Below are 72089 nucleotides of genomic sequence, written 5' to 3' on the forward strand. Positions count from 1 at the left end.
AACTTTTATTACTGTGTTACACTACTGCTTATAAGATGGAAGTATTTTTGGATAATTACTTGTTCTTGGTACTTCGTACAAGGCCTTTTTACGTTGTGAGACACTTTGATAAATTTTAGTGACAGAGATTTCTTTTAATTTCTTCCCACAATTACATTTGGTTATTTTTTTGGAAAACAACTTTGAAAAGTGAGTATCAATTCATTTAGAACTAATTATGAACTTAGAAATAATATTAGGCTGTGAGTTTCCTGCTACAGTTCGGACGAGAAAATTTATAACTGAACCCAAGCTATAAGTGGCAAAAATCCTTTTTACAGTCAGACTCCTTCATAAATTTTCGTTAAAATCACAGCGAATAAATTATCTTTCCTCTGACAGGCTGCGGAATAATCCATCAAAAATTATCAAGAAAATTTCCTAGTGTACACCTGTACGCTGTTATAGTCACAGGTATTATTTTTTTCCAATATTAACTTTCAAGCACACGTTTCTGCATCCTGGTATACACGGAATTTAAGCAGTTTTGCAAATTTTGTGTCTTCTTCTTCTTCTTCTTCTTCTTCTCATCAGCGAACACAGTCCTTGTAGACCAAAGCGCTGCATCAACTATCTGCTTCCACTGCCTTCTTTCTCTCGCAGTCTTTCTCCACCCGGCGGAAATTCCTAACGCTGCGACGTCCTTCTCTGTGTCATAATTCCACATTGTCCGAGGTCGACCCTATGGTCTTGTTGCCTGGAGAGATCCTTCAAATGCTTTCTGGATGATTCTGTTGCTTTCCATTCTGGCCACATTTCCAGCCCATTGCAGTCTCCTATTTAATTTCTGGATGATAGTGGGTTGCTTCATAATCTGATAAATTTCATTTTTCTTTCTAATTTTCCATACGCCATTCTGCAACACAGGTCCTCAGATTTTTCTCATTACTATTCTTTCTAAAACAATCAGTTTTTCTCTTTCATTCTTTGTAAGCGTGCAGCTTTCTGAACCGTGCAGTACTATGGGGCAGATGATACTGTTGTATATCTTCATCTTTGTGGTGATTGATAAAGCTTTGCTTTTGAGTGGGTTGCTTAGTGAGTACAGACATCGTGACCCTGAGGCTATTCTTTCGTTTATATCCATTGTTATGATATTTTTACTGTTGAAGCGTGATGCAAGGTATTTAAACTGAAGAATGTTTCTGATTTAGAATATTAGTCAATATTAAAGTAATGATTTGGGTTTATCACTCGACCTGCTTCCATATATGCTGTTTTCTCTTGGTTAATCAAAAGCCCCATTTTGCTGGTACTATGCCTGTCCCACACATGTGTTTCAGTTCTTCTTCAGTTTAACTCAGGAACACTATATCATCTGTATAAGCCAGGAGTTTTACTTCACTGTGTTCCAATCGGAGACCATTGTATAGTGTAAATTACTCTCCCGAACCACTTTCTCTAATCCAAGGTCGACGAGGACACATGAAAGAGCGTGTCCTTGTCGTAATCCTGGAAAGGCGGGGGTTCATCCTAAAGACTTTACTGGGTATACTAAATTCTCGTAACGTGTTGTAGAGGCTACTTCTGTGGATGCTCTCATAGGCTCACTGGAAGTCAGTGAAGAGACAGTGGATATTTTTGTTGAATTTCCAGTATTTCTCAAAGATCTGTCGTATAGAAAGCAAATTATCTGTTGTGAAACGGTTTGTTCGAAATCCGGCGTTATAATCTTGAATAATGTTTTCTGCACAAGGTTTAAGTTTTTCCAGAATGATCATTGATAGGATTTTGTATGTTACGTTCAGCAAACAGATTCCACTGTAATTTCCACATTCCATTCTCTTTCTTTTCTTGTGTGTGGGAAAAATTATTGCAGTTTTCCAATCTTTAGGCAGTGTTTCAGTTTTCCATATCATTGTGTTTTTGTGTTTACAACCTTTTTTTATGGAAGTAGCAATTTTCCCTTTATCCAATTCACGGAAATGTACAGCTAACTTATATTCACCCTCATTAAAATTTTCTTTCCCGCTGTTACAGCAATTTGTTTCCAAGAAAGGAAGTCTTACACGTTTGTATAACCCGATTTATTAGCAAAAAATTTCTAGCTGCACTTCGATGTTAGAACTTCAGTGATCTCGTCTCACAACGATCTTGCACCATGTTAGGTCACTTGTAAACGAACTATGATGCTGTACGACTTATGTACGTCTCAAAAAGCAGAGTAACTTTAACATGAAACATAACGACACAGTTTTAAGCATCTAGCAAAATTATTTTTCAAGACGTTCAGCTTTTGACAAACCGTAGCTGAGACTCCAAGCTTGAAATGGAGGTATGTATACCACACTATCTATACCACTAACTCTGCATATTCGATGAAGTCACGATTCCGGTTGTAGTCGCAGCAGGTGGGTGCCTTGACAATTATCCAAAGGAAAAGATGTTCAACGCGAGCTTTTACTAATTGTGTGCGGTTTCTGAGAACACGTGAAAAGTTATAACGTATCTGTGGGGTATCCTATATCTCTAAAATTCTTTCGGCCTAATTAGCAAAATTTGAATACAATGTATTTTTCAAAGGCAGTACCTCCAGTCACGATTAAGTTTATCGTTTATAGTTAAACAACTTCAGCACAATTAATCACTTACTGTGTATGTCCATAGGACCTGTGGATGGTTGAAGTTTAACATTCCATCGTGTGACGCTCTTGGTCAGTCCTAACTTGCTTTAATCGCATATCCAGCGAAAACTCTATTTGCAGAGTTATTTTAAATTTCTACCTTCACTACCACTACTTTTTATCGTCCAGCTTTGTATCTCTATAACTTTGCTAACTGTATTTCGACTGACTTGTTTGGCTGAATGTGTTACGACTTCTTAATAACTGACAAAAATGAAACATGTCGCAGATATCTCGACATTTCTGTGAGCAATAAAAACATTTCACTTTATTAACGAATACTGTGTACGGTGAACACTTGGAAATTGCCTCACTTTGATTTCATTTGCAAAAGAAATAAGAAATTCGCAGATGCACGTTTCCTGCGTTTCGTCACAGCAATGATGATCCTTACAGAAAAGCTGAATCTGTGAGTGAAGAACCTGTGTCTTCAATAGTACTTCGGAAAAATAGAAACGCGCCTATGGTTCACTGATTCCATTGTTAAGTCTTTCATTGCAACATAAAATTTGTTGTATGTGAAATAAAGGCTGACTTTTTAGTACTAATTTCAAAGTCCTGAAGAAATTCTCGAAGAAACAAAAAGGGCAGATAAATTAAGTTATTATTTTCGAACGTAAAATTTTCAGACATACTTACGGTTAACATTCAGATATTTTGGTATGGTATCACTACATATAATAATGTGTTGTAAGCTTGGTTGATACAGAAATGGATACCATAAAAAGAACTTATTTTTCGTCTTACATTTAAAAACGACAGAGTAGTGGTACGTACCATTCGCCTGTGTTACAAGTGTGAATCTGGTTTCCGTCGTTTAGATTGTCACACGATTACATGAATTACATGATTAGTGTATTAACTACAATATGGAACTAAACCTTCACCGATTAACTGTATCGTAATGTTTGACCCGCTGCTTCGTATGAAATAGTGCCGTAAGTTTGCTATATAACGTTATAACAGTGGTGTACTTATACTGTGTTTATAAATCAAAGGGTACAAGGAGTTTCACTTCACGTATTTCACGATGTTTTCTAAAGTTTAGTTTTCATCTCTTTTTTTGTATAGGTCACGTTCGTCCCTCAAATTCTAGTACCACCTGATAATTTTCATTTTCAGTTATTCCCCATTTGTAAATGGTTTGTGAGTTGTGTGGCTCTGTTAAAGGTAGACATTTCCTAGAATGTTCGTGGACGCTGTAAATACACAGAGGATTTGCAAACTCATTATCCAATGAATCCATGAAATTGGCTTTATGTTTACAATTTTTTCAAAGTAATCGGTAAACAATAAAGGCATTAGGGATATATTACTTCTAAAAATATCTGTGAGACTGGAGTCGTGACACTTTTAAGGATTCATACCAGCATTCGTATTAAGTGAGTTAGGAACTACTCAGCCGGTCTAAATCAATACATTTACTCGAGCCTGTTTCCTCCAGATCACAACATTCACAAATGAGTATCCCAGACGCAAAATCCGAGAACTGCGTGATAAGCGAAACTGTCAAAATCGCAAAAACCTGGTCCCATCCAAACTACTTATTCCTTCATTTATTTTTTAAAAATATATTTAAAAAAGTCGATTACTCGGTATTAATCGCTGAAAAACAGCGATAATATTTTGTATGTTAAAATCTTAAGAGAAATATGGACTTAGTAGTTTTTGCACTCGATTTGTGGGTTAACTGATTTTACAAACGTGTCGATCCAATTACGAAACAAACATTCCTCTGCAAATGCCGCAATTCGGCGACATGACGGGAATGACAGAAGGATGGATTTTAATTACCACGAATGTAAACAAAAAACGTTTTATTTCAAAGAGAAGTTTCAAAATTCTACAACATTTTCATATGAAAATACGAAGGTGACTTTATTTGTCCACGTGAAACTGAATAATGTAAGGTTAAAAAGAGAACAGACATGAATGTTCATCATTATATTTTTTAATTATTTTCATATAAAAAGATGAACGTGACATTATTTGTCAACGAGAAACTGAATTATGTAACGTCAAAAAGAGAACAGAAATGAGTGTTCTTCATTATGTTTTTTTTTTATGTGCACCATCGTGCTTTAGACATCATAAGATATTGCAAAAAATAAAATAAGATCCTTAGTAAAACATCGATAAAATTTCATAAAATGATAAAATTGGCGGAAATTTGCATCTTAGCTAAAATATCGACAAAAAAATCGTAGAATATGAAATTGGCTGAAAATTACCTTTAAATGCCACCGACCTCACCCCTGTCCATCAACTCAACATCACTTCCAGGTTCTTCCTCTCTTTGAGGGTTGGCAGTGACTGGAGCGACTCTAGGAGCACCTCCCTTATTCCCCTAACACCTCGGGCAGGAATTTGAGTTTGTCGTTGGTCTCCCAATCTTCACCAAAGTGGAGCTCCAAAAGCTTTTTGCCGTCTGAGAGTTTAGTTTCTGAATGTCCTACACCTGCTGTGATTCGTGTTGGGCCGTTTCCCTTGGAGAAATTTTTTCCCCGTCTTCAGGATGCTCTTCCCATCTCCAGCTTCAATATTGAAGAAGGGCTCTCCACGAACCACACAAATCCTTTTTATTTTGCTTTTATGAAAATAATTTTCCCTTCTTTTTCATTTTTCTTGTTGAATCTAGAAATGATAGTTACTAGTCGCTTTCACTGAACCTTCCGCCTGTGTCATAACAATTAGTGTCAACACTGTTTACATTGCATAACAATGCTTCAATAATACTTTTCATGTCCTTATCAATCTGTTCTGGAGGCATTGTTTTACACTCATCAGGACGCCGTTTCCTTTTCCGGGAGGGACCGTCGTCATCGGTCTCGTTTTGGTCATTTTCTACTATTATTATGGATTTGATATCTTGTAGAATTCCTGTGGTGTCACCGCCAGACACCACACTTGCTGGGTGGCAGCCTTTAAATCGGCCGCGGTCCGTCAGTATACGTCGGACCCGCGTAACGCCACTATCAGTGATTGCAGACCGAGCGCCGCCACACGGCAGGTCTAGTCTAGAGAGACTCCCTAACACTCGCCCCAGTTGTACAGCCGACTTCGCTAGCCATGGTTCACTGTCTACATACGATCTCATTTGCAGACACGACAGTTTAGCATAGCCTTCAGCGACGTCATTTGCTACGACCTAGCATGGCGCCATATTCAGTTACTTCAAGAATGTATTCTGGACAAATAATATTGTGACTCATGTACCGTCAAGAGCGACGTTCATCATTAACGGATTAAAGTTAAGTGTCAAACTACACTCCTGGAAATTGAAATAAGAACACCGTGAATTCATTGTCCCAGGAAGGGGAAACTTTATTGACACATTCCTGGGGTCAGATACATCACATGATCACACTGACAGAACCACAGGCACATAGACACAGGCAACAGAGCATGCACAATGTCGGCACTAGTACAGTGTATATCCACCTTTCGCAGCAATGCAGGCTGCTATTCTCCCATGGAGACGATCGTAGAGATGCTGGATGTAGTCCTGTGAAACGGCTTGCCATGCCATTTCCACCTGGCGCCTCAGTTGGACCAGCGTTCGTGCTGGACGTGCAGACCGTGCGAGACGACGCTTCATCCAGCCCCAAACATGCTCAATGGGGGACAGATCCGGAGATCTTGCTGGCCAGGGTAGTTGACTTACACCTTCTAGAGCACGTTAGGTGGCACGGGATACATGCGGACGTGCATTGTCCTGTTGGAACAGCAAGTTCCCTTGCCGGTCTAGGAATGGTAGAACGATGGGTTCGATGACGGTTTGGATGTACCGTGCAGTATTCAGTGTCCCCTCGACGATCACCAGTGGTGTACGGCCAGTGTAGGAGATCGCTCCCCACACCATGATGCCGGGTGTTGGCCCTGTGTGCCTCGGTCGTGTGCAGTCCTGATTGTGGCGCTCACCTGCACGGCGCCAAACACGCATACGACCATCATTGGCACCAAGGCAGAAGCGACTCTCATCGCTGAAGACGACACGTCTCCATTCGTCCCTCCATTCACGCCTGTCGCGACACCACTGGAGACGGGCTGCACGATGTTGGGGCGTGAGCGGAAGACGGCCTAACGGTGTGCGGGACCGTAGCCCAGCTTCATGGTGACGGTTGCGTATGGTCCTCGCCGATACCCCAGGAGCAACAGTGTCCCTAATTTGCTGGGAAGTGGCGGTGCGGTCCCCTACGGCACTGCGTAGGATCCTACGGTCTTGGCGTGCATCCGTGCGTCGCTGCGGTCCGGTCCCTGGTCGACGGGCACGTCCACCTTCCGCCGACCACTGGCGACAACATCGATGTACTGTGGAGACCTCACGCCCCACGTGTTGAGCAATTCGGCGGTACGTCCACCCGGCCTCCCGCATGCCCACTATACGCCCTCGCTCAAAGTCCGTCAACTGCACATACGGTTCACGTCCACGCTGTCGCGGCATGCTACCAGTGTTAAAGACTGCGATGGAGCTCCGTAAGCCACGGCAAACTGGCTGACACTGACGGCGGCGGTGCACAAATGCTGCGCAGCTAGCGCCATTCGACGGCCAACACCGCGGTTCCTGGTGTGTCCGCTGTGCCGTGCGTGTGATCATTGCTTGTACAGCCCTCTCGCAGTGTCCGGAGCATGTATGGTGGGTCTGACACACCGGTGTCAATGTGTTCTCTTTTCCATTTCCAGGAGTGTAATTACGTCCGCTTTCTGAATTCTAATTCCTTGTCACGTTCCAGACCTCACGTCAGTATGATTCTTCCCCCCTCACGCCAGCCTGCGTGAGCTAAAACGCGTGCATTTCGGACTCCTCTCGCAACACGGTGTTGGCTCTTCTGCCAACAAAACAATTCCTACTATTTCAATTATTCCCACTTCTTTTTTACCGCCTTCAGCACTTTAACAGTCCACAAAATCACTCATTTCTTCAAAATACTCAGGCAAATACGTCGACAAATTGTGATCAGCCGAACTGTGCTTAGCGGCGTATATTTCGACAACGCATTGGTAGCTAGAGTTTCACTGTTGCACAAGCGTTCGCTACAGCGCAGCCAACCCAACTCTGAATAAGATAAATATCCCTACGGAACCTAACAAACTGAAATGTAGCTGTGAATGTCTAGACTGGTAAGCCTAATGTCAGATGGCGTGCTTTGAATCCGCACACGGCACGGCGACCATACCTGTCGAGCTCTGAGTGCTTTCCAAACGTTGGACAATTAGCGAGCTTTGCACCCGTAGAGAACGTGCAGTTAGCGGCTTTTGCAACCGATCACGATTTTCTACAGCCATTTTCAATTATCTATAGCTGGTTTTGCACCCTTGAAACCTATTCCACTGTGTAGGTGTTGAAAAAATCTATACGGCTGTGTGCTCATTTCAAAATGGACAAAAAATGCATTTAACGGCTTTTGCATCTGGGTTTCTCAGGTAGTCAATGAATGTCCTTCCTCGGCCGTGGTCTATGAAAATAGCTCACATTTTCAGCAAACGCATTGCCTACAACACCTGCTGATTGGAACATGGAACGGTAATGAAATTTCACAGATATTGTCAGAAGTCAAACAGACTTTTCGAACAGCGGTGTAGACATGTGTATTTCCTAAGACCGGTTCGCGTTATTTCTCTTTCACACTATAGGTATTGATTTATTTATTAGTTTTATGGTAAACATATGTAAAACTTTATCGTTCGTGAGACGGTGAGACGAACAATCACTCAACTACGTTACTATGCTGTTCGATCCAATCTATACCAATATAGCCGGCCCTATGGTCGAGCGGTTCTAGACACTTCAGTCTGGAATCGCGCTGCTGCTACGATCGCAGGTTCGAATCCTGCCTCGGGCATGGATATGTGTGATGTCCTTAGGTTAATTGGGTTTAAGTAGTTCTAAGTCTAGGGGACTGACAACCTCAGATGTAAAGATCCATAGCGCTTAGAGCCATTAGAACCATTTTTGAACCAATATATTAGGCTGGTGCGTAACTTCGTACAATTTTTGTTTTGCAAGTTGATATTCCGGTGCTGTGAGTTTATTTATCGATTGTCATTTTTCGTATGTAGTTCACTGTTGCTATTTGAGTTGATGTATTGTGATTCTCTCATTTGGAGATAGCGAGAGGAGTTATGGACGCTAGAAGATGGAGTGCCAATAGAAGAAATTGGAACATTTACCATCTATTCTTCTGTCTGAGTTCAGTAGATGGGTAACAGCAGCGCAGGCAGCCAGAAACATTTGCGCCTTGTACGGGAATAATGCCACTACACAGAAGACGCGCGAGGTAGCCGCTATCTGAGGCGTCTTACCACGGTTCGAGCTGCTCACCCCGTCGGACTTCGAGTTCTCCCTTGGGCACGGGTGTGCGTGTTGCCCTTAGCGTAAGTTAGTTTATGTTAGGATAAGTAGTATGTAAGTCTAGGCACCGATGACAGCAATTTGGTGCCATAGGGACTTATCACCAGTTTCCAAAGTAGACAGAGCACGGCAAGAAAACGGTTTTCTCGTTTTAAGGAGGATCGTTTTGACATTAGTGACTCTCCACGGTCAGGAAGAAGAAGATCGTTTAAACGCATTAATCCACAATCATCCACGTCAGTGTAATCGAGAACTGGCTGATGTGGTGAACTGTGATCATTCCATCGTAATGCAACATTATCATGCAGTGGGAAAGGTTCATAAATCGCATTTATGGTACCGCATGCTATAAGCCAAAATCACAAAAGTCAATGGGTTTCAATATGTGCGCCTGTGTTTGATCGTCATCAATTGGCTTGAGAAGAACACCGGCCATTCCTATTTTTTATGGTTAGTGTCGACGAAAAATTGTTTTTATGATAACGTAAGAAAAAGAAAGTAAAGGTTGAGCCCAAACAAAACAGCAACTCCTCGTACAAAGATCTGCGCACTCCCACAAAAAATAATCTTTTGATACGTGGTGGAACAGCAACGGTATGGTGTAGGACGAATTGCTTCCCCCGAGGTGTAACCATCGCTGCTGGCATTTATTATCAACAACTGAGACGTCTTGCAGACTCAGTGTAAGAAGAACGTCGACAAAGAGTACTTGAAGTGATCCTACTCCACCATACCACCCGCCCGCATCGTGCTAGACCAAGAAAAACACTAGACGGGAGTTGTGTTTGGAAGGGACTTCCTTTCCGGATGAAAATGTGCTCCGAACATTGCCCGAAGAGTTCTTCGCCTCAAAACCACGTGATATCTACTATCACGGAATTGTGAAGTTACCCCAGCGTTGGCAGACTGTTGTAAATAGCGATAGAAGGATACATTACTGATGTCTAACGCCCCTATAATATGTACCAGTTGTGTTTAATAAACTTATGGAATAACGCTACGAACATATACACCAATCCAATACAAAAGACAGTCAAATGAAAACGAGACAGGTGGAAAAAGTGGGCAAATTGTTTATTATTTCAAAATTAATCGCTGTAGCTATTGATTCATTTGCACCTCTGTGAGACAACACGGTAAATGCCTGCATGAAAGATGTTTGCGGTTGCCTACAGAACCATGATTGTACCCAACCCGACCACATGTTGGCCAGGTTGTTCCGAGTACGATGCAGAAGTTTCGCTAGGAATCCCTTACACATCGTCCATACAGTGCCGATCTCTCTACATACGGTTTCCAAATGTTTGGAGCCCTGAAGAAAGACATTCGTTGCTGTCGACTTCGGACATAGATGTGCACGCGTGGGTACTAATCATAGTTCCATGGGCAACCGTAAACATTTTTCCATGCGGATACTGACTGTCTTGTCCGTAATTGGAAGAAATTTATAAACAGTTCTGGAGATTGCTTTTGAAATAATGAATAGTTTGCTTATTTCTCTTCCACCTGTCTCGTTTTCATATGATTATCCTTTATATATATATATATATATATATATATATATATATATATATATATATATATGGAATGAAGATTGGTTGCAACAGTGTTTGAAGCTTGTTAGTGAACTGTTGCTACTGCTACAACTACTACAACAACTGCTACTGCTACAACCACACAGTAACGCAACCATGTGTGCGCGCGCACGCACACACACACACACACACACACACACACACATACACACACACAATGCTCACCACAAGACTGAGATACAGAAGTAGGAATCTATACACAGTACACCTTAAGTTACCTGCGGGGATATAGACAGGTGTGCAGTTGATAGGCAAAATAATGCGAACAATGATAGTAATGGGATGGTTGTGTTTGACGGTCAACAACTCAGGTAAGGCAATTGCCGTACTGGAGTGTGTGTTTCAGTAAGGACTAGGTATAATTGCAGGTTGTTTACGAGGAGTGCACACTTCGTATTTTCATTCAGAGGCCGAGGCAGACGTGCAATGAAAGACCTAACAGAGTTCCAACCAGGAGGGCAGATTGTGGGAGCGCGATTAGCTGGAGCATCAATAACCAAGACAGCCAACTTATTGAATGCTTTAAGAGCAACTGTTTCAACAGTCATGACAGCCTACACTAAACATGGGAAGGCGTCATCGTGGAAACATAATAGTGGGCGCAAATCAAAACTAAATAACGGAAATCGTCGTACGCTATCACGAATTGAGTCAAATCAACACAAAACTACGGCGGCTAAAGTGAGTGCATAGCTCAATAGCCATCTCCGAGACCCCGTATCTTTCAACAGTGTCCGTCGAAAACTCCTTAAGCCGAATATTCATGGACGAGCTACTATACGGAAACCATTAGTGACGACAACGAACGCAAAGAAGCCTAAATTTGGTGTCAGGAGCATAAATCCTGGACGACTGATAAATATAAACACCTCACATGGTCCAACGAGTTAAGGTTTTCGTTACTTCAAAAAAATGGCTGGCTTTACGTCTGAAAAACGCCAAAAGAAGCCTACAGTCCTTGTTGCTTATTCCAAAGGTTAAACAGAGAGGTGGAAGTGTGATGGTGCAGGCAGCCATATAATGGTATTCTGCTGGTCCCATCATTACTCTCAAAGGCCGTGTTACAGCCAAGACTGACGTGAACATTTTAGGTGATCAAGTGCACCACATGATTCAAACGTTATTCCCCAACAATGATGTCGTTCACACAGCCAGGACAGTACAGTAGTGGTATGCAACTAAACTGCGGCCTCTTCCCTGGCCAGCACAGTCCCCGCACTTCCTCGTCGCTGTAGGAGTTACGAGAGGTTCTAAGAGTGGCGTAACATTCCACTGGAGACTACAAAAGCATTATATTCCAGTATCCCAAGAAGAAACGCAGCTGTGTTACGGGAAAATGGGATCAAACTCATTAATAAACCATTACCAAGTAAGTACAAATGTTCTCATTATTTTGCCTATCTCCTGTATACAAGTAAAGGCAAGTGACATTCAGGAGACCACGTTTAGTTTCGGCTCGAAGACCCGAAGCGATCTATCTGTTGATTCCATAACATTAGCTTAAGACAACTGCTAGCAAAATCTCTGTAGACCCCGTCGGCGAGAAGCTGAAACTTAAAGTTCAGTCATTCCTCCTCTCATGAATTTTTATCTAAATAGCACTGGGCAAAAGTGTTCAATACGTAGGACGGAATTAGTTTTCTTTACTTCGTTTGATACAGAGCTAACCTTCGCTACCGTTTAATAATGATTTCATTGTACGTAACTCTTTCATCAAACATCTACGGTAAACGGATTCCCCTCTACTGTTGCTTCCAGTGTGCAGTTAAATATTGCTGCACCTCCCAGCAGCAAACGTATCTTATCTCTCCACTTTATTTTTAACATTGTTCCGTAGAAACACATCTATGTGCAAAATTGTTAGAACTTCTGTTTCAGTTCCATATGAATATCAAACACTAGTAGAGCTATTTACTGTGGAAAGCTTTTTCGTCTGCTTCATCTACATTTCATACCTTCAGCTGACGTACATTGTTGAAACCAACAGTTAAAGTCAACTACACTCCTGGAAATGGAAAAAAGAACACATTGACACCGGTGTGTCAGACCCACCATACTTGCTCCGGACACTGCGAGAGGGCTGTACAAGCAATGATCACACGCACGGCACAGCGGACACACCAGGAACCGCGGTGTTGGCCGTCGAATGGCGCTAGCTGCGCAGCATTTGTGCACCGCCGCCGTCAGTGTCAGCCAGTTTGCCGTGGCATACGGAGCTCCATCGCAGTCTTTAACACTGGTAGCATGCCGCGACAGCGTGGGCGTGAACCGTATGTGCAGTTGACGGACTTTGAGCGAGGGCGTATAGTGGGCATGCGGGAGGCCGGGTGGACGTACCGCCGAATTGCTCAACACGTGGGGCGTGAGGTCTCCACAGTACATCGATGTTGTCGCCAGTGGTCGGCGGAAGGTGCACGTGCCCGTCGACCTGGGACCGGACCGCAGCGACGCATGGATGCACGCCAAGACCGTAGGATCCTACGCAGTGCCGTAGGGGACCGCACCGCCACTTCCCAGCAAATTAGGGACACTGTTGCTCCTGGGGTATCGGCGAGGACCATTCGCAACCGTCTCCACGAAGCTGGGCTACGGTCCCGCACACCGTTAGGCCGTCTTCCGCTCACGCCCCAACATCGTGCAGCCCGCCTCCAGTGGTGTCGCGACAGGCGTGAATGGAGGGACGAATGGAGACGTGTCGTCTTCAGCGATGAGAGTCGCTTCTGCCTTGGTGCCAATGATGGTCGTATGCGTGTTTGGCGCCGTGCAGGTGAGCGCCACAATCAGGACTGCACACGACCGAGGCACACAGGGCCAACACCCGGCATCATGGTGTGGGGAGCGATCTCCTACACTGGCCGTACACCACTGGTGATCGTCGAGGGGACACTGAATAGTGCACGGTACATCCAAACCGTCATCGAACCCATCGTTCTACCATTCCTAGACCGGCAAGGGAACTTGCTGTTCCAACAGGACAATGCACGTCCGCATGTATCCCGTGCCACCCAACGTGCTCTAGAAGGTGTAAGTCAACTACCCTGGCCAGCAAGATCTCCGGATCTGTTCCCCATTGAGCATGTTTGGCACTGGATGAAGCGTCGTCTCACGCGGTCTGCACGTCCAGCACGAACGCTGGTCCAACTGAGGCACCAGGTGGAAATGGCATGGCAAGCCGTTCCACAGGACTACATCCAGCATCTCTACGGTCGTCTCCATGGGAGAATAGCAGCCTGCATTGCTACGAAAGGTGGATATACACTGTACTAGTGCCGACATTGTGCATGCTCTGTTGCCTGTGTCTATGTGCCTGTGGTTCTGTCAGTGTGATCATGTGATATATCTGACCCCAGGAATGTGTCAATAAAGTTTGCCCTTCCTGGGACAATGAATTCACGGTGTTCTTATTTCAATTTCCAGGAGTGTATCTATAGCGAGATTTAATAACCCCTCTAGTAGCTGTGAGCATGTCTCTCGGTAAGGGCAGTATACACTGAGGAAACAAAAGACATGGAGGTAGCGATATGCATATATACAAATTTTCGCAGTATCGCGTACACAATGGACACTATGGCCATTTAAATTGCCACACCACGAAGATGATGTGCTACAGACTCGATATTTAACCGACAGGAAGAAGATGCTGTGATATGCAAATGAGTAGCCTTCCAGAGCATTCACACACGTTTGGCGCCGGTGGCGACACCTACAAGGTGCTGACATGAGGAAAGTTTCCAACCGATTTCTCATACACAAACAGCAGTTGACCGGCTTTGCCTGGTGAAACGTTGTTGTGATGCCTCTTGTAAGGAGGAGAAATGCGTACCATCACGTTTCCGACTTTGATAAAGGTCGGATTATGGCCTATCGCGATTGCGGTTTATCGTATCTCGACATTGCTGCTCGCGTTGGTCGAGATCCAATGACTGTTAGCAGAATATGGAATCGGTGGGTTCAGGAGAGTACTACGGAACAACGTGCTGGATCCCAACGGCCTCGTATCACTAGCAGTCGAGATGACAGGCATCTTATCCGCATTCCTGTAACAGATCGTGCAGCCACGTCTCGATCCTTGAGTCAACAGGTGGGGACGTTTGCAAGACAACAACCATCTGCACGAACAGTTCGACGACGTTTGCAGCAGCACGGACCATCAGCTCAGAGACCATGGCTGCGGTTACCCTTGATGCTGCATGACAGACAAGAGCGCCTGCGATGGTACACGCAAGGACGAACCTGGGTGCACGAATGGCAAAACGTCATTTTTTCCGATGAATCCACGTTCTGTTTACAGCATCATGATGGTCGCATCCGTGTTTGGCGACATCGCGCTGAACGGACACTGGAAGCGTGTATTCGTCATCTTCATACTGGCCTGTCACCCGGCGTGAGGGTATGGGGTGCCATTTGTTACACGTCACGGTCACCTGTTGTTCGCATTGACGGCACTTTCAATAGTGGACGTTATACTTCAGATGTGTTACGACCCGTGGCTCTACCCTTCACTGGATCCCTGCGAAACCCTACATTTCAGAAGGATAATGCACGATAATGCAGGATCGCATGTTGCAGGTTCTGTACGGGCCTTTCTGGGTACAGAAAATGTTCGACTGCTGCCCTGTCCAGCACATTCTCTAGATCTCTCACCAATTGAAAACGTCTGGTCAATGGTGGCCGAGCAACTGGATCGTCGCAATACGCCAGACACTACTCTTCATGAAGTGTGGTATCATTTTGTAGCTGCATGGGCAGCTCTACCTGTACACGCCATCCAAGCTCTGACGCAATGCCCAGGCGTATCAAGGCCGTTGTTACGGCCTGAGGTGGTTGTTCTGGGTGCTGATTTCTCTCGATCTATGCACCCAAATTGCGTGAAAATGTAACACGTGTCAGTTCTAGTATAATATATTTGTCCAATGAATACCCGTATATCATCTGCATTTCTTCTTGGTGTAGCAATTTTAATGGGCAGTAGTGTATAAAACTGCAGGCATTCACGGAGCTCTCATTTGTACTCAGGGGATTAATGTAAAAGGGTTTCCGACGTGATTGTTACCGCACTATGGGAATTAACGGACTCTTAACGGGGAATGGTAGTTGGAGCTACACGTAAGGTACACTATATTTCGGAAGCCGTTAGAAAATTCATCATTTTTAGATGCAATGTCAAATAAGTTCCTAGAATACAAGACTTCAGGCATTACCTCTCTCCATGGACAACGCAGAGGCTGACGGCCTTCATGTAACGACGGAGAGAAAGGTCGTTTGCTGTAGCGTCGTCAGTAGTAACAGACAAGCAACACCAAGCGACTAATCGCAGAAATCAATGTCTAACGTAGAAGAACTTTTCAGTTAGGAAACGCTGCTAAATTTGGCGTTAATGGGCTATGGCAGCAGACGACCAACGCGAGTGCCTTCGTTAGCAGCGTGACATTACCTGCAGCGCCTGTCCTGGCCTAGTGACCATATCGTTTGGATCCTAGACGACCAAAAACCATGGCCTGTTGAGATGAGTTCCGATATTAGTTGGTTACTGCTGATGGCAGATATCGAGTGTGGCACAGATCCCACGAAGCCATCGATCCCAGTTGTCAACAAGGCACTGTACAAGCTTGTGGTGGCTCCATAGTGGTGTGGCCTGTGTTTACATGGAATGGAGTGGGTCCCTTGTTACAGCTGAACTACGTGGAGACGATATGAAACCATTGATGAACTTTATGTGCCGAAACAACGGTAGAATATCTGTGGATGACAGTGCGCCATGTAACTTCGTCTCAACTGTTCGTCATAGGTTTGAAGAACATTCTGGACAGTTCTAGCGAACGAGTTGGCCACCCAGATCACCCGACATGAATGTCGTCGGACATTCATGGAACAACAATGTGAATATTATACATACGGAATTAAAGGCTGCAGTACTTAATAAGTAACAACATTATAATATATTACGGAGGGAATGAAAGAAATACAGTTGTCCTCAGGTTTCCTCAAGTTGCCTAACATCAGAAGGTGACATTTTGGACTGCGAGATAATGTTAATGCCTATTGCGACGTGACTATAATACAGGGTTATTACAAATGATTGAAGCGATTTCACAGCTCTACAATAACTTTATTATTTTAGATATTTTCGCAATGCTTTGCACACACATACAAAAACCCAAAAAGTTTTTTTAGGCATTCACAAATGTTCGATATGTGCCCCTTTAGTGATTCGGCAGACATCAAGCCGATAATCAAGTTCCTCCCACACTCGGCGCAGCATGTCCCCATCAATGAGTTCGAAAGCATCGTTGATGCGAGCTCGCAGTTCTGGCACGTTTCTTGGTAGAGGAGGTTTAAACACTGAATCTTTCACATAACCCCACAGGAAGAAATCGCATGGGGTTAAGTCGGGAGAGCGTGGAGGCCATGACATGAATTGCTGATCATGATCTCCACCACGACCGATCCATCGGTTTTCCAATCTCCTGTTTAAGAAATGCCGAACATCATGATGGAAGTGCGGTGGAGCACCATCCTGTTGAAAGATGAAGTCGGCGCTGTCGGTCTCCAGTTGTGGCATGAGCCAATTTTCCAGCATGTCCAGATTCACGTGTCTTGTAACGTTTTTTTCGCAGAAGAAAAAGGGGCCGTAAACTTTAAACCGTGAGATTGCACAAAACACGTTAACTTTTGGTGAATTTCGAATTTGCTGCACGAATGCGTGAGGATTCTCTACCGCCCAGATTCGCACATTGTATCCGTTCACTTCACCATTAAGAAAAAATGTTGCTTCATCACTGAAAACAAGTTTCGCACTGAACGCATCCTCTTCCATGAGCTGTTGCAACCGCGCCGAAAATTCAAAGCGTTTGACTTTGTCATCGGGTGTCAGGGCTTGTAGCAATTGTAAACGGTAAGGCTTCTGCTTTAGCCTTTTCCGTAAGTTTTCCAAACTGTCGGCTGTGGTACGTTAAGCTCCCTGCTTGCTTTATTCGTCGACTTCCGCGGGCTACGCGTGAAACTTGCCCGCACGCGTTCAACCGTTTCTTCGCTCACTGCAGGCGGACCCGTTGATTTCCCCTTACAGAGGCATCCAGAAGCTTTAAACTGCGCATACCATTGCCGAATGGAGTTAGCAGTTGGTGGATCTTTGTTGAACTTCATCCTGAAGTGTCGTTGCACTGTTATGACTGACTGATGTGAGTGCATTTCAAGCACGACATACGCTTTCTCGGCTCCTGTCGCCATTTTGTCTCACTGAGCTCTCGAGCGCTCTGGTGGGAGAAACCTGAAGTGTGACTTCAGCCGAACAAAACTTTATGAGTTTTTCTACGTATCTGTAGTGTGTCGCGACCATATGTCAATGAATGGAGCTACAGTGAATTTATGAAATCGCTTCAATCACTTGTAATAGCCCTGTATTTGACTGAATTTGATGTCGGATCAGTTTTTGACGAATTTATACTGGAAATAAAAATCTTTACTTTGGTTATTCCTGTTGCCAAGTGCAGTTTAACCTCGACATTATGTCCGCAATAGTGCACAACGTTTTTATTTCTTTAGTTGAATTTTTTTTATGATGCAAAAATTACTTCAGTAGTAGCAAAAAGTGAGTTGTAGTGTATTTAAAGAACTTATACACAAAATTTAGATTTGTAAATATATAACTTTGAAGTCTATTCTGCCTCGAAAGTGTGGTACAACAATCGAAATTTGTTTTTAGCGAGTGCTGCTTGACCTACAATTTTAGCAATAGTGCCAATGTGAAAGCCATGTGTGCTCTTTCAATATTATATTTCTTCTTACATTTAAGTTAATGTAGTCTTTGGAGGCGTCGGTGTGATACGGGATACTCTGTCTAGAAATTGTACAGGTTATGATGTTACAGGTCTCCAATTCATTTCCATACAAAGCAGCATATACCTCCATCATGCGCAGCACGGCTTTGCTTCTCAAGCAGTTGAGAGTGTCAAGCTTCTCTTACCTAGCCTAGTTGTTCACTAGTGCTATAACGTAAATCCCTACTTTCCTTACCGTAGCTAAAAACAATTTGCCTGTGTGATGAACTCTGAGAGAGTTTCCACCACTTCAACATTATATTCGACACCACTATGCTATAATTGTGTTTTTGAGTCATTGCACCAACCTTTATTTAGCGTCTTCACCAGCTATGAAAAACTAATACATTGGTTAATCACACTACGCCGGCCAGAGTGGCCGAGCGGTTCTAGGCGCTACAGTCTGGAACCGCGCGACCGCTACGGTTGCAGGTTCGAATCCTGCCTCGGGCATGGATGTGTGTGATGTCCTTAGGTTAGTTAGGTTTAAGTAGTTCTAAGTTCTAGGGGACTGATGACCACAGCAGTCAAGTCCCTTAGTGCTCAGAACCATTTGAACCATTTGAATCACACTACGTAAGCAAAAACGTAATCACAATAACTCGGAAGATGGTTCAAATGGCTCTGAGCACTATGGGACTCAACATCTTAGGTCATAAGTCCCCTAGAACTTAGAACTACTTAAACCTAACTAACCTAAGGACATCACACACCCATGCCCGAGGCAGGATACGAACCTGCGACCGTAGCATAACTCGGAAGAGATACGCGTGCTCGGAGCAACCACCATGGGACACAGGAACGCAACGTTCGTTGAATCATAGTGGACCCCACAATATCTGTCTTATACTCCATACTAGAATAATCTAACCATACGACAAAGTTTTTCAGTGGAAATTTGCTGAGCCTGACGCAAGGCTACAAAATTCCTCCATACATATGCTTCAGAAGTTTTATATACGCAAGATTCGTATACCTGATATTTTTATAGTGACAGCACGTTACTCTCTAGAAATAAACACTTATAATGTTAATTCGCACTGCAGTGGCGATCGACTACTTGGTTGTCAGTCTCATATTGGAGCGTGAGTACAGCAGTTTTATAGCTGTACGTCAGGGATAGATTCAGTCTCTTACTTTGCTCCCACTACCTTACCGAGAAACGACCTACCAAAGGATACAATCCTGTGCTGCCTCACTAGTTCCACAAGCCAATTACTGTCACAGCAACATGCACTTTACACGGCGAAGCAGTTCGGTATGTGAAACCTATCTGAGATCGCTTTACCACAATAGAACAAAGGTTGACGTAATGCCGCTGAATGCCGCAATTGGCCTTTCATTGCTTTTCACGTTCCAACTTCGATCAGTAGCCGTTTATTGACTGAACTGTCTGAGATTGCGCTAATACTGAACCATTCCTACGTGAAATGATTGGGACAGATGGGGTTCAAAAGCACGACATTCAGGCACGTAACGTGAGTTATGCAGGATTTTCACGAAATTTCTCTACAGAATACTTAGTTTAAGTAATCACCACAGTTTCCTTTTTGACTCATCAGAGTTGGGAGTGGTTTGTTGCTGTCCTCCATCTCGTAATAATATTTTCGTACACTATGTCACCAAAAGTATCCGGCCACCCAGAAAAACCTACGTTTTTCATATTAGGTGCATTGTGCAGCCGCCTACTGCCGGGTACTTCATATCAGTGACATTAGACATCGTGAGAGAGCAGAATGATGCGCTCCGCGGCACTCACGGATTTCAAACGTGGTCAGGTTATTTAGTGTCGATTGTGTCATACGCAAGAATTCCACACTCCTAAACATTCCTAGGGCCATTGTTTCCCACGTAATAGTGAAGTGAAAACGTGAAGGGACTCATACAGCACAAACGCGTACAAGCCATCCTCTTCTGTTGACTGGCAAAGGCCACCGAAAGTTGAAGAGGGTTGTAATGCGTAATAGGCAGACATCTGTCCAGACCATCGCAAAGGAATTCAAAACTGCACCAGGATCCACTTCCAATAATATCACATTTAGGCGGGAGGTGAGAAAACTTGGATTTCATGATCGAGCGGATGCTCATAAGCCACAGAACACGCCGGTAAATGCTAAACGACGCCTCGCTTGGTGTAAGGACCGTAAAGATTGGACGACTGAACAGTGTAAAAACGTTTTGTGGAGTGAAGAATGACGGTACAGAATGTTGCAATCCGATGGCTGGGTGTGGGTATGGCGAATGCCCGGTGAACGTCATCTGCCATTGTGTGTAGTCCCAAAAGCAAAATTCTGAGGTGGTGTTGTTATGGTGTGGTCGTATTTTTTCATGGAGGGAACTTGCATCCCTTGTTGTTTTGCGTGGCACTATCACAGAAGAGGCCTACAGTGATGTTTTAACCACTTTCTTGCTTCCTACCGTTGAAAAGCAATTCGCTCATGGCGATTTCATCTTTCAACACGATGGAGCACCCATACGGCCTGTGGCGGAGTGGTTACACGACAATAACATCCCTGTAGTGGCCTGGCCTGCACAGTGTCCTGACCTCAATCCTATAGAACACCGTTGGGGTGGTTTAGAATTCCGACTTCGTGCCAGGCCTCACCGACCGAAATCGATACCTCTCCTCAGTGCAGAACTCTGTGATGAATGGGTTGCCATTCTCCAAGAAGCCTTCTAGCATCTGATTGAATGTATGCCTGCTATACTAGAAGCTGTCATCTAGGCTAAGGGCGGGCCAACACCATATTGAATTCCAGCATTACCGATGGAGAGCGCCACGAACTTTTAAGTCATTTTCAGCAAGGTGTCCGGATACTTTTGATCACGTAGTGTACATGTGTGATTAGGAGCAGCGAACATGCTCTGTAACCTGCTTTGGATTATCAGGTCTTTGAAGCTGCTGTTATTTTTCCCTTTCTTACACTTATAAAGCCAAGTTAACTTTTCCTTTATACTTTTGCGGATGTTCCACGAATGAAAGAGTGTGTGGAAAATTGAAGTGACTTTTATGAGTGAAGAATGCAGGTTGGTGTGTAGATCCTAGGCACATTTGGAATGTCTCATGTGTGATCAAAATAGGACATTTTCGAACAAAGGTAGAATAATATATACCCTAGTGTTGGTAATAGATCTTCATTGACGTTTTTCCTAATCCAAGCTTTTCAGGCCTACCAAATTCCATATTCTATCTGACAAGAAACTTTTAACATTCTTCGACAGTGCCACATTACGAATAGTTATAGTTTTTTGTTTTGCGGATTCATGGCTCATGGTTGCCTTCCATGTAATGCTGTCCATCAGAGCTACACTTTCAGTAACTAGGCCACTCATCCTCTTAGGGATTATAAATCTTGGATTTTCAGGATTGTACCAAACGGATCAGAGGAGCGAATTATGAATCAGATTTGGAGGCTATTGCAAAAGCTTGTGTGGGTTGCTCAGTGAAGAGGCTATTAACAGTGAAAGCTTGAGTGTCAGTTTTATGCACAGTTGCAAAATTACATTGATGATCAAATTAGAAGCTTTTCTGACAAAACTGAAGGAAATCCTTCGTCATTTTTATTTTTTATTTATTATTCGATGTACAACATAAACCTTCTCAAACATCATAGAGGCCAACTTAATATAAGTCACGTTGACTTTCTCTGCCTACGACTGGATCCTCTTCGTGCTGCTCTGGGCTGATGATTCTTGTCGGGCCCTGCCAGCTCGGCTCACGTGCAGAATGCCTCCTCCCAGAAGTCCTCCTAGTAAATCTCCCACACCGCCAACTGTGTCTCCCAGGTCGATATCTACGGCGGCCGATCTCCGCGTCGTGGTCGTTGTCGTACTGGTGGTCGTGGTCGAGCTGTCCTGGGCGTCCACTGTACTGCTCATCACCAGTACAGCTATCAGCACCAGCGTTGACACCGTCAAAGTCTACAAAGAGAAAACTGTGAAAAACAAATGTGTATCATCTCTTTACTTGATGTGTGGGCAGAAGAAGTGTAGCAGTGCTCGTGAAGAATGATGTACATTTATCACATCCTGGGTAATTTGGCCTTTTCATAAAGCATAATGCATGACCTGGGAGAAGGGATCGAAGGAAAAAAAACTTGACGAAATAGAAGAGTACACTGATATTTTAAATATTTCACCGGTTACAGTTCACTGAAATAAATGCACAGTCATATAATCACTTTCGCCAGGACAGTATGTTAGACGGGAAAATAAGATGCAAAACTTGTATTACTGCCGAAGTTTACTGACGAAGGGAGGTGATGTAGAATGATCAATCTCAATGAGATGACGTAAGTTTTAAACCATTATCTCATGAGCTGACAGCGGTAAGGTAACGATGAATCTGCTTGTATTGTTGATATGAGATATATTCATCAACCGAGTCAACAAGCTCAACTAAGACGTGAAAGAAAAGATTTTGATCCTAACACATATTAGACCCCTTTGGTACGCGGCGGGTTATTCTACTCAGTAAAGCAATTGCCATTCTGCGAACTGATGAGACTCCGTCTTAGGTAGGGAGAATCACAACAAAAAACAACGAAAATGGGATATACGATCTTGTATTATATGATTCCTATTCTTAAGAACTGTTAGAATTGGGGATTAAAAAATAAGTATTTGCGATAATATTAAATGTGACTAAGACGTTGAGACGTGCCCCGAGAAGTATAAACAGACATTTTAAACTATTTTACCTGTGCAAACAGCTTTTGTCCAATCATTACTGCGTTGTCTGTAGGTATGAGATACCAAGCATTAAACTAAAGTATATATAGAAGACGCTATCTCTGTGCTTAATGAATTCACCACTCAGGTTGTAGTCACAGCAGGTGGGTGCGTTGATACCATCTCCAAAGAGAAAAACCAATATTCGTTAGGCTTTGCTAATTGTGATGCCAATGCGTCGGCAGGTATCAGGAAGGGGAACCAACTTCCTGTACAACTTTTTCGAAATATTTGCGTAATCTCTGTGTAGTATATACATTTAAACTCCACGTTTTGAACTAACGATTATGTTGTAATTTTCATTTAGAGTCATTACAATATCGTTTTGGCGTAACTTTAATTTTCTTCGAGTGGAAGAATGTAAATTAAATGAGAACGTAAATTAAATAATGATTGGGTAATTCATGTAATACTTTTGTCGCAGGCAGTGATATTTGACAGCCAACAAGAACTGTCGTCGAAACAGAGCCACTGCCAGTTTCGAACAACCGAGAATCAACAGGTAATATCGCATTATTTACGTCAGCCCAGAAAATGGGAATACCAAACCTCTTGTCCCTCGGTTCAACTTAATTGCAGGGTTACTGCAATGTACGTGGATGAAATAGAACAGCATGGATCCTAAAAATAATCAGTTACAGTGCAGTATAGTACATTTTTATATGTATGTGCTCGTTAGTATCAGTAACTTCATCAGTGTGATTTGAACTCTTCTTTTTTTGTTTGCTCTGTTTTACAGTTACATCACGATACGTCTCCCGCATACTGATTTTACAATCATTTTAGTCTACGACATATATTTGACTTCTCAAGGTTCTTTGTACTTCCTCCGAAGATAGAGTACGCATTTGAATGTTGATTTACTATCATGCGCTTGCTTAGTACTGTTATTTTTCATTCTAACGTTGTCTATTGTGAATCCCCTTTAGCAAACAACATTCTATTGCTAGAAAGATTCTCTATGAAGTAAGCTACTTTCAGTATGCAGTATACTGTAAACAGATATAAACTTGGATCTATTCTGAACAGTAAGCGTTATTTACGTTAAAAATGCAACTGTTGCTGAACTGGTTAAACTCGGCTGCAGTTTTATGTCCAATTTTAGGTTCATATTGAATTTCTAAAATGAGCTCAGTAGCATCTCAGGCTTTCCGGAACTAACTAAAATACAGCTAATAGTCTCACATAAATGATCATAACGTGTAGGCTCACGTAGATGGTTTGATTCATAGTAAATAATTAGTATATTTCCATTTTGACATCATTTATTTCCATTCTAGCTACATTCTGGGATTTTACAGTTATCACCACTGTCACGCATAAAATTACTGGCCTTTGAAGAACGGTCTTAACAGAAAACTTCCTGAATCGGTGATACGAGCTTAGGGTTACAAAAAATGAAAAATGGAGGTACTAGTAAATAGTAATAATTTTTCTGTATGTTTCATTATCTTTAAGAAGCGACAGTATTTTATTCATTATCTCTACAGTGTCACAACTTTGCTAATGCCTCATACGTCATTGAAAGTAATTAGGAAAACGGTGAAACTTACTGTGTGTCCTAATGAGTCCCACAAGGAAGAAGGAAGGCTGTGGCTTAACACCCGTCATGTGAGACACCAGAAAAATCTGGTAAATGCTTTAGAGCAGATATGATCTGCTCAACAGGTGTAAACCCTAATCTTTATTTACACTCTTTTCCTTTATTCATTGGATTACTTTTACTGGCTGACAGTCCGTACTTATAAAGTACTCTTGTGAATTTATCTACTGCAAGTTAATACTACGAGACAAAAATTAAACACGCAGCAGTCATTTCGCGCTTATTTTGTAGATAAATACACATACATTGATAATATTTATTGACTGACAGTATACCCAGCAAAAAGAAGAGACAGGGCATAACAGCACTCTTTTATCCATCTCAGACAGCATAAAACTATACTGAAATGTGGGTAGGACTCCACAGCTATTGTCATTTCGCGCTTATTTTGTAGATAAATACACATACATTGATAATATTTATTGACTGACAGTATACCCAGCAAAAAGAAGAGACAGAGCATAACAGCACTCTTTTATCCATCTCAGACAGCATAAAACTATACTGAAATGTGGGTAGGACTCCACAGCTATTGTCAGGAAACTATTATCCTCTGCTTTTTACACTATGGATACTGCTGCCTACCTTCAGTTCAACAGTAAAGATAGATTTCGCCTTTAGAACAGAGTGGAATTTATAGAATTTCCTGCATTCTCTTTGGCAAATTATATGTAGGTCCATCAGGTAGGGCTATAACTATTAACATTGCTTGAAATTCTGGCTATTAATGAACACCAATCAAAGAATCCTGACCTGACCCTTAACGCCCAAACACAGTTACATAACTCGAGGTTATTAAAGCAGCAGCAGCCAGTTATTATTCCTCTCATTATTAGCAAGTAAGCTTGCTATAACTGTTCCATACCCACTTTCCATAGACCTCTTCTCCTCCCTTTACTCCGTCTGTTCATCACATTCGCGAGTTTGTCCATATGACATAGCAGCCTGTGCCATTACTCACTTGTAGAAGATTTTTCGTTTATACACTGACATGGTTCTAATATTTCAATGTACTCTAAAGTAAGATTTATTTGTTCAGTGTCTCATTAGGTGTTACATTATACCTTTGTTTTGTACCAATATAGTCATAAAAGGTCACATATCCTTGTACAAACAGCTACGAATTAGCGCTGAATTGTGTGGACTATCTGCTCAGAATTAAATTACCTGACATCTGCCTAAGAAGCCAGTACATAACGAACTAATAAATGATATTGTGAAACATTAATACGTTGTATTGAAGTTATTAATACATATTTTTCTACAGATTACGTCACAATTGAAGGAAAATACCAGACAGCCGTATTTATAACAGAAAACATTAAATATTTTTCTAACAGACGAGTATGTTCCACTCAAAAGGCTGACAACATAAAAAATTTCTGTTCGAACCAAATGTACTTGAAAATGTTACTATGTACCCACAGTTTTTGTTTCCCTCGATATCGAAACTGACAAAATATTATGTTGGAATATTCACTTTCCTTCATGTCGAGTGTGAAGTGGTTTTCGGATTTTTATATTTCCCTATGATGTATGCAAATGAAGGTAATGTATTTTAGTCTAAATTTACCGTTTGGATTGAATTGATTTTATGTGGTTGCTTGTATGACTCATTACTTCGTCAGCGTTATCACAATCTTCATGATATATAATTTAATAGTGTGACGTAATTTTCGTTCATTAACAAGGTATAGGATGTATAGAACAATCCCACTCGTGGACAACGATGTCTGATGAGGCTGCGTAGCTTAAAACATTTTCATTTCTCTCGTTTATTCGTCCTTTTTTCTTCATTAGCGTCAACATTGTAATCTGCTGCTATCCTGTATTTTAGCATTTTTCATTGGGTCAGAATTTGAATATGCCCTGTATGTCGTAAACATAATACCACAAAACGCATTTACTACAACATATTTGCAAATAAAGAGTTAGTCAATGCAGATTAATTCGACTCTCTACAGTGAACCTAGTACTCTAGCTGATAATTGTACAATCTGTAGAAAAGTTAAACTCCACTTCCAACTAATTTGAGGAGCCACTTTGTGAGAAATTGGTTGAGGTGCCAACCATATGAAGGAACGCTACAGACAGGCTGATTTGCAAAATAAATACAATTCCAAACGAAAATGAAAAGACACGTTGTAGAAAACACGCCTATTAACAGATCACATGCAAAGTATCGTGCAAACACACACAGTACACCTGACATAAACACATGAATTATCACACAGATTCTCGAATTTAATACCGAAGGAAGGACATAGTAAATCGTACAAAACAACAAACACCCTCAAATCAACTTTAATTTCCTAAACACTCAGGATAGACATTGCAGGTATTTGCCCTATGCCAAAAAACGCGAAAGCTTTATTCTAACGGTTGTAGGAATGAACAGCATAATTAAAGAAAGGTTGAAACGTCCCCTTAGAAAAACATAATGAATTACTGTGGTGATAAACCTCTTACATTATCTGATTTTCAAACAGCTGAGCAAAGCTGAACGTACTCAGACATTACTCTCTTTACTTATTCTGATCAACACTAAACTGACACCCAATATTTTTAGCGCAACGCAATCTGAATTTCAAAAATCCTTACAAAAGAATGACCCTGACTAACATTAACCTATACCTTTCACAAATCACTTACCTCACAAAAATCTTCGGTACTCGAACTACTGCAATACAGCGAGCGCCACTACTGCCAGCTAAATAAAAGATTCAAACTACTTAAGGCGCTAACTACTGATAGGCATAGTTAGCAAATGAAAGATTTTGATAGAGAACAAACAATGTATTTACCTCAATAGTGTTCAAAAGTGATAATATATAAGTCCATGATTTCCAATATTACAAATTCCCTCTTTCTGATGGACACACGTCCACATCGTCCGCTCTCAAAATTCCGCCATCTCTCTCCCCACATCCACCATTGCTGGCGGCTCACCTCCAACTGCGCAACGCTACGCGCTGTTAACAGCCAACTGCCCAACACTACAATAGCAAACAACAATGCAAAGTAGCCACAGACTGCACGCAGCACAGCCAGTGTTTTTCTTACAGAGTGCTATGTGGCGGTGGCGTTACCAATATAAGAACCTAAACAGCCTACTTACAAGGTAAAGAGACATATATTCATGTTGTAAGAATGATAAAATCGATTTCAGTAACGTTCCTTACACCTTTGGAGAAGATTTGAAAAAGGCAGCCAACTTTATGGAAAGATTTATTAAATGTCACATTAGTCGCAGAAACTTGCAGTCGCATAGTTTATAAATATTTCCTTTTGTAATGATAGAAGTGAAAATCATAAATTTTTGATAGCATTACAACAAGGAATACATATGAGAAAAAAATTAAAATTTGGTATAGGGATACATGAGTTTGTAATCTATGTAAAATGATCTATATATATTAGAAAATGATTCAAGTTAGAAGTGTACATTGTACTTCATGATTACCTTGTAAGTAGCCTGTTTGTATGTTGGCAGCGCTACAGACTGTGTTGATATGGCTGACAGCACTCTCCATCCTCGGCAAGAGATTCTGTGATTGGACGGACTAGTAACTAGTAGGTGGACAGAGACGTGTATGAACATGTTTTTTTCTTAGTGGAGACTCTGTGCTGGTAGGACACAATTGTGAAGTGAGATGCAAGGAAATGTATGATGATGTATGTTTGACTGGTAATGTTTGGACGGTGGAATTATCGACAACTATATAATTTTTGTAGCTGGATGTCAAATGACTAAGGTAAAATATTCTAAATACATTGTTTTATCTTCAACAAAATCTTTCATTTGTTAAATATATGCCTTCTAATAGTTAGAGTCTATAGTGGCTACAATCTTTTTATTTACCTGGCTGTAGTTGCTGTTGCTGCAGTTGCTGTAGTTAGTGTTATGAAGATTTTCTGTGTGGCAATTAACAGAGTTGAAGGTAGTTTCGTATTTCTTCAATTTAATACTTTTTGGGTTTTTATTATCGTTAGGATTTCTTGCAATTCAGGGCCATTCTTTTGTGTTAATTACTGGAAGTCATGTTGTCACTGCATAGTAGTCAGACTGCGTTGGTTTTGTATTTTGTGGGTAATAAATGAGCAGGTTAAGTTTGAGTTGTCTTTGTCACGAAAAATTCTGCAAGCCAGTGTTTAAATGATATAAATAATTAAAGATTAGTTTCACATGTCGACCCTTAGCCAAGGATACTTCACTGGAATCTCCTGATTTATTTGTAGTTTGAATAATTAGCGCATGATTAGAGATTAGCTATTTTTTGCTGCTAGCTCGTAATTGTATGTATGGAATTTACTTTGTAGTTTTAGTTTCTTATTTTTGTACCATATTGTCAAGAGCAAAGTAGTTGTGGCATCCATGTGGATTTGCCATAAGTATCTCACAGTCGCTTTTGCAGCTAATCAGATATTTCTTATTTTCATTGCTATTTTAGTTTCTCATATTTTTGCTTTTCAGATTGTGTTTTGTATGTTATTGTGTAAAGTAGTGTGATAATCACGGCGTGTAAGAAGTATAACACTAAGGTGCAAAGCAAATTGAGAAATGACCGTGAGTGTAAGCGTAGCTTGTTTGCACCACCTACTAACTAACTGACAAATGTTGAAGACAATAATTTGCTAATGGTGCATAGGGACTTGGAGCGGACAGTAAATGATGTGGTAGAAATTGAAACAATCAGTAAACAGGGAACTTTTGACGATCAATCGGTCAGTACGCGAAATTGGTAGGAATGCGAAATAACAGATCAGAATCTTGCAAATACCGAAGATTCAGTTTCGCATCACTACACTTTTCTCACTTAAGTGACACTCTCTGTTTTTCAAAATAACGAATATTGCCGGTGCAAATGTACTGACGAAAAACGGAAATGAACATGTTTCAGTCACTAATGCATTGTTTTTGCAATTAATTCAAGAACTGGATCAAACAGAGAAACAAACAGAGCAACAAATGGAACAAAATCAGAAACAAATACAGCAACAACTTTAAAAGTTAGACAGTGTAAGAGGTCCAAGCAGATGTAATTTCGATGTCTTGCCCATGCGCTGCCTGCGATATGCAAGGTATAAGAGAATCTCTGACCAGAGAGCAGTGTTGACTGCAGTAGGAACTGTGTAGCTGTAGCAGTAAGTTGTTGCTAGTCTGCAGTCTGCTCTGGTCTGGTCTGGTGGATCGTGTTGGCTGGGCCGGTCGCGGTGCAGCGATGCCGGAGCCTGAGTATTATTGTATAAGGTAAAAAGCAGCCTTGTGCATATGTAGTAATATCATCTCAAGTCCCATGTAAATGTTTTAAAAATCTTGTAATAATAATCTTTCTCATAAAAAGTAAGTTTTAACAACCATTCATTTCAATTTAAAGAATTTACTAATTTCTCCCATCCATGATCATCCCGATTGTTGCAAAAGAAAAATCAGTTGCTTCGTTTCATAAATGACAAATCTATCGGCCAGCATTGCACAGGGTTGTGCCAGAAAACATTGTTGTAAGAGCAGATATATATGCGTTATCCGGCAACTTCATTGAGGTAACAATTTTTCTCTTTTTTATTCAGAATGATCTTTCAGGGCCATGACGCAGCACTGCTGACGTCCAAAATTTACCAGGCTCAATTCACAGTCAATTATTGAAAAGTTATAAGTGAGCGACAATTTAATTGAGAGGTTAGTTACATTGTATTATTACCAGGTTACGGAAATTATTTGTTGGGACGTTACACTGAATGTGAACGACATAATTATAATTTTTACTGTTGAGAAGTTTAGGAATTCTTCTGTTTTGAGGTTACACTAAATTAGAATCATATTCGTATTACTTATTTTTATTTTGTGGGGAGGTTACACTATTGTGGGGAGGTTACACTTGGCGACAACCGGCCAGGATCGTATTTCCTTTGTGAATTTCTGAAATGTAGTCATATATCTGCTCTTATTTACTTACATGTAGTTTGCATCTGGCGCAACGCATTTACTAATTTGTCACTGTTTCTTTCACAGATCATCGGCAATTTATTGCTCTTTGTTGTCATTGTGTTTGTTCCATTTTTGCTTTGTCTTTGTTTCATTTTTGTGCTTAATTTTGATTAATGAAAATGCCGCGAAAAACTGTTAACAGTACATCGCGATGTGCAGTGGGTGAAATAGCCGACTCGATTAATTTGACCGATAATACTTGCGACACTCAGTGTAATAGCGATAATCCTCCATTTACAGACAATCAGTGCGTACCGATCACTAGTAATGATTTTATTCCAGATGATGAGCAAACAAATTCAGTAGTGTCCTCTGTTAATTCAACGACAATTGATGATGCGGCACGTTCCGATACAATGAACGCTGCCCAGTTTGACACGCCTGATTTGCAAAATTTGCATAGTGAACAGATAAATTTTTCTCACGAAGGTGACCAATGTAGTCAAAATACGTCAGATTTATTTGATTCCGAGGTAGTGACCCACAGTGCACATCTGATAGGCAAACCTTTTCGAGAATCACAGAATGACCAAATGGTTACACAAAACGTGACAATTGCAGGTACGCCATCAAACAGCACAGAGAATTGAGTAGGTAATAGTGACATGGATCAAGATATGGCATTATTGCTACAACTTAATGAAAATTACAAACAACTAAATGAAAAAATGAAAAACTAGACAGCAACTCCAAACAGTCGAATGAAAAACATGACAACAATTTCAAACAACTTAGTGAACAGAACAAACAACTTAGTGAACAGATTACAGCCATTGCTGAGCAATGTCATGATACTGAAGAACAATTACGTGAGGAAATTAGGGCTTGTGCTAGGAACAGTAGTGAAGAAATTAGATCTGTGGCACAAGAACTAAGTAATACACATGCAGCCAAAACTAATTTACTTAGAGATGAAATTAGTGCAGTCACTAAACAATGCTCTGAAAACGTAACACAGTTACGCGACGAGTTTAAATTAATGTCATCAGAACTTTCACGCACACAGGATGCGAAAGCAGGCACGAAATTTGACCAACAGAACAGCCAAATTGACGAACGTTTTGATCACCACCCACAAAAGAGTGAAACGCGTTACCATAAATTTATACAGGAACAGAATAAAGTAAAGCAACAAGTCATGGAAACAATTACTGCACAGAGACAGGAAGATAAGCGTAAATTGTTTACAAAAGCAAAAACATACGTAGACAACAATATTGCTACAGTATCGGACGAAATCAAACAGTTGAACACGGAATTGCATGATGAAATCTCCGATTTTAAAACAAAAACAGACACACATACATTAGACTTTCAGACAATGACCAACAGACTTGAAACATTGGAATTAATACAGGATCCCGATGCCATTAAAGCAGACGTTAAGAAATTGAACAAAACCACACGTAAAATACAAAAACAAATTAATGCTTGTGACACTAAAAGCGACGATCATGTGAAAGCACTGACTGAAAAATATGATGAATTGGCCAGTCGTATTGATGTTATCGAAAATAATAACGACACCAAATCAGACGATACGTCACCAGTTTCGTTTAATCAAACACCCGAATTCCAAAATTTACAGCAGACAGTCAGTGAGATAGGTTCGTCCAATAATACATTACGTAGAAAATTGTCATCTTCACAGCAAGAAGTGAAAGAGATGAAAAATTTTTCAACCTTTAACACGACGCAGCATACGCCACTTTCCGAACATTTGTCAGACTCACACAGCCAGTATAATTTAGGTAATTTACAGAGAGTACGTGAGTTAGATTCCGAACAGTCACAGACAAATAGATTCTCATACAATCCTGAACCCGTTCAGACATACAGAGACGATAATTTTGATTACAAGCATTTTCTATCCGTGAGAAAATTTAAGGTATTTAAAAATGACAGAACACAGATTCACCCCTTGGATTGGATACAACAATTTGCTTTTGAATTTTCACCGGCATTGCCTGTAATGCAGAAACTAAAATTTATCTGCAGCACGTAAGAGACCTCAGGGGATTCATTACACTTCGATGAATATGTGCCGTAGCGTGCACAGGGCCCCGAGCCGTAGTAGTGCTATTCCATCTTTAGTTTTCTGCACTGCTGCCTTCTCTTCTACTGTCCTTTATATCTATCAAAACAGCTCTTCAACTATCGAACTAGCTAGGATTAAGGATGAGTAAAGAAAACCTGATATGGCAAGTTTTACCGAAAGTGACAGTTTTCTTTAGTCACTCCCGAAATGACAACTACCGGCGTAATTTTAATAACAGACAAAATTGTAATCATCAGTATGTATAACGTTTTGAGCAATCGTCAAAATTATCAGGAACCACATTTTGGTAACAATAGAGGCTTTTCCCTACAACAGCAACAAAACCAGCTGGTTAGCATACCTAACCAACAATGTAGTCTGCAAGGTCAACCAAGCTTTAATGTTTCGCCGCCTGCACGTATAGCATCGGCTCCACCAAATAGTAATGCACAGCAACAAGGAAATCAGTACGTACTGAAATCACACCATTTCAACTCATATCGCAATGCACCGTATAGAAATGACTATCATCACACACGTAAAAGTAATGAACACAATTTTCAGCGTACGTTTAATAACAGTCGGTCTTACCAGCAGCAGAATCATCCGCAACAATAGATTATCATGAATGAACCAGACAGTAGATATCATCCCGAACGTAATACGTCAGGAAGAAATAACAGAACAGTGCAAATAGTCGAAATGCCACAGCATCCTCCCGCAAATAACAGCACGTCAGAATGAATTTGACTAGGTACACTACAGGTTGCATTTTACAGCAACGCAAGCAATACTTTTGACACAGAGAATCATGTTAACGAAAATGTTGTTACTTTTGACGACATCCGAGACACACTTTTGCGTGAAAAACCAGTTATTCAAAAAACCATTTCACACCCTGTCATTGAAGTAAAGATTGGATCATCCAAATTTTCAGCAGTAATCGATTCTGGATCTCCTATGTCAGTTATAAATGAAGAAACTTTCAACGAATGTAACAAAGAGAATATCTATCCTACGTTACCATTAGGCAAAACTAAAGTAAAAAGTGCAGTATCTAGTAAAGGAGTAGATGAAAGGTTACAGACACACTTATCAATTTGTATTGCAGGTCATACGTTCCACTCAAATTTTTGGGTTGTTCCCTTATTGACAACAGACGTTATTTTAGGTACGAATTTTCTGGTACAACACGACGCAATTATTGACTTTCAAAATTCCTATTTAATGTTAAAGGACGAAAATGTGCAACTGGCTTTAGAATTTCAGCACTCTTTATCTGCAGAAGAACAAACAATTAATCGTACAGAGGTCATTTCCGCATTACATAACATAGACTGTTATTCCACATTGTTCACAGATACGTACGTACACAACTATAATACTCCAGACGAAGCCGACTATGACGTTATGCATATGATTTCTGATAAAGTTAAACAGAGCAGTGCTAATACAGACGACGAACGCACGCAACTACGCAAAATTCTTTTACAGCATACTCCAATTTTTGACAACATCCCTGGTACTATATCCGGTTTTATGTATGAATTTCAAGTTAAACAGCACGATACACTGAAAGCCAAACATTATCCCATTCCGTATATTCACAGAGAACAAGTTAAGAAAGAATTGCAAGCTATGCTTGACCAAGGAATTATTGAACCGGCAGTTAGTCTGTACATAAACCCGCTCCATATTGTTAAGAAAAAGGATGGTTCACTTCGCCTCGTACTTGATTCGCGTCACATCAATGACATTATTATCAATGAAAGAGATCGCCCTCAAACACTAGAAGAACTTCTACAGAAATTTCATGGTACTGCTATTTATTCCACGTTAGATTTGAAATCGGGATTTTGGCAAATTCAACTTCATCCGAACTGCAGAAAGTACACAGCTTTTCTCTGTTTTGGTGACTGTTTTCAATTTAGGAATTTACCGTTCGGTTTAACTATTTCTTCAGCAGCATTTATTCGCGGTTTGAATAGTATACTTCCGACAGAACTAAAAGACAGAATCACAACGTATGTAGACGACATTCTTATTGCAGAAGCTAACTGGTCTGAACACAATTTGATTCTTGAACAACTGTTACAAACTTTTTGTGCACAAGGACTCACAGTTAATCTTAGCAAATCACACTTCGATAAAACTTCCATAAAATTTCTTGGACATGTAATTTCAGCAGAAGGCATTGCGCCTGACGCGGAAAAACTTCAAGCTTTACGTGACATTACTGTACCTACGACGAAGAAACAACTACGCAGCTTTTTGGGTTTAATTAACTTTTTTCGTAAATTTATTCATTACTCTGCTTTAGACACCCCTAGATTAAGTCAATTGACGGGTAAAAACACTATTTGGACCTGAGATAGCCAAGCACAGTCTGAATTTGCTAATCTGAAACATGCTTTGTTGAACGCACCTCTTTTATCACACCCAATTCTTACTAGAAATTTTTCCATTGCCACCGACAGTTCTAACACAGCTTTAGGCGTACACATTTTTCAGGAAATTGAAGAAAATGGCACTACAGTAATTAAAAACATAGCCTTTGCGAGTCGCAATCTGTCACCTGCTGAACGCAATTATTCTGTTACAGAACTTGAAACATTATGTATTGTATGGGCATTTACGAGATTTAGGCATTTTCTTTATGAAAGACATACGACCGTTTACACGGATCATAGAGCTATCCAGTTACTACTTTCAGCAAAATTTACACACGACAGGTTAAGCAGATGGAAACTTTATTTACAGGAATTTAATTTTACAATTGTTCACATTCCCGGTACGCAAAATATTGCAGCAGACGCACTATCCCGTTCTCTCAGCAACAATCAGCAAGACATCGCAACTAAATTCTGCCAAGCAAATTTTAGCGTCATGTATATTCAACAAGTTGCATTCGAAAATTTTATTTCGGCATCATTATGAGACATAGCACAAGAGCAGAGCAAAGACAACGTGTGGAAAGAACTTAAACACCTTTGGCAAGATAGGAATAATGTTACCATCAGAAACCATTGTACTGTACGCAATAACATTCTGTTCTGCCGCTCTCACCCTGACAGCAGCAATTGGTTACTATGTATTCCTGACGAGCTTGTTAACAAATTAATTTGGTATACTCATTTAAGTTACGCACATTACGGTGCCAGAAAATGTTTTCTTATACTGTGACAGAACTGTTATTTTGCCGACATGGAGAAACGTATTCGACGAGTTTTAGCGTCATGTAAAATGTGCCAGAAAGCTAAGTCAGATACGACTTCACATATTCCTCCGTTACATCCCATTGTACCTGTTACATTGAGACACATGGCCGCTGTAGACATTTTTGGTCCGATTCCAAGAGCTAATAGAGGTTTTTGCTACATCTTTGTCGCTGTTGAACTCACTTCAAAATTTGTAACCTTCACTCCATTACGCAAAGCTACTGCTAAATCGATATCGAATGCATTTGTAAAACATTTTTTATTTCATGTAGGGCATGTATTGAAAGTAATTTCCGACATTGGACCACAGTTTCGATCTGCTATATGGACACGTATGTTACGAGCAAGAAACATTTATCCGACGTATATATCCAGGTACCGCGCTTCTTCGAACCCTTGTGAACGTCTAATGAAAGAAATTGGTAAACTATATAGAATATACTGCCATAAGAAACATATTGATTGGGACACACACATACTCTCAATCCAGGATGTAATTAACTCCATACCAAATGAATCTACTATGCTATCTCCGACTGTTATACTGAAAAATGTTGAACCACCTAACAAAATTAAAGAGTTAGTATCCTTTCCTACCTCTCGTCGACTACGACACCATGAAATAATTGACATTACACTCAACAACATCAAACGTGCCGCAGAGCGCCGAAGAAGACAGCAAAAACAGGTTTGTACACGCCGTGACTTTCACATTGGACAGAGGATATTAGTACGCACACATTATTTATCCAACAGAGGAAAGAGTAGATGTAGTAAATTTGAGCTTCTATACGCAGGTCCATATCGAATTCGCAGCATTCCTCACCCCAATGTAGTACACGTCGAAACTTTGAGAACCATAAAAAGCAAGGGCAATCGCCATGTCTCCAATATAAAACCCTTTATTGAATGAACATACTTTATGAAACTTCCTGGCAGATTAAAACTGTGTGCCCGACCGAGACTCGAACTCGGGACCTTTGCCTTTCGCGGGCAAGTGCTCTACCAACTGAGCTACCGAAGCACGACTCACGCCCGGTCCTCACAGCTTTACTTCTGCCAGTACCTCGTCTCCTACCTTCCAAACTTTACAGAAGCTCTCCTGCGAAACATGCAGAACTAGCACTCCTGACAGAAAGGATATTGCGGAGACATGGCTTAGCCACAGCCTGGCGGATGTTTCCAGAATGAGATTTTCACTCTGCAGCGGAGTGTGCGCTGATATGAAACTTCCTGGCAGATTAAAACTGTGTGCCCGACCCGAGTTCGAGTCTCGGTTGGGCACACAGTTTTAATCTGCCAGGAAGTTTCATATCAGCGCACACTCCGCTGCAGAGTGAAAATCTCATTCTGGAAACATCCCCCAGGCTGTGGCTAAGCCATGTCTCCGCAATATCCTTTCTGTCAGGAGTGCTAGTTCTGCATGTTTCGCAGGAGAGCTTCTGTAAAGTTTGGAAGGTAGGAGACGAGGTACTGGCAGAAGTAAAGCTGTGAGGACCAGGCGTGAGTCGTGCTTCGGTAGCTCAGTTGGTAGAGCACTTGCCCGCGAAAGGCAAAGGTCCCGTGTTCGAGTCTCGGTCGGGCACACAGGTTTAATCTGCCAGGAAGTTTCATATCAGCGCACACTCCGCTGCAGAGTGAAAATCTCATTCTGGAAACATACTTTATGATTTATCACACTGTAATTCCATTTCCTGACTTTTATATGACCACTTATGCAATTATATTTATATGAACACTTACTGATGATTATCATATTTTTTCTCGGCAAGTGCCCGGCAAGGTAAGCTTAGCAGGTCGGTTTTCTTGTCGTTACACATGAGACCATGCACATTTTTCCAGATAAACTTACATATTTTGTGACTAGTTATGCAATTATATCTATGTGATTACTTACTGATGATTATCATATTTTTTCTTGGCAAGTGCCCGGCAAGGTAAGGTTAGCAGGTCGCTCAGACCGTGCACATTTTCCATTTTTCGTGTATGTATGATTGTTTTCCTGTTTTGTCTGTATGCACTATGAAATGTTTAAGATGTAACAAACACCAATTGACTTTCACATTTTTCCTTGTGATATCTCAATATCTTGACTATTTTACATTTTTTTTTGCTACTAAATTATGATACACGGTGTACATTTTTTTTTTTTTTTTTTTTTTGCACTTGAAAACTGTCTATGTTTTTGACAATACGTTTTCTGTCATGGTATGCTGTATGCTTAATTATATCACTAGCAACAAGTTTTTTATTTAATGAATATATGATGTAAATGCAAGATATTAATCCTTATTCATCATTTTCAGAAAGCAATAACGTTTAAAAGAAATAAATTAAACAAACCACAGTGGATTACTATGAAATGGGAATTTCACCTTCAGAATGAACAAAAGGAAATGCAATACCATGTCATGAAGAGTAAATGGATCAGAATTATCAAGCATTAACAAGAATATACTATACACATCGTATGATAGCAGTCTTAACTAATTATTTTTCTTTCAGAATACGAGGTGATTGATGCAGGCTGTCAGACAGAACTACACATCTTAGTTTTAGTGATGAAATATGCTAGAAATAAGAAACTCTATACTATGAATAGTTGTATGAAGTAAATGGTAATATGAATAATGAATAATGAAGTGTCTTTTTTGCAGATGATAATAAATGATGATGAATAATTATATGAATAATATGCTAATATGAATAACGAAGTTTTTCTTTGCAGGTGAGGATAATGATGAAGTTTATATATTTACTGTTAGTTAAGAAATGCTATGTAGTTATTTAAGGATTTGTTGCAGTTCGTTTTGACAGTATGTCTTATGTCGCATGGTATAATGACTGAATGTTTTGGAAAGGACAGCTAGAGTACATACAAATTGAGTACACATTTCATTACCTGTTAATTCGAAGTTCACTACTTTTCAGCATAATATGCGTTTCTTCTTTGAGCTCAATAATCCATTTTGTATTTTTTCTAGGAGAAGCTATTCATGAAATTAATGTGCTATAAGCAGTTAGTCATTAAACCTGTTCTAGTACTTGCCTTTTTTTACTCATTTGTGTGTGTCATTCATGAATGTGATCACATATACTCTACTTGTTCATAACCTTGCTACAGCTGACTCATGAGGAATGATGTTATTAATACTTATTTCCAGCAATAAGTCAAAAGCAAATATATTCATGCCCCAGCAATTAATTATCGACCCCAACGCAATGCATTGCTAGCATTAAAAAAAGATATTTTACCAGTCCCAGCTATTTCCAGTATACAACCAAATAATGCTACTAGTTTAAGATGTATTTGTAGTTCTAAATATAATGCAAATTTCTCAGATGTATTGAATCCATTATATCTATGTAGTATTGGACCACAGACCTTGAGTAATAGTTACAGTGTGTTACATTTTAAATATCCCCTATGTCACTTGAAGGATGAGTTCTGAGTAATACTGAATGATGTTTTGTAATAATGCATAAATGCTATGCCAATAATTTCTGTAAATAATATTTTTGTTATGTCACTTGAATGATGAATTCTGAGTAATATTGAATGATGTTTTGTAATAATGCATAAATGCTATGCCAATAATTAACTCTCATTTTGAATGATGGCTTCTGAACAATAGTGAATAATGTTTTATAAAAGTATAGGAATACTTTGTAACTGGCCAATGAATGCCACTGTTTCTTATATTTTAAATTTGTCTTATGTCACTTACATGATATCATATATAAATACCAGTAGCTTGATGCTACACTCATTAACTCTTGTTTTGAATGATGACCTCAGAACAATGAATAAAAATGGTTTGTAACTGGCCAATGAGTGCCAATATTTTCTGTAATCAAATGACTTATCAATAATGTTCTGTAATACTCTATACATAGTACAGAAATATTTAGTAACTAGGCAATGAATGCCAACAATTACACAAATCGGTTGATAGACTAGTGTAATTCTCAATGATGACTAGCATAAGACATAATGTCCTTCACCTTCTGACCTAATTACCTGAAATTACTGCAATATCCATTTGACCTGTCCATCATGGAGCACTGTATTTGGTTTTTTGCACTAATTCTACGTTGGTGAAACAGTATAGATTGTACAAGATTGTGGTGTTGACACATCATGCTGTCCACCACCTTGAACGATGGAGATGTTATTATGGTCCCACTGTTTGGTGTACCTAATGTACTACCAAAATGATAACATTGAATATTAATACGAAATTTCAGTGTCTTGGCTACACTGATTAATACTTCAGGGAAGAGAACTTCAGATTGTCTCACTTGGTGTTGTGCTTCTGTAGATAGATATGGACTTTCAGTGCAGCTACGTGCAACCTACTGTGCTACAACCATGATGGAATCCTTCCCTTTCCTATCCTCGTTCTTGTAAAATGGTAAAAAATATATACAGTGCGTGTGCACTTTATGTCATTTGTTAATATGTTTTGTACTCACTGCGTATACATTTTGTCATTTCTTGATATGTTCTGTACTCAGTGCATGTGCACTCTATTTCATTTCATGTTTTGCACTTATATGTATATGAACATACTCTGTGACTGTAGACTTTGTTAATTAAGTAGATTATAGAAAAATTTGTTGCTCATGGCAAGTCCAATTGACTCACCATCACTGCCAAAATTTTTGCCCCCCCCAGTGGAGGGTTATGTAAGAGGTCCGAGCAGATGTAATTTCGATGTATTGTTCATGTGCTGCCTGTGATATGCAAGGTATAAGAGAATCTCTGACCAGAGAGCAGTGTTGACTGCAGTAGGAACTGTGTAGCTGTAGCAGTAGGTTGATGCTAGTCTGCAATCTGCTCTGGTCTGGTCTGGTGTATCGTGTTTGCTGGGCCGGTCGCGGTGCAGCGATGCCGGAGCCTGAGTATTATTGTATAAGGTAAAAAGCAGCCTCGCGCATATGTAGTAATGTCATATCAAGTCCCATGTAAATGTTTTAAGAATCTCGTAATAATAGTCTTTCACATAAAAAGTAACTTTTAACAACCATTCATTTCAATTTAAAAAATTTACTAATTTCTCCCATCCATGATCATCCCATTTGTTGCAAAAGAAAAATCAGTTGCTTCCTTTCATAAATGACAAATCTATCGGCCAGCATTGCACAGGGCTGTGCCAGAAAACATTATTTTAAGAGCAGATATATATATGTATATATATATATATATATATATATATATATATATATATATGCGTTATCCGGCGACTTCATTGAGGTAACAATTTTTCTCTTTTTTGTTCAGAATGATCTTTCAGGGCCATGACGCAGCACTGCTGACGTCCAAAATTTACCAGGTTAAATTCACAGTCAATTATTGAAAAGTTATAAGTGAGCGACAATTTAATTGAGAGGTTAGCTACATTGTATTATTACCAGGTTACGGAAATTTTTTGTTGGGATGTTACACTGAATGTGAACGACATAATTATAATTTTTACTGTTGAGAGGTTTAGGAATTTTTCTGTTTTGAGGTTACACTAAATTAGAAACATATTCATATCATTTATTTTTATTTTGTGTGGACGTTACACTATTGTGGGGAGGTTACAACACAACTGACGAATTTAAACAAGCAGTTGAAGAAACACGTGAAGGTTTAACCACTGAGATATACAAAATCGAATAGAAATATTAAAACTTTTCTGAAGGTGTAAAATCACAAATTTGTGAGCATTTTCAGCCTATTTTTCGCGGCATGAAGACACATTACAGAAGCATGAAGCAGCAATAAAAGAACTGCAGATCATTGTACACGAAAATCACAACACCTTGCAGGCTAAAATGTCACTGTTTTATATACCGATACTGTCGCGCAACTTGTAAAAAATAAAGAAGACTTAAAGCACACAGTAGATATGATTACGACACAACTGTAGACTCTAAAACGTGGTTCAGAAAAACACACGGAGGATATAAGCCCATTATCGAAAAAGTAGCCGCACTTTCGGATCTGTTAACAAATTTATCTACGAATGTTGATTATGATTTAAATGATACAAGACCAGTAGCCTTTACTGACACATAGGAGTACGAGGCAATTCGGAAATTTAAACAGAGTCAGAAACAAATTAATACGCAACACAAAAGAGAAATACGGGAAGTACAAGATCAGTCGGCACAGGTGATACAAGAATTATATACACTCCTGGAAATTGAAATAAGAACACCGTGAATTCATTGTCCCAGGAAGGGGAAACTTTATTGACACATTCCTGGGGTCAGATACATCACATGATCACACTGACAGAACCACAGGCACATAGACACAGGCAACAGAGCATGCACAATGTCGGCACTAGTACAGTGTATATCCACCTTTCGCAGCAATGCAGGCTGCTATTCTCCCATGGAGACGATCGTAGAGATGCTGGATGTAGTCCTGTGGAACGGCTTGCCATGCCATTTCCACCTGGCGCCTCAGTTGGACCAGCGTTCGTGCTGGACGTGCAGACCGCGTGAGACGACGCTTCATCCAGTCCCAAACATGCTCAATGGGGGACAGATCCGGAGATCTTGCTGGCCAGGGTAGTTGACTTACACCTTCTAGAGCACGTTGGGTGGCACGGGATACATGCGGACGTGCATTGTCCCGTTGGAACAGCAAGTTCCCTTGCCGGTCTAGGAATGGTAGAACGATGGGTTCGATGACGGTTTGGATGTACCGTGCACTATTCAGTGTCCCCTCGACGATCACCAGTGGTGTACGGCCAATGTAGGAGATCGCTCCCCACACCATGATGCAGGGTGTTGGCCCTGTGTGCCTCAGTCGTATGCAGTCCTGATTGTGGCGCTCACCTGCACGGCGCCAAACACGCATACGACCATCATTGGCACCAAGGCAGAAGCGACTCTCATCGCTGAAGACGACACGTCTCCATTCGTCCCTCCATTCACGCCTGTCGCGACACCACTGGAGGCGGGCTGCACGATGTTGGGGCGTGAGCGGAAGACGGCCTAACGGTGTGCGGGACCGTAGCCCAGCTTCATGGAGACGGTTGCAAATGGTCCTCGCCGATACCCCAGGAGCAACAGTGTCCCTAATTTGCTGGGAAGTGGCGGTGCGGCCCCCTACGGCACTGCGTAGGATCCTACGGTCTTGGCGTGCATCCGTGCGTCGCTGCGGTCCGGCCCCAGGTCGACGGGCACGTGCACCTTCCGCCGACCACTGGCGACAACATCGATGTACTGTGGAGACCTCACGCCCCACGTGTTGAGCAATTCGGCGGTACGTCCACCCGGCCTCCCGCATGCCCACTATACGCCCTCGCTCAAAGTCCGTCAACTGCACATACGGTTCACGTCCACGCTGTCGCGGCATGCTACCAGTGTTAAAGACTGCGATGGAGCTCCGTATGCCACGGCAAACTGGCTGACACTGACGGCGGCGGTGCACAAATGCTGCGCAGCTAGCGCCATTCGACGGCCAACACCGCGGTTCCTGGTGTGTCCGCTGTGCCGTGCGTGTGATCATTGCTTGTACAGCCCTCTCGCAGTGTCCGGAGCAAGTATGGTGGGTCTGACACACCGGTGTCAATGTGTTCTTTTTTCCATTTCCAGGAGTGTATTTCAGAGGATACTCGGGCCCCGACACTGGAAGATGGATTGAGAAATACGGAAAAGTCACACAGTAATATTATATGGTATTTCCGAGATTTTGATAGGAGTTGGTAGGGTGCACTGGGGCTTGAGATGAAACCGCCGACACGATGCAATAATGACCGATTTGCGGCTCGGTGATACGATGACTTTGACTATAAGCTCTTCATCACAACGCGTAAATCTAAAATATGGAAGAATTCTAGTAATGACATACATCCACAAGCTTCACTTCATCAATTTTCTCATTGTTTTCCTCCTGGTTGTAGACTTTAGACAACGAATCTGCTGTAAGAATGCGATCGCTTACTCGTGTCTGTCACGTTGAAGGAAACTTTACCTTGACTTTCTTTCTGCATATTGATCTCAGGCTACACAAGATCGAGTAAAACACACTATTATATTGATGAAGCATTTCGAATAGTCTGAATGTTTCAGCCCTGTAAAATATTTTGAAGATATGTTACACAAGAATCAGTATTTGTCAAACCCGTACAGCCCCTCGGAGCTTATTCGCATAGGCTTAATTAAATTACCTAAACACTTAAGCCATATTAGCTTGGCTGGACGTTGTACAGCTTTTCAGGGACTTTTGCAAGAACTGGAACTCGACACGGACGATTGCATGTTGGGAAAACAGGAAAAAAACAATAACAGGTCACATCCATCACAATTTTGTTTCGACAGAAACTATAACCGAACAAGACAAGTCTACTGTTATAACGCCTATCGTGTCCGCCCTCCAGTAGCTAAGTGGTCAGCGGGACAGAATGTCAATCCTAAGGGCCCGAGTTAGATTCCTGGCTGGGTCGGAGATTTTCTTGGTGTTGTGTTGTCCTAATTATCATCATCTCATCCCCATTGACACGCAAGTCACCGAAGTGTAGTCAAATCGAAAGACTTGCACCTAGAGAACAGTGCCCTAGTCATATGACATTTACATTTTAACGCAAATCGTGACCAAATCAGACACCACCCGTTAGACAACTATTGGCAGAATGACAATAATTACGAAGAAAGATCACATTTCTGTGGTAATGACTATGACAAAGAGAACCATAGGAGTAAAGAACATGGGAACCAGAATAATTATTATCAAAGGAGATAAAATGACTTCAGATGCAACAGTCCACCTCATAATTACGATTCCGGGAGGATCTCTCCGCCACTTAATCGACAAGAAATAAATCACATAAACTACCGACAAGACGACAGACGCTATAGTCATGAGAACAGACCTGAATTTAATCAGAACTGGCGTGATTCAAATATTGCAGCGTCCTCCCTACAAGTTGAAACTGTAGAAATTAGACTTCCAAATCACAGTATTGACGCGTGACAATAAAGAGATAATAGAGAGTGACTCCCAACGCAGATGGCCATAAAACATACTGATGAAGCTGACGACGTAGCTGCCATGACTATAAATTATGTGAAAAAGGAAGACGATACGGACAGTTTATTGCAGAAACTTGACATGAAACAGAACAATACTGCATATCCTGTAATTCACATCACAAATAAAATTTACGGCATTACTCGACTCCGGCCGTCATATTTCGCTCATTAGTGAAATAGTTTTCAGTAAATTCTACAGATCGAATGATTGCCCACACTTCCTTTACGCAAGATTAAATTACAAGATGTAAGTTTTTGGAAACGGTGTAAATATAGGCCAAGAAACTCTTAGAATTCTTTTGTCAAAACCACAGGTTTGTTATGAATTTTCTTATTGTTCCAATATTGTCGACGGAGATTATATTAGGTGTATATTTTTTTGAATGAGTATAAAACAATTTTAAACTTTCACAACGCTGAAATAAGTTTAGAGAAAGAAGGTAAGTCAAAAGCTTTGAAATTTGAAGATTGGCTTCCAAACCATGACGAGGAGATCAATCTGCTTTATCTTCTGTCAGATCACAGTTTGGAACTTTCTACGTAATTTAACACGAATAATCTCTTTGCAAGTACTGACAGGGATGATATTGATGATGTATTCGATACTAACGTTTGAACTCAGAAAAAATTCAAACAATGAAGAACTGTAATGTCATTGAGAGCCAGGAAATTTTTGACATCTTACAATCACATTCCACATTTTTCACTCACAAAACAGGAACAATTAAAGGATTTCAGTACAAATTTCGTGTTCGTGGGCATACAGTATTTTCCGTTAGACCAAACGTAATTTCGACACATTATAGGGACCGTATTAGAACGAAAATATAATCTATGCTTAATGAGGGCATTATTTAACCAGTGGTTGTTGAGAGGAAAAATAGATCGATCAGGCTTGGCTTAGTTTCCAGACAAATAAATACTATAATCATTTTTGAAACAGACAGTTTGCAAACGTTGGAAGAACTTCTGCAAATTTTCAATGGCGTAAGAGTATTGTCTTCTATTGATCTCAGATCCAGCTTTTATCAAATTGAACTTCATCCAGAATGTAGCAAATATACGGCTTTTCTGTGTTTCAGCGTTGCTTATCATTTTCGGAAACTTCCTTTTTGCTGCAACATTTCTTCGGCAGCATTCATTCGTGGACTAAATTCCACATTACCCGAGTTTTTAAAACGACACATCCCCTCGTATGTCGAAGATAATTTAATAGCAGAATCCTCTTGGGAACAACATAACCGTATCCTCAACTGTTTGTTACGTAATTTTGCTGAATCTGGAATTACAGTTAACTTGGAAAAATCTGAATTCGGTAGGGCAAAGGTCAAGTTTTCGGCTCACATTATTTCTTCTGAGGGAATACAGCTGGATCCTGGAAAGTTGGAAACAATAAGAGGTGTACCCATTCCATCCACAAAAAGACAATTTCGCAGTTTTCTATGTCTGGTGGATTTCTATCGTCGTTTCCTGAATATCCAAATTCTAGTAACTCCAGAACTTAGTTCTCTCACTGGAAAAAAAACCACTATTTGAAGCAGGGACGAACAGTAACAGTTGCAATTTGATTCTTTGAAAGAAGTGCTACTTAATGCGCAAATCTTAGCTCACCCAGATCTGTCACAGGATTCTGAATTAGCACGGATTCTTCCAAAGTTGGTATTGGTGCCCATTTATTTCAAGAAGCTATAGAAAATGACATTACTGTTCAGAATACCATCGCTTTCGCTTGCCACGTGCTAACAAAATCTGAGAAAAATTATTCCGTAACTGAATTCAAAATTAAATCATGACAGATTGAAACGACGTGCATTATAACTGCATGAATGGTCTACATTTCTGTCACGGAAAACATTGTAGCGGACGCACTTTCACGTGCACCGGCTAGCCTCGAGGAAAACAACACAGAAGCTAACCTTGAGAAAAATTTCAGTATTCCTTACATTCAAAAAGAAGCTTTTGAAAACTTCGTCACTGCATTTTTAAAGTACATTGTTCATGAGCAAGACAAGGATCCGATTTGAAAAGATATTAAAAGTAAATGGCATGAAAAGACACACACACAGATTCGTCGTTATTACCTGGTTAGAAACTACATACTCTTCAAACGTTGCACTGTTGAGCAATGGGTACTTCGTATTCCTGACGATTTTGTTAATAAGCTCATCTGGTACATTTATTTCAGCTACGCACATTTTGGTCCACAAAAATCTTATCATATTTTTCGGACGACTTATTTTAACGACATCGAAAAGCTAATTAGGAGAGATTTTGTCTATTTGTAAACTTTGTCGAAAATCTAAACCGTCTACCACCTCACATCGTGTTCCGTTGTTTCCTATTATTCCTACTGGATTAAAAAAAATAGCTTCTGCTGATCTTCTGGGATCCCTTGTTAAAACACTGAATGGACTTTCGTACGTCCTCATCGCTATTGAACTTACTTCAAAATTTCTTTCTTACACACTGTTACGCAAAGCCGCTGGACGTTCAGTATCCAACGCCTTTGTCAAAAATTTCTCACGTGAAGTTGGACACAATGACAAGGCCATTTCATATAACGGACCACAATTCCGATCTCCTATTTGGTCACGCATGCTTCGGAATCGTAAAATCAAACCTGTCTGTATGTCATTGTACTCACCACATTGTAACCCGTCTGAACGGATTGTGAAGGAAATCAATAAGCTTTGCAGACATTATTGTCACAGGAAGCATCAGCAATGGGACAGATACTTACACTTATTTCAAAACGTATTGAATGAAATGCCTCATGGCTCCACTGTTTTACCACCTATTCATGTACTGAAGAATCAGCAACCACCGAACAGAATCAGAGAGCTTATACCTTTTACAAGTACACTTGAACTTCGACATAAAGACATAATTGATTTGGCTATTAAAAATAAAAAATTCTGCTGCAAACAGAAGGACAAAATTAAATAGTAACACAAATGCAAAGAAATTACACATTGGTCAAAAGTTCTCATTAAAGCCCAATCATTGTCACATAAGAAGAAACATTTGAGTCAAAAATTGTTTCTGATTTACAATGGACGTATACTACAAGATAATTGTGTTGAAGTTGAAACTCTGCTTACTTAGGAAAGTAAAGGATTACACCAAATTTCACATGTAAAACCGTTTATTGAGAAATAATGTGCTGACTGACTTAGTCTTTGCTACAGACTTTTTTCTCTTCAAGTTACTATTACGCGTTGTCACATTTAGAATCTGTTAGCATGCAGCGATATTTTGAAGTCAACTATCCAGTCAAAACCTTACGAACATATTAAGACAGTAATTTTACGAGTACGCTTTTATAGACAACAGACGGCACAGTCTTATTGTGAGTATATTTTCGCTTGTCAGTTGAACAATTACGTCACAACTATAATGCTCACATTCTTGGAACGTATACTCCTAATGAGGTTTTACTGCAACATTTAGGTTTACCTGAAATGACATTTTTAATGGAAGTACTTTCTTAGAGGTCACAGATGACACAGTATTTTGTTTGTTTGACAGCTACACGATTATACTACGACGCTACTTATGAGTGACCAAATTTTCATTATTGCTTTTACGATGTATCTGTTTTATGTTTGCACAGTCTCATATCAATACGTTACAATACAGTACTTTTAAGGTCGTGGCAATTAACGTAATAACTAACACATTTATACACATAGCACTTTACTTTTGTATATGACAAGCTAAGTACATTAAGTTTTGGAGAACATTGCCTATGAAAGACGATAACTACGACACTTGGCATATATTTACCGTTAAGCAATGACATATTTTTTCTTACAGCAAGAAGTACAGTTTAGCACTACATGACACGCATTTGAGTGATTACGTTTCATACTTGGAGCATTATTAGAAATATTTTTGAACAACATTGATGCAGAAAAGGTTTTTGGTGCTACATTTCATTCCACAGTTTTAATCTGTAAGATCTGAGGTATAATTACATTATCCCTCCAGGCGATATACCTACTTTGTGTACCATGCATGTGGCAAGTGCAAGGAGCCCTAGCTACTATGGTATTTGCTTGTACAGTTTTATACATCGGTACCATATTTCTCTAACACAGAATTACAAAGATATCTGATCATTTAACAGAGAGAAATAAACATTTGTACTATGTCTCTGCTAATTACACAGCTGGATTATTTTTCATTAATGATATTTTACTTTGTCTGCATTTTGTGAACTATTCACATATAGTTTCGGAACCATTGTGATACTGCGAGAACTTTGAGTGATGTATATCGTATGTGATTACAATTTTTGCAACACATTTGAGATAGGTAACACTATTGGAACAACAGAGAGCATTTTTAGAGGTTTTGAGAGTATTGAAGGAAGCTACGACGATTTTGAGATTTGCTTGATGTGTTATCGTGATATTATTACGACGAAGATAAGTATTATGACGTCGAGATATGGTTATGATCAATATGAGAAGTGAGTACAGATGTGAATTTGAGTATTGGCGATAATTTTTGCACACAATTATTGTTGACACGTCGTTTCTACACACTTCTCACGTAATTTTGCAACCTGTGAACTTTCTTTTTGTATGACACTGTCATTTTAGCTGAACTGTTACCATAAATAATTTGGTCATGAGCGCATATGACCTTGACGTAATGCTCTGCTGTGTTGCACTGCAAGGTAGCCTCATTGAAATACGACCATTGTTGTGGTGCCTTTCAACTTTACTGGTGCCGCTTAAGGCGCTTTGAAGCTCGCCACACTCCAGCAAGCACTCTCATCGCTGTAGAAAAGGGAGGGTGTTTACTTCGCTATTGACATTCCTTTGAAGAACACACCACAAACACGACATATACTGATACTCGTAAACATATGATTTCACTTTGGAGTTTGAACGTTGTGCTACTTACTGAAATGCTTATGAATTGATGAGAAATATTCTTACCTTTACACACGTGATTATGACAAGTGTCTTTCTATGAGAGTTGAGAGATTTTCTACTGACTTATGAAATGCCACATGGCTACTAAATGATGTCTTTATTTCATGTGAACACCTTCTGTCAACAGATCCATTAAATAACAATGATCCAAATTCTTAAAAAATACACTTGGAAAGGAAAGAACAATACGAAGGAGAAGGGCCTAGTGACAGGAACTGCATAAATAATTTTCTTCTCATGAACTTGGTAATTTTTTTGGTAGAATAAATTGTTGTAGAGCACCATTTTGTATTAAGGTATGACATACACTGATTGCGTTTCACATGAGATAGTGCAGATGTTCTTTGTGCTGGCACTTTGCGTAGTTTCGATGATCACAGATGCACATATGCTATTGTAAGCTTACACATATAGTACACTTATCTGCATTGCTGTCTTTACTGTAGTATTTTTTCTGCCTGTGCTTTGACATGGTCAGGTATAAGTTATTGAATTTGCTGCTACCACTTCTCAAGCAATATCCTACTGAATTTTACTTTGTATTATCATGCTGAGCCATTTGTCCTACTGATTTATTTTTCTTGTTTGCTGTGTATTACCTTATATCAGTTGTAATGTTGCATTTGCTTTGCTAATTTAGATATGCCGCTGTTTGCATTGCCAATTTGCGTTTTTGTCATTGATGTTCATGGTTTTTGTGTGCAGCTATGTTGCCTCGTTCTCTAGTTTATGTATATGAGCTCTGCAGATTTATATTACTTTAAGAGGGGTATGCTGCATTAAAAATGAGTTGAGATGAGTTTCGAAAAAAAGCACTGAGAAGGTGTAGGGAAAAGCTCCTGCCAAAGAGTATTGTATAGTGAGAAACAGTTATGTTGAAAGAGGAAATGAACATGGTAGGGTATAATATCTAGAGGTTTTGGTAGGATTTTCTAGGAAACGAAAGATGAGGTAAGGAAAAAATGGATTTAAAACCACTGATTGAAAGTATACATACAGATAGCATGCTTAGGTAGAATTTTTGTGGAAACAAATGTTGAAGTACGAGACTTCTGCGAGAATTAAATGAAGTTTTGGTTGGAAATGAAGTAGTTTTGGCTGAAAGTAAAGGAGGTATGAGCATGAAATATATAAGGTATAAAATGCACACCACAAGTACCGCAGTATCAATTGCTGCACTTACATATTGACACATTTACACTTGAAAACAGACCCTGTCCCTTCCTATGTGTTATTCTGATATGTTTGGGTGACCGTTAAGTCTCTGTGTTCTTCCTATCTCTTTGGGTTTACCTGATAAGTGTTGCAACTTTCTTCCTTATAAAACTAAATTGTACGAAGTTGCGTCCATTATGATGAGGAATACTATTATCCTCAAACCTAATCTCTGTTTTTGTTCATGTTCTTTAATTTAGATATATGTTCAGACACTATTTATTCTGCTCTGTTTATTTTTTTCTTAGTATTCGTGCGTGAAGTTAATGTTTCTACTGATTTTCTCATTTTTAATTTATTTACTCATAATTCCTGTTATACAAATGTATATGCTTATTTCTATTCCTTTTATAAAGCCTGTATAATTACAACTGTTTATTGTATTATCATAATCTTTACTATAATGATGTTTTCTTTACATTTCTAATTGTATTCTTATGCTGCAAAATTGCAATTTTATAGACACTAGTTCTTTAAATTAGTTAATAGTATGGATTCCTTTTACTTATCTCATTTGTCTGTTGGTCATACTAAATGTATGAAATCTCAGAGACTATATGACTGTGTAAGTGCTTGCATGTGTGTTGGTATTTCTGCAAGGGACTGGTTAAAAGTATTGCTGATTGTAAGAGCATTGCCAAAAAAAAGTATTTATGAATGTACAAGTGGTGGCCCAGAGACTAGTAATATGTATCAATACTGACTACAAAATGGAGGTTCATGGATTTGCTATATTATCAAGACTCTTCAACTGTGAACGCACACCCACACAGTCAGAACAGATGGCTGCTGGTCATCTCTATAGACATCAGTGGGTCTGTACCTTTGGTGGCCCACTACTGTTGTAATCACTAAGACTGTAGTGTCTGCTCTGTGGTGATCCACAAATACTACCTATATTCCTCAAGATTTCCATTGATACTACATTGGGGCTCCTCTGTGGTGACCCACCAATTCTACCAACATTTTTCAAGACTTCGACTGATCCTGCTGTGGATCTGTTCTGTTGTGGCCCATTACCAATCTTACAATAGCAACTGAAATCTTTATGTCAAGAGTCAGCACTGTGTTTCTGTGGGGAGGACAACTATACTCCTTCAAGACTGGATGTTTTCCACCACTTAAGTGTGTATTTTCGTATACTACTAAGCCTTTGCGCGTAAAACAGGCGTAGACTTCTCTTCTGATGTATTATTAGGACTGTCTTTAGCGACTGTGGGGAGCGTTTTTGGTTTATTGACCAACAACGTATTACTTAACCTTTGTGTGCATCTCCTCTATTTGATATTGTTAATATTAAAATTTTAACAACTTTCTCTTGGCCACTGCCCAAAACACTTTGTCAAACACTTTGTCAAATCTTTTGATGGGAGCAGGGGTCTATGTAAGCAGCCTGTTTCTATATATAGACTGTGATAATAACACTGACAGCGCTCTGCGCTCTCGGCAAGAGATTCTGTAGTTGGATGGACTACCAGTTAGCGAGTGGATAGAGAAGTGCGTGGACATGTATTTTCTTAGTGGCGACCGTGTTGGTAGGACATGCATTGTAAAGTAGGATGCAAGGAAATGTATGGAGACGAATGTTTCATTGGTAATGTATGGGCAGTATTTAAGGAGCCTGTTTGTATGTTGACAGCGCTATAGCCTAATTAATATCACTGACAGCGCTCTGTGCCCTCGGCAGGAGATTCTGTGGTTGGATGGACTAGCAGTTAGCGAGTGGATGGAGAAGTGTGTGGACATGTTATTTCTTGCTGGAGGCTGTGTGTTGGTATGATACGCATGCCTGATGACATATGTTTGATTGCTTACGTTTGGCCAGTGGAATTATTGACAGCCATATAATTTTTGGAACTGGATGTTACATGATTAAGGTAAAATTTTTTAAATACATCGTTTACTCTTCAACAAAATCCTTCTCTTGCTAACTATATGCCTTCTAGTTGTTAGAGTCTACAGTGCTTACAATCCTTTTATTTCGTTGGTTGTAGTTTCTGGTTGCTGTAGTTGTTGTAGTTGTTGTTATGAATACTTTCTGTGAGGTAAGCGACTTATAAAATAAAAATGGGGTTTCCACTATCGAGATTCGTGACTGAAACGAGTTTAGGCAATTAACAGAGTAGGAAGTAGTTTCGTATTTCTTTAATTTAATAGTTAGGATTTCTTGCAATTCAGCGCCATTTCCTTGTGTTAATTATTGCAAGTCATGTTGTCACTGTATAGCAGTCAGATTGCGTTGGTCTTGTATATTGTGGGTAATAAATGAATTGTTTGAGGGGTCTCTGTCAGACAAAATTCTATAGGACAGTATTTAAAAGATAAAAAAATTAAAGACTTAGTTCAACCTCTGGACCCACTTGTGTTTCTTGATGATAAATTTGCTAACAGTTGTGAGAATCTGTGCTGCACCAATCACAGTTTCTAGTCTGTAGAGATGAAACTGCAATAGTATGTCTACAGTTCTACTGGACCATACAGTTCACATTCGTTATGTAACGTGCCCCAGATCAGTACCCTACCCGTAATATCACAAGCCTACACTCCTTGTCAGCAAGGTCACCTTCCTTATCAATAATGTCATCATCATCATTACTAGCCACTGCCTCCTTCCTACACCTTTATCCTTTCTCCATTCACCATTCTCCCTTAACAGGAATCTCAGTGTAGGATTAAGATGAAGAACAATTTACTTGAATAGCATAAAAATGGCACCCAATTCGAAGATATGCAGTATTTCTGTTAAAAAATGTAATATTCCCTTCAATCAACCTCACAATCAAAGATGTTTAAATAAAAAGCATCATTTTCAAAGACATTTGCCTCCCACCTGCTACACATACGTTCATAGGCACATGATCAAGAGCACGCACACACACACACACACACACACACACTGCATAATGTTCCACCTCTGCAAATACTGTGCTGTCTCATCATTAAATTTCATGTCATATGTATGCACAAAATATTTTCACATCTGCCTCATGAACACCTTTGAGATTTGTACAGCGTAGTATAATTCCTCTACATGTCTCTGTACGTCTCTGTAATGCTTACTTGAAAGAGTGAATAAAGTCTTAATGTCTACATGGGTGGTGTTTTAGGTCATGTTGAAAGGAGGATGCCCCATTACTGTGATCCTGCAGCTGTGTTTAGGCATGAGGAAACTGAAATTTTGATCTTAGACGCAACAAGGCAATGAAATAAAAATAACTGTGTCAAGTGAAATTGGTGTCAGATTGAGACTTGAACCCGGTTCACTTATTACCAACTCTGGCCTTAACTGCTTCGACTATCCGATGATGCTTCACGTCTAACGCAAATTCCCAAGTAAGCCCTAGCTGGCCTGCTATGAGACCCAATGCATATCAACTCGCTTTTGTTATATCTACCTCTCTTGAATGAAGCATTAGCAATGTATTATAGAGGATGTGAGAAGCAAAATACTGAAATATAAGCTACTCTAAATCATAATTTACTATTAAAACTGTGCATATAATGTTATAACTTCCATTATATTTTTCATATTTTCGTACATTGTTTTTCCATTTAATAATTTTACGTTTTCATACTATATTCTTACATTCATTGTTTTTACTTTTTTATACAATGTTTCTGTACTCACTTTTATCATTTCAGCATAGCCTCTTACATACAATCTGGCTACGACAAGGGACATTGACAGTTAATATTATAAGAAGTTTGTACATTTTCACTATGTGAGTAATCCTGCATCTGTCACACTGTTCCTCCAAATACACTATTATTCAACAATTTGAAAAGGTTGTTCTCACAATCATTACTCACATTCACGCTTTTGGTCTCAATGTATGGCTTTGTACAGGGAGCTTTATTCTTAATGATAAAATTCGATGAATTTCTTTCGAAATAAATTTAAGTTGTAAAAATTGTTTGAGATTTCTGCAGCGAATAACATAGTTTTTCTTATCACACATCAAAATAATTTCTTTGGTTTTCTATTATCACATGATGGCAATATTTTTTTTTACAGATATACAATGAAATCAGAAGGAAAATTGTGAACACCGTTTGGACATTCATGATCCACTTCTAAAATGTGCCGTTTGTCAGAATCGAGAAGTAGGTTCTCCAAAGTCGTCTCGACACTCTCTGGAGAAGAGCATACAGAGTTGGACGCCGAAAGATACTGCAAGATCACCCAGCTGTAAAGGGCACTCACATCAAGCTAAAAGATGCAAGACTCTTCAATTTTGTGATCATAATGGATCATGAATCCGTCGTTGCCAAAGGAATGTCGGCCATAACAACACATAATTTCCCCTCTAATGCCTCTTTCACCAAATTACAGTTCTTTGATATCAGTTGAAGTAGCAATTGTGCTTTAATAATTTTCAGCAATCATCGCGCATCATGCCAGGGGAAGTAAGTTAGTTGGCTGGATGCAGTTTATACGTCTTAACTCGTTGACCAGGAATGTTTTTGATCACGCCAGTAAGGAGTAGCACATTAATTTTTACGTATAAATCGTAATAGTGAACGTATGGTTTACATTTGACTTCATTATACACATGTAAAGATCTTTGGTACTCTACTTCTGTTATTCTTACAAGTGTTAATAAAGTTTTAAGCCTATAAATTGAAGGTTGGAGATCTTTAAATAGAATCTATTTATTTTTTACATATTCATACGGAATAATTCTCATCTGATTAAATCATCAGAAAAATATTTTTCATTCTCTGAATCTGAGTTCAGTAAGATGAACACATTTAGAGATCACCTCAAGAAATTTTGCAAATTAATAAATGTTAAATTTGTATTTAAATACTGCTCCCAGTGAAATACTGTAATGCCTGTCATACAAGATCTATATAGCTCCATGTTAGATGACAAACAAGAAATGCAACCTGGATTTAATATAACTTTTTCCTCTCCATTTGATGTCTTTTGCTCACAAAGGCTAATGATCAACATATGCCCTTTGTAATTGATGAGACAGTGGAATATGATGGAAACCGTGTAGTGATGCACCAGTAAATGCTGCGGTAAGTGAGATGTGCTATGGCTCAGTACAGAGTGGTGAAATGATCTCTACGTTTACTATCATCTTCCATAAATGGTTCCAGGCAAATATGGCAGATGTCTGCCAAGAAGATTGTTAATTCTACTTCAGGTCTTATGTCTGGCTTCTTATTTTGCAATAAAAAGCCATTCGCATATTCAGCGACTGCATACAGCTATTCAGTGGACGAGTCCATGTACTAGGGACCTCTGCAAAATCTGAAATCTGAATATTCCTCAGTGTTGACATCGTGTATGTAGTACAGTGTGCTGAAAAATGCATGTGTAGATGTACAGTATATATGAACCTGGTTCGAATGTGAATCAGAGTTACCACCTCCAACACACATTCTGTAATAGCGCAGATCACATATGACGGCTTCAGTTTACTGGCGACATCGCGATATTTAATACATACGTTATTGCCAATAAGTATGACTAGTATGTTGAGTAGTTCAAAATCTGCGCAACCTATTAAGTGTACACCTAATTTTCCCTGGAATGAAAATAGCAGACAAGGATTTCAGATACTGCCATGGACTCACAATGATAAACAGTTCTATAATGTGCTAACCTCGAAAGGTTCCTTGTGAATTATGTGTGACGTATAACTGTATTTCCAACTTGAAACATTAGTAAATTTACATGTCTATCATGGTGGTGCATTGTGATATGTAACAGTTACACCCAAAACTCTGCTGATGTATCTTGTCAATCACTGCCAGCCATTCGTAAACCGAATATTGAGTGCTCTGGACGTTTACACAGATGTTTTCTATCTGTTTTTCAAAAATATGAAATTCCTCTGAAGGGAACGGTATGTAGGAAAAATTCAGTTTCTTTATATTTTGCCAATATTTAGACAGAATACAATCGTTATAGAACTGACCACTTGAATGAAGCATTATTCTTTGACTTAAAGTTTGTTACTGCACGTTTGTCTGCAATCAATTCGGCTGCTTTATGTGCTCCTGCATGAAAATCCCCTAACTTCATTTACATTAACATGGAATTAATCTGTTCCTTTCGGTGCATAGACAGAATACCTCTATTGAGAAGTCTAAAGTTTCTTTAAACCTACAACCACCAAGAATAAGTAAAAAGTACTGTAATTTTTTGATTTATTAAATAAGCAACAAATATCCTTCTTTGTTTATTTACCTTTCTCTATTTGCTTTCATCTGTGACAGTATCTTGTGTCACATTTCTAAACTCGTATTGGTATCTGATCAATATATAAATCTTATCTTGATACTGAAATGCGCAAATCTCAGTGCCGGGTGACAGAAATGTTATAAAATTAAATTTTAAACGAAAGTATGTGGAATATACGTCACATGATGCGTAATCCAGTAATCAGTAAATTAAACAATTCGCCTGCGAGAAAGCAATATGTTATAAATGAAATTTACGTATGATGTTTGACTACAACTGAAAATGATTTAGATAAAAATTATGGCACTGAATATTGTTAATCTGTATTTTAGTCTTGCATACAATCACTGTACCCGAACTGGAATTCTAATAACACAGAAAATGAACAAAAAATATACCTCATATGATTTTATAATAAAACAGCTTGAAAATTCACAAGATACCATTTTACTGAAATCTTCTACTGGAATTAATTATCCTAAATTGTACGCTATTTTCAGAAATGCGTTCTGACAATCATTGTGCCTTACAATGGGCATGAATTTTAATGGTAATTAAATTCATTGTCCGACCTCGGCACAGAATGCACATCTGTTCTGCAACATGTTACTATTAGGAATACTGATCTGACTGTCCAAATTTCTTTTGCTGAACTTGCCATGTGCAATGCAAGGCGCTATCGTACTATTTTTCAATAAGTGCTTCTGCAGCACAGAACTCCTGATGTGCAATGCGAATACAGAAAAATATTGGTAAGGGTAAAGACTGAAAAAGGAGGAACTGATCTTCATGACTGTTAAATGCGTACAATGATTCCAAGTATAACTATGCTTCATTGACAACAATACACCCTTTCATAAAATTCTCACAATTGACAAGTTGGAAAAAAATCTTTCACAATAATCTTCCTGTGTACAGTTACATCAATGTATTGTGTCACAAAATTTCTACACCAGACTTTAATCATACCCAATGTTCTTACAATAAGAAACTGCACAATTACAAATATAAAAGTAACTGGATTACTTTACACTTTGGCTTACATAATTTCCCCAGTAACACAATCCCACTAACTCAGTATTTGTCATCATAAAGGTATTGCAAAATTCTTTCTAAATACAGCTGCGTCCAGTGCACAGCAAGCCAACTTCCATACTTTTTCAACCAAGTACATTGCCACATCATCTAACACACATTTACTGCTACAGTCTTTGAAAGAAGTAACCTCTCTGACGAACATCTATGATCTAAGGAACCAATTTACAAAGCATATGGTTACAAATACAAAATGAAATACGGTAATGCTGGAGCAGGTTCAATAGAATGAGTATCTTTCTAGTCAGTTCCCAGCAATCACCGCAGGACTCAAATATATTGAGCATATTGGTTTGGAATTTAAGGGTTTTGTCCACAAACTGCTAGAGAAATAAGTGCCTAGCAAAATTATTGGGAAGGAAAGAATCCACCTTGGTTCAACAAACATATTATGAAGTTGCTGAGAAAGTGGAGAATTTTGCACAGTCGTTTTAAACGTAGACACTGCCCTGCTGACAAACAGAAATCACGCGAAACGAAAGCAGCTGTAAAGAGGTCAATGAGAGATTCTTTTAACGAATTTGAAAGCAATATTTTATCTGTAGATTCTAAAAGTAACCCCAAAAATTTGATTGTACCTAAAATATATAAACGCTACAAGTAATTCAATACCTTATCTTGCTGACAATACCGATAATGTTACCAATGATGATAAACAGAAGGCCGATATTCTAAACCGCTTTCAAAAAGCGTAGAGGACTGCGGCATCATTCCCCTTTTCAATTGTCGAACAAATGCAAGAATGACTGACTTAGTGTTTAGTGTATCTGGGATTGTAAAACAGTTAAGATCCTTGGACGCCATGAAGGCATCTGGCCCAGTTGGTATCCCCGTAAGATTTTACGTTGACTATGCTGCAAATATAGCACCATTCTTATCCAACTTCTAGCAGAGACCTTTGGAACAACAGAAAGTTCCACTGGACTGGAAGAAGGCCCAGGACACAGAAATCTATAAAAAGGGTAGAAAATCGGATGCACATAATTAGTGGCAAATTTTACTGACGTCAATTTGTTGTAGAATCATGGAACATATTTTGTGTTCAGACATAAAGACCTTTCTTTACTCTGAGAAACTCATCTGCAGAATTCAGCATGGTTTTGGGAAACGGTGGTCATGCGAGACACAGCTCGCCCTCTTTGTGAATGCTATACAGCAGACTCTTGATACCGGCTCCCAGGTGGATGCCATATTCCTCGAGTTTCGAAAGGCGTTCGACTCAGCTCTGCACTGTCGCTTGCTCCATAATGTGTGCGCTTGCGGTCTATCCAGTGACATATGAGGTTGCATAGAAAGTTTGTTGACAGAGAGGAGTATGTCATCCTGAATCGAGAGACTTCAACAGAAACAAGCGTAACATCAGGAGTGCCCCAGGGCAGCGTAATAGGTCCGCTGCTTTTTTCGATTTACATAAACGATCTGGTTGATGGTATTGACAGCGGCATTATACTGTTTGCCGATGATGTTGTAGTCTACAAGAAATCAGTATCACACGAAAGTTGTGAACAAGTCAATGAGGATTTGCATAAAATAAATGCGTGGTGTAATGACTGGCAGTTATGTCTCAATATTAGGAAGTGTAACCTACTGCAGGTAAAAAAGCGAAAATCTCCATTAATCTACGAGTACAAGATAAATCCCCAGACTTAGGAAGCGGGAACATCCGTCAAGTATCTGGGTGTGACTATTCGAAATTATCTCAAATGGAACGATCAGATAGCACAAGTAACGGGTAAGGCAAAACCTAGATTGTGGTTTTTGGTAGAATCCTCAAGGGGTGAAGTCCTCCAACAAAGGAAATAGCTTACAATACTTTAGTTCGTCCAGTCTTAGAGTACTGTTCGTCTGTATGGGACCCTTACAAGTTGAGTCTGATTCAAGAGGTTGAGAAGGTCCAAATAAGAGTGGCAATATTCGTGACTGCTATATTTAGCCATCGCCAGAGCATTAAAAATCTTACAGGAAGTTTGAAGTGGGGTACACTTTCAGATAGACGACGTGCTAAACGGAAGGATTTGCCCACTAAATTCCAAAATCCGATCTTCGCCGAGGACGTAGAGCATATATTATTACCACCAACTTTCAAATTGCACAATGATAACCATTCAAAGATAGGGAAATTAGAACTTTTACCGGGGAGTTCAGACAGACGTTTTCCCCACGCGGTGTCCGTGAGCGGAACAGAGGGTTAGGTGGAGGGGGGTGGGAATAGGGCTTAGTCACGAATAATGCTCTCCGCCAAACACCGCATGGTGGATAGTGGAGTATATCTGTAGAACAAAAAAAAGTAGGAGCGCGGAAAGCTACTACTAACAGAATAGCGAACGCATTACTGTACCCGAGATAGACACGAAGCCACGCCTACCACAGTCGTACAAGTTTATATGCCCACCAACTCCACAGATGACGAAAACGTTGAAGAAACTGATGACATAAAAGAAATTCTTCAGAAAGTGAAGGGAGACGAAAATTTAATGGTCGTTGGGGACTGGAATTCGATAGCAGGAAAAGTAACAGAAGAAAAAGTAGTAGATGAATGTGGAATGGGGATAAGGAATAAAAGAGGAAGCCGCCTGGTACAATCTTGCACACAATCATAAAAGAAGGTTGTATACGTGGAAGAGACCTGGAGACACTGGAAGATTTAAGATAGATTATGTAATGGTGTGACAGAGATTTAGGAACCAATTTTTAAACTGTAAGACATTTCCAGGGGCAGACGTGGACTCTGGCCACAATCTATTTGTTATGAATTGCAGATTAAAAGCGAATAAACTGCAAAAAGGTGGGAATTTGAAGAGATGGGACCAGGATAAACTGAAAGAAACAGAGGATGTCGAGAGTTTCAGATAGAGCATAAGTGAACGATTGATAAGAATGGGGAAAACAAATACAATAGAAGAAGAATTGGTAGCTTGGACAGATGACTTAGTGAAGGCAGCAGGGGATCAAGTAGTTAGAAAGACGAGGGCTAGTAGAAATCCTTGGGTAACAGAAGACCTATTGAATTTAACTGATGAAAGGAGAAAATACAAAAATGTTGTAAATGAAGCAGGCAAAAAGGAATACAAACGTCTCAAAAATAAGATCGACAGGAAGTGCAAAATAGCTAAGCAGGAGTGGCTAGAGGACAAATGAAGAGATGTAGAGGCATATATCACTATGGGTACGATACACACTACCTACAGAAAAATTAAAGAGACCTTTGGAGAAAAGAGAACCACTTGCATTAAATTTAAGAGCTCAGATGGACAACCGGTTCTAAGCAAAGAAATGAAAGCAAAAAGAAGGAAGGAATATATAGAGGGACTACGCAAGCGCGATGTACGTGAGTGCAATATTATGGAAATGGAAGAGAACGTAGATGAAATTGTAGATATGATACTGTGTGAAGAGTTTGACAAAGCACTGAAAGACCTAAGTCGAAACAAGGCCCCAGAAGTAGACTGCATTCCATTACAACTACTGATAGCCCGACAAAACTGTACCAGCTGATGAGCAAGAAGTATGAGACAGGCGACATACCCTCATTCTTCAAGAAGAATATAATAATTCCAAATCTTAGAAAATAAATTAAGAAATTGTAAACTTACGTTTCTAGCATTTGTAGACTTACGGAAGGATTTTGACAATGTTAACTGGAATATTCTTTTTTGCAATTCTGAAGGTAGCAGGGGTCCAATACAATGAGCGAAAGGCTATTTACAATTTGTACAGAAACGAGACGGCAGTTATAAGAGTCTAGGGTAATGAAAGGGAAGCAGTTGTTGGGAAGGAGTGTGACAGGGTTGTAGCCTCTCCCATATGTTATTCTATCTGAATATTGAGCAAGCAGTAAAGTAAACAAAAGAAAAATTCGGAGTAGGTATTAAAATCTACGGAGAAGAAGTAAAAACATTAAGGTTCGCCGATGACATTGTAATTCTGTCAGAGACAGCAAAGGACTTGGAAGAGCAGTTTCATTGTCTTGAAAGGAGGATATCAACAAAAGCAAAACAAGGATAATTGAATGTAGTCGAATTAAATTCGGTGATGCTGAGGGAATTAGATCAGGAAATGAGACACTTGAAGTGCAATTCATGTGAAGCAAACAAGCACGGTAGATATCCAGGCTAGCTAGTACATCATACAATTCACCTGCGAGAAAGCAATCCGGTTTTAATGAAAATTCCGTAGTATGCTGTTTGACTGCAAAACAAAATGATTCAAATTAAAATGTTGACACTGGAAATTGCTTATCTTTAGTCTTGCAAACAGTCACTGTACCTGAACTGTAATTCTGATTACACAGCAAATGAACAGGAAAAATACTGCCTCTGATTCTATGATAGAACAGCTTGAAAATTCACAAGATACCATTTTACTGAAATCTTCTACTGGTATTAAGCCTCCAAAATGATACAATATTTTGACAAATGCATTCTGACAATCAATGTGCTTTACAGTGGGCATGAATTTTATTGGTAATTAAATTCATTGTCCCACCTCCATACGGAGCGAACATCTGTTGTGCAACACGCTACTATTAGGAATATTGATCTGACTGTCCAAAACCAAATTTCATTTGCCATACTTGTGATTTGCAGTGCAAGACGCTATCTTACCAACTTTCACATAATGCTCCTGCAGCAAACAACTCGCGATGTACAGTGTGATTATACAGGTAAAGCCTGAAAAACGAAGAACTAAACTTAACGACTGATAATCGAGAACAAAGATTCCAAGTACAACTATGTTTCATTAGCAAAAATATACCGTTTCTTGAAGTTCTCGCAAGTAGACAAGTTAGCAAAAATCTTTCTCAATAATTTTCCTGTGTCCAATTGCTTTTCTTGACACTTATTTCAATTAGAAGGCAAATCCATATATTGCATTTCAAAACCTCAATCATACACAATGTTCTTACACTAATAAACTACACAATTGCAAATATAAAAAAGAGAGAATTACCTTACATTTTGGCTTACATAATTCCTCCATTAATGCAATCCCATTTTGTTAGTATTTTTCATCAAAAACATATTATTGGGAAATCTTTTCTAAATGCATCTGCCTCCACGGCATGGCAGGCAAATCTGTGATCTAAGGAACAGATTTACAAAGAATATTATTATATCAATACTAAGAAGGTTTACTATATCTGTCAGATTTGCAACTTCATTAACATTTATGACCGAGACTTCTAGAAAATCGACATGGCAAATAGAACAGTCCCCTTTCACTGTACATTAGTATAGCCAAAATTTTAAGAATAGCAAGTAAGGAGTCGAACCTCTTTGTTTAAGGGCAGATTTTGTCCTGGATTGGTACTACCTGTGAGAATAAATCTTATTGTCTTCCCTACAACCACCAATCATGGACAAAGATTGCCTATAAATTTTTCTTTTATTTTAAGGTGCCTAGGTTGCAGTCTAAGTGTTGAGTTTCATTTTAATTGTTGATTTATAAACTAATCATTATTATTAGCAAAATGTCACAGAAGAAGTAACGTCTTTCTTGTATGGAAGCTTTTCTACAACGAATTATAGATGCTAGAAATAGGCAAGAATTGTCGTTGAGCTTTTAGTCGTCGACCAATTATCAGAGTTGAGTGATTTTGAGTCGGATCCCACAAAAGCTGAAGAGAATTCGAATTAAGGAACTGAGGATCACGAAGAAGGAAACCATGCAGGTGGAGCTCCAAATAAATGTGTTACAATTTCTGGTATCATGTATCGTGCAGAAGCTCCACGGTGTTGCAAAACGGTCATGACCAACGTAGTTGCTTAACCTCAGGGAATAACTACTGCTGTTTAAGTTACAAATATATGTGAATCATTGAAGAAATTTTTCACTCGTGTAATAATAAGTTAAACAGCTGAACATTCAAATGAAGCTGAAAGAAAAAATGGATCACCTGCTAGCTATTCCAAAATATATACATTGATTGAAACCTTAATTCTAATGGTTGTTTACCAGGACAGTAATACCTCATTAGTGATTTATTATAAAATTTACTGGGAAAAGCCATACATAGAGAAACTATAAGAAAGACAAGAGCTATTGAGGATCCTTAGTTTGGATGATATGGGCAACAACATAGAGAGAGACGTGTATTTGAAAAATTTGTGTCGCTGCTTGAGGCGTTTGAGGAACTGAATGGAGTATTCTCAAAGGTCTTCAGAAGTTGACCTCACAATACATTTGATGAATGCTATGTCTCTTCAAATATCGTTGTCCGTTTAACGTTTTCCTCAAAGACAGGCCTCGGACACACTATATTGTTGTTAGAAATCTCAGTAGTGCGGATGAACGATAGATAATAAAAACAGAATTGTGATCTGCCTGTGAACGAGGTTCTCTGGAGGCTGTGAAGAGACTGGTGGAGCCAGTAAGGAATGTTGGCTCCATTATCACAACTGACTGTTTTCACACTTCTGTGGAATTAGTTTAAATTCTGTGTGAAGAGTACAAATTTACTTTGGTAGGTACACACAAGTCTAACGGAAAATACTTGTTGCAAGAACTTAAGACAGCTACAGAGAGGTCGCATTGCGTTCACAGATCCAGCTAGTAAGATGCCTCCAATAACAGTAGCCTCTTACATCAATGAAGGAAACCTGATGAAAATATGTAGAAGTTGTCTACCTAACATCGTGATGCAGCAGTAGAAGTCAATACACCAAAAGAGGAAACAACTATGAAACTACACTGTAATTCCACTAATGGGAGAAGTGGGTGCCATAAATCAAACAGCAAGAATATACTTTACAGAAAGAGGTACAAGGAAATGGGCACTGTCAAATTTCCATAGCCTACTTCATATAGATGGAGTAAACTCATAAGCACTATTCACGATGAATGTGCCTAGTAGAATTAAGGGAAATCGAATGGCAGAAAAGTGCATCTTCGTCACTTACGCCTCGAGTTTTTGAAACCACACCATCGTATATAGGAGAACGATCGGTTGGCTTGAATGGACTTCAGTTCCTATCGCTTATAAAATGGAGATAACCAAATTATTCCAAATGAGCAACGTACCGTAATGCTGCAAGGGTGTTGCAAAAGACAAGCAAGATGGTCCTGTTATGAAATGACATCCCACACCATGACTTGTGGTTGTTGGGACGTGTCGTGAGTGACAGTCAGGTTCTTCTGGGACGTCTTCAGACACGTCTTCGTCCTGAGGTCCCACTGAATGGAGTGGTCTTCAGAGGTGGGTCCGACTTGGAACTGCGCCGCGATAAACATTGAAGACATTTCTGGAGGAGCCCTGCACAGCGGTTAGTTAGAAAGTTGACTGTCACTCGCTATACGGCCTGACAGACAATAGTAACGCTCTAGCGTGTCATAGCAAAAACCACTTTGGTTGTCCTCCGCGAAACCTTTACACCACAGCGGCACGTCGACAATACATTACGCCCCCTATTGTTGGCCTACATGGCAAGCCATCCAGGACTTTTCAGCAAGATAATGCCAGCCAGTACATGGCGAGAGTTTCTGATGGTTGTCTTCGTGCTTGCCAAACACAATCTTGGCCAGCAAGGTCGACAGACCTCTCCCCCGTTGAGAAGGTTTGGAGCATTATGGTCCGAGCCGTCCTACCAGTTCCGGTTTTTGACGATCTAGCGCACCAGGTGAACGGAATACAGAGATATATTCCTCAAGAGGATATTCAACAACTTTGTCAGTCACTCCCAATCAGAGTAACATCTTGCATAAGGCCCAGAGGAGGACCAACGTGTTACTGTCTTGTTCAGTTTGTGAAACCCTTTCTCCTGAATAAATCGTAAAATTTTTCTGAAGTTGCAATTGATTGTTTATATGTACATTAATGCCCTCCTAGGGGACACCACATTATCGGGCGAGAGTGTTTGCGCGCTCAGACGAAGTCAAGAGCTGTGACGGCGGTAGCGTAGCTACTGGCAGGGTCACCCAAGTCGGATTGGTCTCGATGGAGGAGTCAGACAAAGTGCGTCCCACAACGTAGGGCAGGGAGGGGGGGGCTCTATAGGCGTAGGGAAGCAAACCCTCCTAGGGGAGTAAACCTTAAAAAAATTCAGGCCCTCCAAGTCGGGGGTTGGGGGTGGGGCTAACAACCCCACCCCGAAATAAAGTGTTGTTGTGGATAGTATACACAGGCCTTGGAACGGAAAGAATTGCCTGTTGACGACCCAGAGAGAAAAACGGTTAAAGAGAAGCAGGTCGGATAGCAACCTGGAATGTGAGGACACTCAAGAGGCCTGAGAAGCTACAAGAAATTGGGAATTAACTAGATAAGTACCAAGTGAAAATAGCAGCAATGCAAGAAACTGGAGAGAAAGGGCAAGGAATGATAGCGTCTGGGGAACATTTAATGATGTATAGCGGTAAAGATACAGGTCTTTATGGCACTGGTTTCCTTCTACATAGGTCTGTGAAGGCTAATGTAATTGGTTTTACGGCATTAAGTTCTCTAAGGATAAGGGCAAAATTTTTTATCGTTACAATAGTGAATGTCTACGCTCCTACGGAGGAGGCAGATCAAGATGCAAAGGATAAATTTTATGCCAAATTGGAAGAAGAAATTGGTAAAATTCAAAGGCATGATGTGAAAATAATACTTAGTTACCTAAAAGCAAAAATAGGGAAAGAAGAGTTATATAGAAGTACAATAGGAAAGGAAAGCCTACATACTGACAGTAATGATAATTGTCTCAGATTGATAGACTTAGCCAGTGGGAAGGACTTGGTAATAAAAAGCACCCATCACCCAAGGAAAGACATTAAGGAATGTACATGGGTATCACCAGATGGAAACACAAGAAACCAAATAGATCACGTACTCGCAGACAACAAGCATGCATCAGATATTATGGAAGTTAGCACATGCAGAGGGGCAGATGGAGACACAGACTACACTTAGTACGAATACACAAACACTCCAAACGAAGAAACCACAGGAAGAATTTAGGAACAGACTAGAAGAGGTGTTGGAAGCAGGGACAAACACAAGAAACGAAGATAATGTGGAAACTAAATGGGAGTCGTTGAAAACTGCCATTAGCGTAGCTGCAGAAGAGAGACACGGGAGAGAAAAACGCAAAAAGGTGGTTAAATGGTTCGATGAGGACTGCTTAACGGCAATAAACGAGAGAAATGAAGCAAGACGGAGAATGTTGCAAGGGAAAAAGAGGTTAGCGGCAGGAGAATACAGAGAAACGAGGAAAAGAGCGGATAAGCTTTGTAGCGTAAAGAAAAGGCAGCGTGAAAGGAGAAGGGTAGAGCAGCTGGACGAAATGGGAGACAATAAAGAGATCAGAAGTTCTATGAAAGAACAAGAGATCTGAAGAAAGGTTTCCAACCTCGAGTCTAAACTTGTAAATACTTTGACATGTACTATATTATTGTAAAAAATGATCTATGAATGAGTAAAATTGCTAATATTACGGTAACGTGAACCAATCCTAGTCCAAAATTCAGGCTTATGAAATTTTTTCTTTTTCCGGAAAATATGCAAAAATGTGAAACGTTTAATTGATATTTTACAATATGTATTAAAGTACTTATTTATGATGTAATTTTGCTTTAGTTAATTGCTATTACTAAATTAAACACTCATCTTTATGAAAGCTCTGAATGTATACCACTTGTCAACCAAAGATCTTAAATTATAGAAAGTCCTAAACCTACATCTATATATTTTACGTGATGGATTATTTATAACAATATGTTATGAAAGTAATTTTTATACCTTATGTATGAATTCAGTTTATAATGTTAACAGGCATTCATCATACGATGTAAACTGTAATACATGAACACTATTCAGGTACATGTCTGACATGATGTCAAATTTTGCCATTTAATTTTCGATGTATTGCGCCTTTAATCTATCAGACTGTACAGTGTCTAAATATTCCTTACGATAAACATAGTAATCACATGTTATTATCTACATTACTTTATTGTTTACCTAAATGTTGTCTGCTAAAAAGTTATAATTATTCTATCTAACGCTCTGAAAGTTCAGTTCTCTTATATAATGGCTTTAAATTTCATAATTTCATCTACGAAAGAATAAACCATTTTTATATTGTAAAACATCTTAAACTCTTAAATAGCAGATTAAATGGTATGTACATTGTTGGATGCATGTTATTTTGTACAAGAAACATTTTTAAATGTAAATTACACTGCTACCTGTTTGCGGACTCAAGCACCTTGAGATTTTTTTCTGAATAAAAACAGACGTGTCTGCGAAATGATTTAATGTCAGTGATGCGTTTTATCTTTTGCGGCATTATCAGATTGTGTAAAAGTAGCTAGTTTGGGAGTAGTATTTGCGAGCACAGCAAAAGAACACAGTACTGTGTGTGGCTCGTACCACATTTGCTTTTGTAAACATGGCTCTATTTTATACTGCTATCGCGGTGTCATATGGTGTGATCGAGGTACACTTGGTCACTGTTTTTATGTTTCGATACAGCCTATCGATACGCGGAACTGTTTCAATGCTTCGAAAGGGCTATGTTTCACTGTTTCGAAACAATGGTGTTTCATTCCACTCTGTCTCGGATAACGGGAGCAGATTCGATATCGAGCCAGACAGAGAAACTGCATCGTTGTTTCAAAATAACGCTGCTACAGTCCACTTATGCTTGGAACGGACTAACTTCATCGAAACAGTGATGTTTCATTCCGCTCTGTCTTGGACGATATTCGGGCACGGCACATATACTGATATACGTTTAACATACTACTTCATATAACGCATTCAAGAGTGTCGAAATCTTTTCGACACACAACAGCATGAAGCTTTGGATTTCCGAAAATTATTCTTCGTTTGAAATTGACTGCCCTATTAAGAAAGGGCGTAATATCTGCTTTATAAACACTAGTAAACAACAAGATAACGCACACTATTCGCATTCAAAATAATAAATGTGTTAAAGAGATTCAGTTAAATTACACATCTCTTATAACATACGCTTCTCTTTTCATGTACAGTAATCTTATTAAAAATGCATGTAAACCTACAACCTTTCGAATAAAAAAAGGCGTAGAGTGGCAGTTTTTGGACACATAAATAAATTGGGATTTAGGTATACTTGCAAACGAACTGATTGACGGATCATCGGTGGTGTAAGGGTGAACGGCAAGGGCTGGGAAGCATGGCGGATGTACAGTGATGGTGCAAAACACCTCGCGGGACAAAAGTTATTTCCCATATATTTTGTTATTTATTTGAATTACGTGACGTTTTTTTGAGAATCTGTAGTCAATGTGCCTATTCTCTGCAATGATTCCTTTTGTGAGCATGGCCTTATTATCGTTGCTAACGGAATGTAGGAATCCCAGTTGCGTATCGGTTGTTTCTGCAGTTTGCTCCCGCCTCCAGTTTCGTTCATATTGGTTCTTTTGCCTTCAACTATGGTGTTACAAAGCTCGGTGTGCGATTATTTTATGAAGATGAATCCTGAGAAAATTAAATGTAACTTGTGCTCGGCAGCAGAAAAACAAAGATTACGAGAATTGCATCAAGACCAGTGCCTTCATTCAATCGAGCCAAAATAGACAAACAGAACATAAGACTCGTTGTTAAAGAATATCTTCCAAGTAATGTGATTGAGAGTGTAGAAAAATGACTTATTTATTAAATGATGACCATGTACCTCCCAGTAAAAAGCCACACCAACAGTTTACTCTCTCAATCGTTCGACAACACACCAGTGAGAGTAAGGTCTGCAGTGCAAGCTGCACCCTTCATTTGCATTACGACCGATAGATGGACAACTGTGAAAAATATTGCAGTGACTGCTCACTTCACTGATGAAAACTAAAATCTGAAGTCATATTTGTTATCTAGTTTTAAATTCCATGACAAGCATACAGCAGAAAAAATTTCCATTGAATTACAAAATCTGACTTGAGTTTGTGGTATTACTAATATAATTGTAGCTTGCACCATAGATAATGCTCTGAATATAGTGAAGGCAATGATGATGTGCAAATGGTGTCATGTGCCTTGTTTTGTACAGACACTGAATTTAACTGTGCAAGTGAACCTCGATGCAATTACAGACACAAGGACAAAAGTGAAATCCACAGTGGAAATTTTCAAAACTAGTACTCAAGCACCTGAAAAATTACACAATATTCAGAAGTAAACGGGATTCCCTAATTTAACGCTGAAACAAAATAGCTCTACGAGATGGAATTACATGTATGAAAAGTTTGACAGTCTTTTGAAAATCAAAGTGCCTTTGCAAAGCACCCTCGCCATTATCATGTGGATTCGCAAACAAAACTGTCCAATGAAGACAGTCAGTTATTGAAAAATCTTGTGAAATACTATCTCCTTTTGAGCAAGTCAAAAGAGAAATTAGCAGCGAAAGAAATGTAACCTTGCCAAGAGTTGTCTTATTAAGCACTGGTTTGCAGAGTTATTGTTTGAGACTTAAAAACTCAAATTACAGCAATGAAGCCATTAATACAGTAATAGCTAAACTTGAGGATGGAATCTGTGCTCGCCTCATACAAAAGTTTGCAGATAAAGCAACTGCTTGTGAAGCAGCACTATTGGATACTTGCTTCAGAGAGCATGGATTTCCAAAAAGTGGGCATTGATTAAAAGAAACAAGGGATGCCATAATTAACAAGTTCTGTTCAATATGACAGGAACCCACTCGGTGTTTAGATTAGATTAGACAAGATTAATTATTCATTCCATAGACCTGCAAAATAGGGGATTCTCCTGTGTGTGGAACATGTGAGATAAACACATTACAAAAATGTAATTAGAAAAACTTGAGTTTCATTAATTTTAATGATCCTCAGTCAATAAACAGTAAAATTATGTACATTACTTAAAATTAAACTTCTAATATTTACAGGTTTAATACTTACATCTGCTTTCATTAATTCCATCATTCACAGAGTAGCTAGTTACTTAGCTATTACAACCAAGTATGGTCAAAAATTAAGGTAAAGTATTCATTTCAATGATCCTCAGTTAAGAACAGCCAAATTATGTACAAAATTTAAAATTAAACTTCCACTATTTACAAGACTTAAAACTTATGTGTGCCTTCCATACATCCATCATACACACAGTAGGTAGTAACTTGGATGTTACAACCAAGCATTGTAAAAAATTAAAGTATAATAAATTTGCATTTAAATGGTGAACTGCTCTTGTTGAGAAATTTATGGATGGAATTCTTAAAAATTATGTATAAATTATGCATTCTCTTAAACTAAACTCTTAAAGGTTGCCAGTATCTTTCTGAAAAATGCTATACTGAATACTGTACTCCTTTCTAGTCAAGAGTAAGTGATTTTAAATCTTTATGTATATTGTTCTTATTCTTAGTATTGATACTGTGTACTTAGCAGTTAGTTGGAAAAAGAAATGTGTTATTTACAACAAGCTTCATTAAGGAATAAATATACTGAGAAGCTGTGGTTAGTATGCTCAATTCTTTGAATGGGTTTCAACTCGACGTTCTTGGATTTACACCACATATTACTGTTATTATATGCTTCTGTAATCTAAAACTTTTTTCTCAGTTTGTGGAGTTACCTCAAAATACCATACCATATGGCATAATGGAGTGAAAATAAGCAAA

This window comes from Schistocerca americana, chromosome 6 (assembly GCF_021461395.2).
Source record: "Schistocerca americana isolate TAMUIC-IGC-003095 chromosome 6, iqSchAmer2.1, whole genome shotgun sequence".
NCBI classification, from domain to species: Eukaryota; Metazoa; Arthropoda; class Insecta; order Orthoptera; family Acrididae; genus Schistocerca; species Schistocerca americana.